Source organism: Dysidea avara, chromosome 8 (assembly GCF_963678975.1).
Source record: "Dysidea avara chromosome 8, odDysAvar1.4, whole genome shotgun sequence".
NCBI lineage: Eukaryota > Metazoa > Porifera > Demospongiae > Dictyoceratida > Dysideidae > Dysidea > Dysidea avara.
In genome coordinates this window covers 16,677,760-16,742,231 of record NC_089279.1, presented here as the reverse complement: position 1 = coordinate 16,742,231, position 64,472 = coordinate 16,677,760, and the positions used below count along the sequence as shown (strand labels likewise).

The 64,472-nt window shown below is 36.6% G+C and overlaps 2 protein-coding genes and 3 long non-coding RNA genes across 12 annotated transcripts; 4 read left to right on the top strand and 1 right to left on the bottom strand.

Annotated features, from left to right (window-relative positions):
• The first annotated feature begins 5,258 nt into the window (after nt 1–5,258).
• On the top strand, nt 5,259–5,860 carry LOC136263999 (uncharacterized). Its single transcript, XR_010704917.1, has 3 exons — nt 5,259–5,362; nt 5,438–5,535; nt 5,743–5,860. It is a non-coding gene; the product is annotated as an uncharacterized lncRNA (long non-coding RNA).
• Nucleotides 5,861–6,178: 318 nt separating this feature from the next.
• LOC136264802 (cleavage and polyadenylation specificity factor subunit 1-like) lies at nt 6,179–10,093 on the top strand. The gene is given in 15 exon segments (XM_066059571.1): nt 6,179–6,259; nt 6,407–6,559; nt 7,012–7,105; nt 7,166–7,238; nt 7,933–8,074; nt 8,127–8,195; nt 8,705–8,788; nt 8,892–9,038; nt 9,090–9,122; nt 9,181–9,247; nt 9,298–9,345; nt 9,447–9,611; nt 9,665–9,794; nt 9,887–9,992; nt 10,046–10,093. Coding segments are annotated over 15 exon segments (1,440 nt in total).
• Nucleotides 10,094–16,190: 6,097 nt separating this feature from the next.
• On the top strand, nt 16,191–24,331 carry LOC136264096 (uncharacterized). 2 transcript variants are annotated; one of them, XR_010704954.1, is made up of 4 exons: nt 16,191–16,314; nt 23,828–24,002; nt 24,057–24,096; nt 24,148–24,331. It is a non-coding gene; the product is annotated as an uncharacterized lncRNA (long non-coding RNA). The 2 variants fall into 2 exon arrangements; XR_010704953.1 differs by having other exon boundaries at nt 16,202–16,314; nt 24,057–24,092.
• LOC136264429 (uncharacterized) lies at nt 17,132–19,060 on the bottom strand. Of its 7 annotated transcripts, none has more exons than XM_066059161.1 (8): nt 19,003–19,060; nt 18,801–18,954; nt 18,570–18,674; nt 18,252–18,316; nt 18,163–18,191; nt 17,980–18,072; nt 17,470–17,534; nt 17,135–17,410 (listed from the first exon to the last, which is right to left on the bottom strand). In XM_066059161.1, exons 3-8 carry the CDS (start codon nt 18,578–18,580, stop codon nt 17,335–17,337), a joined length of 339 nt encoding a protein of 112 aa, XP_065915233.1. In that variant the 5' UTR covers nt 18,581–18,674; nt 18,801–18,954; nt 19,003–19,060; the 3' UTR covers nt 17,135–17,334. The 7 variants fall into 7 exon arrangements, 6 of the variants coding, with proteins under 6 accessions (XP_065915231.1, XP_065915232.1, XP_065915233.1 ...); XM_066059162.1 differs by having other exon boundaries at nt 17,141–17,410; nt 17,980–18,112; nt 18,252–18,519; XM_066059163.1 differs by having other exon boundaries at nt 17,141–17,410; nt 17,980–18,112.
• Nucleotides 24,332–24,552: 221 nt separating the features above from the next.
• On the top strand, nt 24,553–25,102 carry LOC136264095 (uncharacterized). Its single transcript, XR_010704952.1, has 4 exons — nt 24,553–24,653; nt 24,705–24,792; nt 24,846–24,914; nt 24,966–25,102. It is a non-coding gene; the product is annotated as an uncharacterized lncRNA (long non-coding RNA).
• Nucleotides 25,103–64,472: the final 39,370 nt, after the last annotated feature.

The window sequence follows — 64,472 nt, the reverse complement described above, 5'->3', positions numbered from 1 at the left end:
CTACATGATGGTTTCTTTGTAGCTGAACTCTCTACAAGGTAACTTCTTCTAGCTGATCTCTTTACAGGGTGATTTGTTTGTAGCTGAACTTTCTACAAGGAAACCTCTTTTAACTGAGCTCTGTACAGGGTGAATTGTTTGTAGCTGAACTATCTACGTACAAGGTAACTTCTTCTAGCTGATCTCTCTACAGGATGATTTGTTTGTAGCTGAACTATCTACAAGGTAACTTCTTCTAGCTGATCTCTCTACAGAGTGATTTGTTTGTAGCTGAATTCTGTATAGGTGATTTGTTTGCAGCTGAGCTCTTTACAGAATGGTTTCTTTGTAGCTGAACTCTCTACAAGGTAACTTCTTCTAGCTGATGTATCTACAGGGTCACTAGTTTGTAGCTGAATTCTCTACATGGTGGTTTCTTTGTAACTGAACTATCTACAAGGTGACATCTTCTAGCTGATCTTTCAACAGGGTGATTTGTTTGTAACTGAACTCTCTACAAGAAAACTTCTTCTAACTGATGTCTGAACAGGGTGAATTGTTTGTAGCTGACCTCTCTACAGGGTGATTTGTTTGTAGCTGATCTCTATACAGGTTACTTATTTCTAACTGATCTCTTGAATTCTGTTCAGGGTGACTGCTCTATTAGGATGACTGCTCTATTAGAGTATCTCGATCTCGCACTTGCTACACCAAGTTGGATTTCGTGTTATAACTCCGTGGCTTTAAGTCTGATTCTTCTACACCATTGAAGAGCCTTTCTAAGATGATAACTCCATCTGTACAGTGATTTTCAAAGCATTACCCCAAGTGGTTTATCTGGTAGGCGTGGCAAGCATAATAATAATAATAATAATAATAAAATAAAAAAATTAAAAATTAGCTAATCTCGATTGCGTAATTGTTACACACTGTTGATTTTTTCGCTGTATCTTCCTGGTTTTTAGCTCGATTTCTTTCAAACCACAAAAGGTTTGAGGTTCAATAGTTAACCTATTCACCCACCGAGTTTCAGCTTCTTCCCATACGCGGTTTACCCTGTAGGCGTGACAACATATTGGTGTTATTTTTCGTGCATAATCGCTCATAACTCTTTGCCTGTTTATGGTATTCCAGCCAAAGTTGGTACCTAGATGCGCCTTTATACCCCCCTTCTGTGTGCCAAAGTTCAAGGCAATCGGATAACGCGTTCGCGTTTTATAGCAGTTTTTGTAAGTGTGCGAAAAGAGGAAGAAAAATAAGAAGAAAAAAAACCCAAGAAACTAAGCCAATTTTTGAAGTCGCATATCTCAGGAATGCCTGAAGCGATTTCGCTCAAATTTGGAATGTGGAGTGCTGAAGGTGGAGGGAATCTACACAGCACAATTTGTCTTGTTTCATCAAGGCAGCACAGAGCTACGGAGGTGCGAAAATTGCGTTTTCTTTCTTCCTGTCAATATACTCACGGGTGTTACGCGCCGGCTTCTTGGGCCGCACGACACACTACCGTGTGTCTTGATAAGTGCCTGAAGTTTAATTTCAGTATGGTTGCTGTATGCATCAATTGTTTTGTTATTTAGTACACTCTATCACTATAACTAAAAGAGTATTTTCCTTACAAGACTTACACTTTAATAGCCCTTTGGCTTTTCCAAAGAAGTCATAAAAGAAATTTGAGAAAAATGCTGGATCTTTGCTTAGTGTAACAAATTTCAAAATAAACTGGAACTACAAATGTTTATCCTTCAGATCACCACAAATGTTTATCCTTCAGATCAATTGGTAACTCCACCTGGTTTATTAGACAATTACTGCTGATCATATATTGGAAGAAATGATTACCAGATCTTTATTTGGCTGAGTATGTCTACATCTCTGGTGTTAATCCAGCTAAGTACTCTTAGAAAGTACTGCTACATGACAAGTCTTTTACTGTGTAATTCTTGTTGCTGCTTATCTTCTATTTGCAGTACATTGCTTTTCAACATGATGGCTCTCCAAAACATTGAAACACTTATCCAAATGTCTCCCCTGTTTTGATTGTGTTGCTGTTATAACTAACAGTTTAATGAAGGATGTAATGGGTTTTAAGTTACTGTGGGGAAGTGTAGGATTAAAATTTAATGTAGTCATGTTTGTCTTAGTAGTGGATACCTACGTATAGTGTTACCAGTAGTACGTACGATTGTGAATATGTTTGAGTGGTATAGAACATGTGAGTCATTCAGTAAGCAGTATAAAAGCTATCACACTTGAAGTACATTTAGTAGTCAGTGAAATACATCAGAAGAGATTAAAAAATGAATCTTTTTCTTGTGTCATTAGTCTTAGTTCTGCTATTATTTGATAGTTCTTGTGCAATGCAAAGTATTGAAGTGATGAATGAAGAACAGATAGAGACATTAAATCAGTCAGAGTATTGTATTTTCAATGATTCTTCCATCATAAAGAAAATCGATGGTACATTGTTAGATATTGTTAATGATACTGGAGATTGGTTGTTATCAACTGATGGTACAACTTTGTTTTTGTGTCCTACAAATGGATCATACTGTGAAGATGATGACTACAAACCAGACATTGTTTTATATGCTATACAAACCTCCATCTATTGTATTAACTTTCTGTTTGCCAGTTGTACTGTTGCTCTACACCTGTACTTCAAAGACCTACGAACTGTGTTTGGTGTATTAATCACCATGTTCTGCTTCTTCCTTAATGTGTACTATGTGATAACATTTGTTCACAACAGATATCAGTTTACTCACACTGTGGATGAGGGTACAGTCTGTGCTGTGTTTATTTATGCCAGAAGCACTATGGTATTTCTACGTCATTCCACAAAATTTATCATCTTATTCCACTTCATGTGCCTGATGTATAATAGCTATAGAGCAAGGTCAGGTGGTCCTAAGTTTGATAAAGTCTTGATGTTCAAGTATTGTGTATTCATCTGTTCACTAACTACCATCTATACCCTTGTGATTGTGCCATATGACATGGCAGTCCCTAGAGATGGCTTCAGAACTATGGGAAGATATTGTGCTGTCAGTTTTGTTGATGGTTCTGGTGTGTTTATCTTTATTGCACAGCTTGCTGTCCAAACTGTGGTGGAGTTTGTAACTTTTGGTATTGGAATGGCATTTTATTTTATGGTCAATAAACGTTGTTGTGAATTCAGGTCAAGTGATATTCGAGTATCCTTTATATTAGTCTCCACAGCTGGGATAAACAGGCTGTCATTTTTGGTGTATTTTACATTGAGTGGTTCTGCTGAGTATGCCTTTTTGCCTAGTTCTGTGGCAACAACTTTGGAGCAGTCAATTTTGTTTCTACTCTTTGTAACTTCAAAGAAAGTCAGACAGTGTTTTTCAAAGAAAGTTGGACGTGTCATTACAAATGATACTCCAATCAATTCATCTTCTCATTAACTACATCGCTTTCTTTTTATTTTTAGTATTGTGTTGTAATGTTGTGTGTTTTGTAACTTAGTTTTCATGTATATGTAAACCATGTGTAACACATAAATCAAGATCACCATTAAATATCTTATAAATATGCATTGTCAGAATTTTCTGTAAAAGATTTGTGCTAACAACAAAATGAATCCACTTCTTTTAGAGATCTATTGTTGATGGTTTCATGAATTTGCTTAAGACATCAAGAATCAAGTTGTCTCATGATGTAGGCGTTCCAGAACCAAATTACACATGTAATTGATATGTACTTTTGTTCCCTCCCAGGGAGAAATCATGTTCAAGACTTGCAAGTCTTCAAGCAAGATTCTTGCATGGAAATGTCCTATTTCAGCAAGATTTTTGCAAACAATGCGGCAAGGCTAGTTTGCAATTAACTTGCAATATTCTTGAAAGTCTTGCATGATTCTTATTCTTGCATGGAAAATGTCCCTTTTCTTGCAAGTTTCTTGCAAGTCATCTGCTGTCTTGAAAGAATCTTGCAACTCATTTCTTCCTGGGCTGTGCTGTTATTGAACACCAAGGAGTAAAGTTAGTAGACCACATGGCATTACTCAACATGGTATCATTTTTCATTAAGAGCCATCATGTCTGCCAATCTTCTCATGCCACATGTGACATTTCATCCCTGTTAGTTCTGAGAGGTGTCAAAAACACTTATTTTTGTACCAGAGAAGAACATTTAACAAGTGAATATGCGTAGGGTCTGTCTATTAGTACCATGTACCTTGTTGACTAGATCAGTTGTTCTGTAGGGCAATCGTTGTTTGACTATAGTAGTAATTATGTGGGTACCCATCAACCTATGATCCTTGCACCTGTGATTATCAAATTACATGTACAAGCATGTAAATAACGGTGTTTTTTTTTGTTGAAGATTTTTATTTGAATTACGTATGTAATTTCTTTAAGGTCAGCAGCATAGTTAAATTTTCATTAATGAATTACCGCATAAAATTTAAGAAGTTTACAGGGTAATTTCATATTTCCTTGATAAAATCCTGTGATCACTACTTTTCAAGGATACTTTGTTCAAGGGCAGTGTGTCATTATCAATATTTGGCATCTACATGTATACTGCTAGCTACTATTATGAAAATTTCATGGCTTGAAGGTTGCAATTCATTTAATAGTCATGTCTACCATTCAAGAGTGGAGATATTCACACTAAAGGTACATGCAGCAGCTATTTGAAAGTAGATTTTAAACAATAAATTATGGTAAAAATATAGAACGTAATGGCAACTGGGATTGCCATAAGAAATTTCCACGGTAATCAGATCTGTGTATTGGTCACGTGTCTGTACAATAAGGACATATGGTCAGAAAGATTACTTTATGTTATTTTAGTTTCACTGGTCAACAATACCTACATGAAATCAAGTTTAAATTATATTCATAAGGTATTGTTTTTGTGTACTTAAGGATTTATGTACCGACACCCAAATTGTTTAGATCATTGGTTGTTCATTCTTTTACAGGAGTAAGTCACTTATTGATGAAGAAGATGAGTTGCTGTATGGTGATGCTGGTGGGATACAAATTAAGAAAGAAGAAACAATCAAGACTGTGAGTTGGATATTCACACCTTGTACATGTGTCGTATCAGTGTACAGTGCAAAGAGACCTTTTGCATACATGTGTATATGATTGAAGAGTTTACATTTTTAAGCTGCTCTGAGAGACTTTTTTTTGTTAGATGCTTGTGCATGTAGACAGCTTTTAATAATGAGAAATACGTACATTCTTTATACTAACACTAGTCTGTTATGTGCTATTTTGTTAGTATTGTGTTCTGTTACACAGGTCAGTTTTCTCTCATGTTCCATCTGCTCCAGTCAAACACACGGGCAGGTTTAGTGCAACTTACTGGTGTGCACTACGTAGCTAGAGAAGATGGTTCTATGGAGGTTAGTAACATGGTAATTATATGCGGAAAAGAAACAAACATTTCCTGTCATTGAATGCGATGTTTATTTGTACAGATTTACAGCCTTCCTGAGTTTAACTTGGTGTACTCTGTGAGGAATTTCTCTACTGCTCCATGTGTGTTGGTAGACAGTGGATCCATCCATACTCATAGGTGTGTGTAGTGTGTGTGTGTGTGTGTGTGTGTGTGTGTGTGTGTGTGTGTGTGTGTGTGTGTGTATGTGTGTGTATACATATGTGCTGTCGCATATGTTTGTGTACATAGAGTATGCTGTGTAGAGTACTCTTATATATGTCTAAATGTATGTGTATAGTTATTGTACACCCAGTTCACTATTAAATCTTAATATATTTTCCACAGTTCTTCCCATCAAGTAACAAGCAGTGAACATCAAGTGAAGGAGTTACTATTGACTGGGATGGGTCCTCAGTATTCCTACCCTCACCTGTTAGCCTTCACTGATAATGACCCAGTGATCTACAAGGCCTGCCAGTATACGTTGTCTTCTGTACAAGGACACTTACAACTGAGATTTAGTAAAGTTAGTTGAAATCAAATACAGCAATGTTTACCAATCAAATGCACATACATGTAATTAATACTGCTATCACGTAGTTTAGATTTTGTCAGCATTTATGAGATGATTATCTTTCAAATTTCTTTTTTTGTGTGTATTTCTCTGTAGCACAATCACAGGAAATTACTGAGAGACAAGAAGGACTCCAAGATAGCCAAATCATCTGGTGTGTAAATGCTCATGTATATGTACATATTTAAGTTACTACTTATTCAAATGATGGATGATGCCGAAGGTGGCAAGCCATCACCTCATGTGCCACAGCTGAGAGTGTTCAGAGATGTATCTGGTTACTGTGGGGTAAGTGTGATGTATGTGATTTAACTGATTTTTTATAACTATACATGGTTCATTGGTCCTTTATGTATGGATGAATGTGTGTTGTTTGTATGCACTATATACATATACACATACTTTGTGTGTTTGTGTAACTATAATATTCTTCAGGTATTTGTATGTGGTCTTTATCCTCACTGGTTGTTCATGACTGAGAGAGGAGCACTGAGGTGTCATCCGATGTCTGTTGATGGACCAGTAGTCACCTTCACTTCATTCCATAACGTCAATTGCAAGAAGGGATTCCTGTACTTCAACAATGAAGTATGCTTTGTTATGCAAGTCTTTGTTGACGTACTAACATAATTCTACATTTAGGGAGAATTGCGTATTGTAGTATAGTGATAGGGATGAAGAAATAGTAGTTGGTTCATACAGAAATTGAAATGAATGTTTGTAGTTTTTTTATATAAGACATAATAAAGGTAAGAGGTGGTAAGTGTATTTTGACTATGCAAAATGGACTCATTGGAATTTCTTTACTGCATTCACAGATATGAACATTTGTATTGCACTACGTGTCCCACCTTTAACCTTGTTTGATTTTGTAAGCATTGTCATAGCAACCACTACCTCACCTATACCTCCCAAACAGAGTTCCCACACTGGGGCAGTCATTTTGTGAAACATAATTGTATTGTCAAGAAATGTCATTGCAGATATTGTCAATTGTGTTATCCGTTTACTGTGTTTTACAATTATTCATTCTTTTCAAGATCCATGCTGTTATCACCAGTGAAGACCAAATATGTCAGGTAATCCCTAAAATGAACGGGGATGAGACCATCTCACTAGGCTCAGTTGAGAAAGGTCGGGATTTTAAAGTGTTTTGTACTTGTAAAATGTAACCATCTCTGTCATGTCTTGTAGATGACAGATTTGTTCATCCTACATATGAGAAATATTCTCTTCAGCTCTACTCTCCGACTGTCCCTAACGCAAGGTAAGGAATAGTTTACACAGATCCTGGACTGTATGCTCATTAGACACTAGCCTAGAACGAAGGGGTCAGTCACTACCTGGTTTGGGTTTTTCTGCATTTAACCCTTAAAGGTGCATAAGCCAATATATAGGCAAATACAAATGGCAGTGCTTTTGAAGTGTACTTCCCATGTGTTATGCAGTTTACGTCATTCTACTCATGATGTAATGAGAATTAACATGATACCTGGGGATTCATCCTCGAGCTAAAGCATAAGGTCGAAACTAGCTGTGTAAACAAGTTTTCAGTAAAGAAACACACAAACCTTTACATACCATTATAAAATTGTATAACTTGATGGCAGCTGTTCCTATCCAATAAGTCCTGTTTGATTATCTATTTATTTTCAAACCATGTTAGATTCACATAAGCAAACCTACAATCAAAGTTTCAACCCGTCGTGAGAAATTTGATGTTCTTTTGGAGTTCCCTATGTAGCCCAGTGAATAAACTTTTGATCAATGCATAGTTTTAAGCTAAAGGAGTTAAGCTATCTCACCTAGTGTCACCTTGTATGCCTGCATTGTGTAAACACACATTCCCTAAAAATTTATGGGTTAACAGTGAGACTGTCAGTGTTAAAATAGAGGCTTTCAGAGGTCAGGATAAGAATTGTCACATAAATATGGTTGCTTATATACTCTACATTTGGCAGGCACGAGTTTGATGATTTTGAACATGTGGTTACAATGAAAGTGATGAATTTACATAGTCAAGAAAGCATTGCTGGAAGGAAGCCATTTATTGTTATTGGTACTTTGACAGTACATGGGGAGGAAGTGTCCAGTAGAGGAAAAGTATTAAATTTGTCAGAAATTTGTGCAATTTATGTACTCTCTCTTATCCCAGATTGTCATTTATGATGTGATGGAAGTGGTACCTGAGCCAGGCAAACCATTGACAAAACATAAAATGAAGGTACAACATTATAATTATGCTGTAGTATCCGTACTAGTAATAGCATGGGTAGCAGTGAAATTTGGAATAAATACCACAAGTGTTGCATTCAAAATGGGTAAAATTTCACGAGGCGAAGCCAAGTGAAATTTCCATTTTCAATGCAACAAGAGTGGTATTTATCCCAAACTTCACTGCTATACCCATGCTATTCCCAGTTAGCCTTTTGTGTACTAAACACGCGTCAACACTAATTGGCACTACATTGTTAACAAATTCTAACCAATGAAATTGCAATTACAACGTTTTCACTGCTACCAGTGAAATACGGGATAAATTTCACTGCTACTATTGAGACTTTTGTATGGGTAGTGAAACAGGTATGGTATTATTAACAAAAATACTACTGTAATAAAGTTGTTGATGATCAATCTAGTCGCTTGTAGTGTGGTATTTTCTTGTAACATATTTTGTCAACTTGATTCATTTGGTGCAGAAGTATTTTATTACAATAATTGTACTCCCAATAGTTACTGTGTTCAAAAGACCAGAAGGGACCGGTTACTGTTCTGGATAACATTGATGGTTTGTTGTTGACTTGTATAGGACAAAAGGTGTGTGTGTATGTGTGTGCGTACGTGCGTGTGTGTAGAGTGTGTATGGACTCACATGTATGTGAGTACGTATAATTATGTTTGTGTACTATTTCCCACACAGATCTTCTTGTGGACTTTTAGAGACAACAAGGACATAGTTGGAGTAGCATTCATTGATACAAAGCTCTACATTCATTCAGTGGCTTGTATCAGGAACTTCATATTAGTAGCTGACCTTCACCAAGGTGCTATGTTGATGCAGTACAGGGTCAGCCTCAACACATAACAGTATGTATAACTTCATGTTGTTGATATTTAGGAGGACTTGAAGACTCTTTCTGTGATCAGCAAGGTACAACTTGTCACTGTTTGCTAGCTGACGTTACACATTCATACGTGTATTTGTTTAGGACCCATTTGTTAGAAATGTGTACAGTACAGAATATGTGGTGGATGGACAACAGCTGGGCTTTATAAGTTGGTAGAAATTTATTGTAATATTATTTGGTTTATATTTTGATATCTAGTCACAGAAGATGAAGGAAATATTGTAATTTACCAGTATCAGTCAGAAGGTAGGCAACTGCGTGATTTCAGAATTCTATTACTATGCATGCATGTAATATGTAAGACTAAGACGATATGATCATGTTAGTTTCCTTCATGTGTGGTTTAGTACCAGACAGTCAAGGGGGGAAGCATCTGGTACAACAATGTGACATAAACGCTGGTGCACGGGTCAACTGTTTGTTTCGTATCAAGTGTAAACCATCCATATCTCCGATGCTGTCAAGAGAAATTCAAGTAGCTGTCACAGAACGAAGACACGCAACTTACTTTGGTACACACAACAATGTGTGCTACTGTAGTTAGAAAACACATGATATTTTATAGCCACATTGGATGGAGGGTTGGGTTATGTAATACCCTTACCTGAGAAGACCTATAGAAGATTTAGCATGCTTCAAGCTAAGTTGGTCACTGGTCTACCTCATGCTGCTGGACTGAACCCCAAATGATTCAGGTACTATGATGGGTAACTATTAATTTTGTTTGTAGCAAAATTTGATTTCTAGAATGTTTCATGCTCCTCGTCAAACAATTGCCTGTCCACAGGCCACAGCGTAACTTATTGGATGGTGAGCTGTTGTGGAGATACCCATTGTTAAGTAACAAGGAGAGATTTGACTTTGCCAAACAGATTGGAACAGCACAAAACCAAGTGAGTTTCTAGTGGAGAAATGATCTAGTAATTTGTTGATATTTTGTATTCAGATTTTAGATGATTTGATGGACATTGACAGAAACACTGCTCACTTATAATACATTTATCCACTATAGATCAATACAATAGTATTGTCGTTATACGTATGTGTATAGTTTACTACCTTTAATGAGCCTACTGAATCCATGGTAATGTCAAAAGAAATTAAATGTTTTTCACAGAGCATATTTAGCATAGTAAATGCTTCCTGTATGTAATTATATTAGCTACATGTGGGTACTTTTGAAAATCCCACTTTGTGTCATGAATTCATGATACACTGTCATCTTTGAAAAAAAGACTGAGGAGAAGTCGGTGTCTTCATACTGGTTGATAGTACAGCCCATGGCCAAATTTTTAATAAAATTAATATTCTAATAGAACAGTCACCAATTTTAATCCAGAGCACTTCATTGATACTAGTTGTAACAAAATTCGTTGTCCCAATTTCATTATGTATTGTCAGTAGGGGTTTACACTACAGTAATTTTATCTTGCCTGACTGTTGTATTAGAGTATCTCAATCCTTTTAGCAAAAAAATTATTGCTCAGAACAAAGTAATGCTACATTGTGTGAGAATAAATTAATTATTTAGCTAAGATAAAGGTTCAAAATGTGTCCTGTTTCATGACAGATTCTAGATTCTGGAAACCTGAACTTCAATGTTTTCCTGAACACACAAATCTGTATCAATAGTAAAATTAAAATAATAAAACCATAACTGTTATGGTGATTGCTAAAGTTTTGATTCCAAGGTGAAGTTACCAGCATTTTATCCAAGTTTGAACAGCAGATGCTGTTGGGTGAAAAGTATTCTTCATGAAAGTTTGCCATTTATGTAACAGTTGTAGCTTGTTTTAATTTTTTGGGGGGCATAATTGGACTAAAGAAAGCATAAAAATGAGCATAATAGGCTAATTTTGCAGGAAATTCCAAGGGCTAAAAAGGGGCTAGTTGTGGCCAAAAAGCTAGTTGTAAATGACTTTTGGCTAGTTGTGAAATGAGGATTTGGCTAGTTGTAAAAATCCGACAAAAATATATCAAGCTGCACCACACAAATCATATTTTGACCTATTGCTCTCGTTCAGGGTAGGTATACCTGGAGGCATGATTCAGTCTTGCAGGTTTTCGTTCACAGGCTTCAAAAGCATTTACCAGAATTTTTAAAACTTTATGCTGACCTTCCAGGTTATCTTGCCAGTGTCAGCCCTCCTAGCACTATCCCCACCAAACTTTCTACCTCCCTTAGCAGACTTGACTTGGTCTTGGTTTTTAAAGATTCCATCTACCTGTTTGAGCTGACTGTTCTCACTAAAACCCAGCAACACTTATTGGCTGCAAGAGCTCGGAAGGAAGATAGATATGGCTTTTTACTATATGATCTTCAACGCACTGGATTAGTTTTTGACCTCATTTCTATTGAGATAGGTCACTTTATGCCAAAAACACTTGCTGAAGTGACTACTGCTTGTTGTGTGCCGAAGAAAACTGTCCGGTCACTGTTTGAGCAAGCTGCTTGTATTGCCATCTCATGCTCTTACAGAATTTTCAATTCTAGAGCTTCCCCAGAGTGGGATCTATTGGACCTCTTGATCTTAACTTTGTTACTGTGTAGTTAATTTTATACTGTAAGTTAAGTAATGTAAGTCTTGCCAGGGCTCCTGCACTGATCACTCTTATACGGTAACCCTGAGTCTAGGCCCCTGTTTGTGTACTATATAAAATTTATTGTCTTAATAATAATCAATAAGACGCTTATCACTGCTCATTTATTACGATGTGCCATGCACCTTTTACAGTCTACTACAAGGATTTGACTAAAAAGTACCTCACAATTCAATCTTTAAATGAGATAGCTCAGGGGCGTGCGCAGGAATTTTGAAAAGGGGTTTCCACTATATACATCACAGGAAAAGTACCTGAGGAATAGTATGTAGTGTTTTGCACAGCATTTTTCTGTGCTATGAAACACTCAGTGGAAATATGCATGGCATTTTACTGAGATAAACCACAGTAATATAGTACAAACAATTTCACTGGACATTAAACAGTACTGAGGAATATAGTACAAAATACTACATGATATTTCATTGTGGAATTTTGACAAAAGAATATTGCGAGTTATTTCACTCACTTTACAAATAGTGATACAATGACTATAAAATAGTGTACTTTATTTTACAGTGAATTTTAGTGCATTGTAAAATGCTTTGTAGAATTCTATTTCTGCATGTTCATCCAACTTGCATGGACTGTGGCTGTATGCAAATCATCATGGATGGTCAGCTTGTGATTTCATCACTGATTAAAGACTGGGCGTATAGGGCTGTGATGAACCGACAGCAGCAAAGCATCCTTGCAAAAGCCACCATGTATGATCCAATCAAAGTAAATGATCACTATAAACAATGTGCATGTTACTGCAGCATGTGGACAGAGTCACTAACCAAAAACTGAAATTCCTTTATAAAACTTCATACTAAATATTCAACTTTCCATTCAAATCCCAACATGAGTATTATCAGCTTTTATAGAAAGTAACAAGATTCTAGCATATTTGCATGGCATTGCATTTTTTTTCTCCTGGGCTAGATGGAACCATCCCCAGCACTGGCTGTCAAGTGCTGGACAGCTGGATAACACCAGCGACTATTAATAACAAAGCTATTTAAGGGCATTGGCATTAAGCCTGCCCTCAGGATAGGCCAGATCAATACTGGTAGATGTTGGATGATGTACAGTAGAGCGATGACCCCTCAAACACATAATGGCTGATCTTAATAAAGAGAAGCAAAGTCTGCATTTCATCCAGTACAAACACCAACTATAATTCATTTTCTGCTTGTCAGCCAACATGGAAGCAAGTTTCTTATACATGAGCAGTTTCCTTCTTGTAAGCAAATAATAGCACCGGGAATGGTATAAAAGAAGCAGGCCAGGCAGTACCTTTACTGGTAATTAATAATACCAATACTAATGACAATAGACGTGTGCGCACACGTACTAACAACTTACGTGTCCATAACAAGGATTATCAAATGGTTGTTAGCTATGTACATTGCCAATCTTTTAGTATCTGTGGTACTACTTATATTGCTTTTCAGTAGATGGCAATTCAGTAGCTGACCTGTTAAAGAAATAAAATACATAAATTAAGTTCATTGCTGAAGATAGTAACCCACAGTGGCAACTTGTGAAAGAGAATGAGTACATAAATGAGGCATGTAGCTATGCCGATAAAGTTAGCTAGGTGTGTACAATATTATATGACTAACACATACAAGACACACATAGCTGTAAACAGGTTTAAATTTTGTATCTTGCTGCTACAAACATGTGCATAATATGTTTTTATGATTGTATATATGTAAGTGTGTACAACTTTGTATTGTAATTACAAAAATGAGCTAAACCTACACACTTTCAAGCAAAATACAGTACATCAACACTATTAAAATGTTGCTTTCAGTTTTGATGAGTAGCTACCTATTTCTTTTTACTAAAAATGTTTTTATGGCTTCAGGTGGTTTCTATGATAGTACTCTTGGAATAATGCCTGCCATATTTTAATAGAAATATAATATTGCCTCTCAGCATACTTTCAATCAAGTGCGTGGGTGGGTAAATTTTCAGTATTGTGCATACAAAACAGCTATACTTTACATTGAAGCATGCTATTGACTTGAAACAAAACTAAACTGTTGAGACCACTTATTTTGTGCAGGTTTTTAACAATTTTAAGTATTCTATTGGGAATAAGTACTAATTTTTAGCACAAAAATGGTTGTATCCCATACAAAAAAAAAACAAGGTAGTTTCTACCTTGTCAGAGCTTTACAAGGTAGTTTCGAGGTTGCTATATAATTGTATAATCAGGATAAGGTTGTATTTCAGAACCATATGGTTGTGGGAGGTTGTATTACCATAGCTAGACGTTTAGTGACGGTATAGGGCCTAGGTGGGGCACACCTTCGCATCAAGTCCTCCCATGCAATATAAAATACACGACATACGAGTCCATCTCACTGTGGACTCTTACACATCTATATAGAAATCTTATTAAAGTGCATGGTTGTGCCTAGCTAGCTAAATATACTGCTACACTGCTGTTTCTGCAGCTAATCGACCCTACAACCTACGCTATTGCTTGGTCAGCATGCAATTTTACCTAATTTCTTCTTCCACAGCTCTCACGGATTAACTCTTGATCCAAATTTTAATCGGCTAGCAACATGTCACACATTAGCACTGCAGTGTTGGCGATCCGTTTAACCACAGCGGGCATTAAAAGGAATGCGTAGTAGACCTCTTGCACGTCTTCTTTCAAGAACACCTCACTCAACACCTGTCATAGAGTAGTATGTTATCACCTTAACTTGATATAATCACGATGCGTACAGCCTCATTTTACTGACACCTTCCCTCCAACTCACACATTTGGAACTCGCGATCACGTGATGGTGGGTATTTAAAGGAATTTTAATTTTCTTTGTCCGCTGATGTTAGTAATAGCGAAATAACAAGAAATTGTATCTGTAGCGATGATATTCATATAAAAATCTGCATGGTAGCGTTGTGAAAAATCGTCGCTCGTCGAATCACCTGACTTGCAACATTTACTGACGGTGGGGCCTGGAAAACTGACGGGGGGCACAGGCCCCAGTGTAGCTACGCCACTGGTAGTACACTATTACTAAACATCTAACTATTCTTGCTGCACTGGTTTTGCATCTCTGATTTGCATCGTCTGGTCTGTGGAACCCTTGGGTGTAGTGTTGACAAATCAAATACATACTTCAGTCATGAGCATATACTCCCACAGTTGTGATTTTTATTTTTACCACAGTATGTGTACATATATATGTATGTGTGTTTGCTTGTTGAAAGTGCATTTCTAAGCAGTAGCAAAAAGATTGACAAGATGAATTGATGTATAAGTTTTAACAGTTGATGATTACTGAATCAATTCTAGCTTAATTATCATTTACTAGTACAAAATGCTGAGAATCACTGTGAAAAAGAGGAATATAAGATGGTATATCTAATGGCTTAAACTATACAAATAATCTCAGTATAGCCTTGCATTATACTAACTATCTTATACTTTAGTATAAACCCCATCTTATATTATGGGAAACAGATTATACTTTAGTTTAATACACATTCTTTGTATGGCTTTGTTTACTTAACTAAATGTGATAACTTTTTAGCTTCACCATCAGATCTCATTATTGTCTCATTTTTAGCTTCACCATCTCATTATCACCATCTCATGTGACTTGAGATTTTTTTTACTGTACCAAACAAAGTCATGATGATTTTACAATAAGTAGCTACACTTCTGTTAATCACTATAGCTATAGCTAACTAGCTATAGCTTCAGTTTGTTGTGATAATTTCATACGCACACATTTTCATACGGCAAAGCATATAATACCAGTAAAATTAATTATTCAATCTAAGAGCCATACAAATCTAGAGTTTCTTGCACAGTTAGCACAGCTGCAAAAGTTCATAGTAATGCTTGTTTAAAATTGAAGGGGAGCGCATGCGTATTAGATGCAATTAAGTCGCCATCTTTGTCGCTATTGTTGTATCAGAGGTTGTAAATGTGAGTGATACGACGGTGTATCTCGCGGAGAGAGTGTACGCGATCGGCGCCATCGTCCAATGAGCCACGATGATAGTTATGGACCACAACTGTACATCCGAGTCCCTGCTGGCTGTAGTGGTGAAGTGGCGCGGCCAAGTCACTGTAAAGCATTAATACAATAAATACTTTAGGATTAAGGAAGAAAATCCATCCCTCCTGGAGGAGACTGAGTGTGGCCCCGACTAGACATTGGGTGACCTGCAGTTCGATTCCTGGGGTTGGAGGGATTTTTTTCCTTACTTTGGCCCCTTTTCTGTTACACCTTTTCAGCTGTAAGCCTCTAAGTCTAAGTCCTTGAAATTAGGTTAGGTAATCCTAAGGCTGCAGCACATGTTGCTGCAGACCTTCAGTGCTGGTCACTGTAAAGCATTAATACAATACAAAATACAATACAAAAGTGGACAATTCCTTCGATGGCAGCAATCAAAAACAGCTCTAGATGAGTAAGTATTAGACTAAAATGATAGCTTGTACGATAGGTTTAGCCGTTTTATTGTGTATTGTATGACAATGGCCTGTAAATGATTCAACTTTGGTGTTGCTGTGTACGTATTACATGTTTTATATCCTGTTATATCTCAGCTTATGGTGGATGACGAGTGGACACAGTTCATCAGCTATCAACGGTAAGAGTATGCATGGTCTGCTCTTACGATTTTGTATATCAAGACTCACGGTAGTGAGTCGCGCGGCCAAGAAACTACAAAGCGCACGCCCAATTAAAAGACGCGCGGCCACTACTGTGAGTTATTTACGTGTAGGGCCGGTTTCGCAATATTAGTCCTAAATTACGCAACATCTCTCAATAGATTTGTATTGCGTTACGTGATAAAAAATCTTTAGGAGTCGTTATAGTTTTCTTGCGACCTCGCTAAAATAAAAAAGTAACCATCGCAAAATAAAAAATAGGCGTATTTCACTTTATTTCTCTACCTTATGTTACAACTACTGTCACGTTATACCAGTCAACCAGTCAACATAGCTGTGTTTGTATAGTCCATCTAGCACTGACATTATCCAATCCTGGTTTGCCTATACGCGTATTTTCTTCAATCAACCTCTAATCCCTACAATAACTTTTAAAGACACGACGTGGACACAAACTCTAATGCCTGATAAACAAGTTGTGACAGCGTGCTGAACCGTAAGTTCCCTAGGGATGGCGTTTTAAACAGAAATCTTTTAAATTCCATTTAGTACCACACCCCATGCGAGCGTTTATAAATCGCCAGTTGTCTTATATGGTTTGAAGAACAAAATCACTAGCGAAGGTGCTTTAAGCATACTCTTCAATTCTCTATTTACATGTAATTTTTAATAGATTAACCACAAAGGCCGATAAGGTGAATACAAAAGGTAACAAGCCTTTAGGGGTTACCACCTCTATGTAGTGTGTACCATGTAGCTTGTGTTGTGGCTTTCATTAAGTATTGTGCACACACAAATGGTGCAACAAAATTTTGTAATGGATTGCTCGAATGTGGTTGGTGGTGTTGTGGCTCGAATGTGGCTCGTGGTTTGCCAGTGACCATGTATGAGTTGGGGTTGGTCCACACAACTTACACAATATTCAAATTTCATGATGGCCATGATAATTTCTTGCCATATGGTAAACATACAACAATGTGTAACAACGTTAATTAACATCACATCAAGACTTGACTAAAAATAGTTTCAACAATAGTGATGATTTCTTGTATGTCAGCATGACGATACTGAGACCTGTAAAAGAATAAGCAGGCACTGAAGTTAACCTTAAATTAAACACTCATGCAACTGACCTGGAACATCGGTCGCAACACCAAAAACACTTGTTTCGATATCTGATGACACAATCCAGCAGGCACTGAATTAAAAGAGAATGTACAAAAAATCAATATGCCGGGCTGTGTCAATAATAGCATGGATAATCGAAATGAACAAAAATTATATCCCAGGCTAAGTGAATGAATAACATAACTGTTGGGTAAGCATGTTAAACCAGAACATTAGGACATTAGTCAAACCAGAACATTAGGACATTAGTCAAACAAAAGTACGCTATCACAACTTGGTCATAATACAATGTTTGTACCACCGGACTTCACACTGGTTGCCCAAAAATTGTGCCATTCCGGGACAACAGCATAATATTATGAAACAAATAGTTACTACAATACAGAAGGCTTACTGTTGCACTGTCTACACTGATATACCATAATTTATAAACATAACAGGTGGGCATTAAATACAATACACTTAATATCTGGGTACTAGGAAAAAATCACTAACATCACAACATGTAAACTGACCTGGAAATTAACACCCTTGATGCCACTACAGTCTACACTGGATACTTGTTCGAATCCATCAACACTATGCCTGATACATCTGAGTAGACTGACCTGCAAATTCACATCACTAGTATACAGTGATAATTGATAACTGCAAAAACAACAATTGCAATAATACAATTCTTCTGTACGTCAACTGACCTGAAATTCATGACACTCAATACCGAGACCTGTAAAAGAATAAGCAGGCACTGAAGTCAACCTTAAATTAAACACACACGCAAACTGACCTGGAACATCGGTCGCAACACCAAAGACATCTGTTTCAATATCTGACGAAACAATCCAGCAGGCACTGAATTAAAAAGAGAATGTGCAAAAAATCAATATGCCAGGCTGTACCAATAAAGGATGAATAATCAAAATGAACTAAAAATATATATCCCATATGCAGGTTAAGTGAGTAACATAACTGTTGGGTAAGCATGTAAACCAGAACATTTGGTCATTAGTCAAACAAAAATACGCTATCACAAACTGGTCACTGATAATTGATAACTACAAAAAGAACAATTGCAATAATACAATTCCTCTGAATGTCAACTGACCTGAAATTCATGACACCTCTATCTTTGTTCCTGCATGGTCTCAACTTACATATGTACCATGATCACATTCAACTGCTAGTGGATAAACCAGTATGACCAGATGGCCTGCAAAAACCAACATGCAGGTGTTAAATACAATACACATACCTAAAGCCTGGAATATGAAAAATATTATATAAGCATTATTCCACACTGATATAGTAATAGATTATAGGATGTTGTGGAACTTGCCTAAACGTGTAAACTGGACAACTGCATAATCTGGACACTTGGAATTGTCCAATACCTGATGAACCGCAAGTAGGTACTAATGACATTCACTTCAACATTTTATCCCAGCTGGGTGAATCTCTTGTAACTGAGTAAAAAGGTGTTTATTTTCCACCTGCAACCAAAGTTCTACATTTCTGTGGTTGGGTGTACATAAACTGACCTGGAAAATCAGTATGCCATAGGGGTATGGAAATGGTTCCTTTCCTTCTGTTGTGACCATAGGCGGATCTGAAGGGGGGCCAAGGGGTGCTGTACCCCCCCTGGCCCTTCTCTTGCCCCCCTTGGACTCACAGTACTATGTTGATACCAGAAACTGGAATGATTCATGCATTCACGCTGTATTCAGAAGTATAGAAAACCAATAGGCAAATAGAAGACAACAGTTATAAATGTACTTTACAGTTATACTGTACATTGTAAAGAAAGTGAGGCAAATAAGTTTAAATTGTTGTGCCAAGATCGAGATACTCTAATAGAGCAGTCACAATTCTAATGTTATTATAACAATACTATACACCTTTATTATTTGATTTAGTACACTTCACAGGTTTTATTTCCGATAGGCTAATTAATCTTTATATGCATTGCAAGCATACACATTTTAAGCTAAATTCTATCAAAAATGCTCCCAAATTTATACCTAGGAGATCTAATTTTTAAAAATTTTCTCTAACTACAGTTGTAAAACTGTATGTCTATCATTCATCCAGTTATACTCAATAAAGTTATGCAACTGAATATAACTTGTATAAACGGATTGCCTATTTACAGTGGCGGACCCAGATGGGTTTCTACCCCCTTTTAAATTTAGCTTAGTGGCATTCTCATTAGGCCACTGCAAGTCATACCTTAGTTTCTGGTCACTCCCAAGCCTACAAATGGATGCGGGCGGGCGGATGATCAGGACTTCAGGACTATAGACTCTACTGTGACAATATACTGTATGGTATTATTATTTGCTCAATTTAGCAAATTCATGTTGATTTTGTTATTAGTCAAACTTAACCAACAACATAAGTAGTTGTGCTTCGGCAAAAAATGCACTAGGAAAGTTGTTGATGGATCATGGCTAGCTATACACTGATGTATAGCATTTAAGTATATTTATTTATTTATTTAGAATATACTATAGGAAATGTTTTGCTCATGTAGCTACTTATGCTTTCCAAGTGAAATAAATGTCTCATTAGCTATGTCAGGAAAGTATTACTATGACTTATAGCTAAGTTGTTCAAATGATCATGATCCAAAATGAAATTTAACTTCTATTTTCACATCAGAAATTCTTCATTCAAATGTGAAGTTTTAGCCCACTAGCTATGTGTTTCCAGCCTTCTATTCAGTAACCTTGAGAAAAGTAACTGTCAAAGTTTTGAGTCATTGAGTGCTCCAGACTAGTGTTTTTTAGTGATCATCTGGGAATGTTTAAACTATAAAGGTTTCTACTTGCCAATCTAATTTTAGTTATGGAAAAGTTTAAGTTTAAGCTCACCGAATGTTGCCGGCTTTCCATACCCCTGTAGTGTTCAGTGATAAGGAATTTGAAGTTACTAGACTAATCATTAGAGGACTACATTTGAATTATAAAGTTAAAGCTATGGTCCATCTGCATGGACTAGTAGTTAATGCTACTGAAATTACTTTGGTTACAGAAGCATTAGTAACAGTTATAATCTGAACAGCTATATAATCAAGGACAAAACTAGCTATAGTTAGAAACATTTTATTAGTCTGGCATATATACCTAATATTAGAGTTAAGAGTAGTGTGACTACTCTATTGGAATCCCTGACTGCTCTATTAGAGTATATCGATCTTTTGCAGTAAAAAATAAGTGTCTTGCTGGGTCATGTGCACTTAAGCACCTGTAATATTAATAATAGTCCTCATAAACTAGGGTTTCAGGTTTACCATGCGGGCGGGTGACCAGAAACTAAGGTTTGACTTGGTGTGGCCTTACATAAACATTGTTGTATTGACAATTTGTCATAGTAAACAACTATATACCATGCAGTTGCACTTAACTAACACCATTTATAGTTATTAAACCATCAGCAACACTTCATTTTTCATCTCCCAATGTATTAAAAACGGTCGAGATACTCTAATAGAGCAGTCAAGTAACTACTCTAATAGAACAATCAAAGCCACAGCTTGTAGTCACCATATTTGCCCTATATAGTTAGCTATAGTATTTAGTAATTATTTACAGTTTATTTAAAGTATTGAATTTATTGTAATTGCTAACCTAAAATCCGATCTCAGAGCTTCTAAAATCACAAAATTTTCCGGAGAATTGTTATCAGATGCCTTATTTAGCTATACCAATTTTCAGAAACCATTTTTAAAAATCCTAGATCCGCCACTGTACTAGAATTCCTCTTAGTGGAATAAACACTGTTGTACACTAAAACTTCTTGCCCCCCTTGGCCCCCCCTGACAATGCCTCCTAGATCCGCCTATGGTTGTGACATTACTTACAGCTAACTGGTAAATGATCATCGATGTCCCCATGGACCCCAACAATGAGTATACCAATAAATTCACAAGTTGGAATGAATTTCCTTTCAACATGTGGTGGAATGAATTTCCTTTCAACATCTGGTGGACAGGTCCAAAAACCCTATCGCACAAACACGGTGAATCAGTATGTGGCGATGTGACACGTTGCACAAACTTCACTCCTCGTTTTGTTAGCATTCAAGACCGGCATATATCATAGAGTCCCTCAGTATTCTTGACTCTTACTTTTTCAAGCGTTGCTCAAGCGATGTAGTTTCTCACGAGGGGCTCGAGTTTCTCAGTAAAGTCGAGCCGATTAAAGTACGCCTCACCATCCAGTTACATTCTTAAACCATTCAATTTAAAACCACGTATCATGAGTGTCCTCTTAAGGTAATTAGGGACTTTCCACGAGATTTCCCCTAAATAGATCACGTGTTAGTTGTCAATCTGGTGGATTCTGGTGGTATACATGGTTCAAAAATGTGGTAAGTGTAGTATAAAACTGTCAATGAATAATTGTTTGTGCACTGCTAAACTAAGTTATTTTTGTGTGATAAGCATGCTTGAGGAAGGGTCTGGGGGACGAGACTAATGTTTTGACAGCAGTTGATAGACAGCAGTTGATGATGGCCAGGCAAAGAACTGCGAGAAGAACTACTATGATAGTATGATAGTAGGGAAAAATTCCCACCCCTATAGCTCTGCCTAGGGGCATTAACTAGCATTATCTACGGCTACTGTATTATGTTGCTGATATGTACATTCAGGCCAAGGATAAAGGTGAAACTGGTAGTAAGGCTCAATCCTATTATTCTGCTGAACAGGCAAGGGAGTCTGGGACTCTGGGGACATGTTCCCTCAAGAAAGTACAAGTACTACAACTTTTTTGTTTTAATTGCTTCATCAAGTATAAAAATTTCAGCCAAAAGGTGATGATCGAGCTCTGGTCTTATGCACTGGTTGGAGTGGTTGTATCGATACTGCACTGTGACATCCTTGAGGGGTTAGTGCTGGCATTGTCCATGGCAATACTATTCCATCTCCCCGAGTCTTGATGATTGAGTCCCCCATTCCTTTCTCTGCTGCTCCAATCCTGAAGTTGTGACCACAGTCAAAAGGTGACAATCGAGGCTCTGGTCTTGCATCTATACTGTACTGCAACACCCTTGAGGGGTTAGTACCAGCATTGTCCATTGCAATACTGTTCCATCTCCCATATACAAGTCTTGATGGTTGAGTCCTCTATTCCTTTCTCTGCTGCTCTAATCCTGAAGTTGTGACCAAAATATTAAAAAATGGTTATAACATGATAAATGATTATGATGATAACAATTACAAATGTATTTATAGCTGTGTAGCAACTGTGAACTAATTAGGCACTTGCAAGTTTAATTAGGTGTCTGAAGCACTTAACATGCACAGATATGAGATATATTCATCACGTACAGGCAGTAAAGATAAATTTACTCTAATAGAACAGTCATACTACACCGTAAATTCATACTTCCGAATTTACGGTGTTATGAAACAATCATTATTATGTATGGATTTTACTGACTCTCCAAGATAATATTCTGCATTAATGTTAATTGCTCATTTCCAAAAAAATTACCTTTTAAACCAAATGTAGAGTTATCACTGACAAAAATGAGTGATATCCACCCCAAAAACACCTTCGCTGTAAAAAAGGCGCGCCCAAGAAACTACAAGTACCTGGAACCCAATGTAAAAAAACAAAAAGAAAAATCAGCTTAGCTGAAGTGAAAAGTAACTGGTAACTTAAAGAGCTGATATCTGAAGCGGCCAAGAATACAATTACTAAAGTTTAATCCATGCAAGAACACCTTGGCTATAAAACAGGTGTATACATGAAAGTAACTGGCAACTGAAATGGCTGATATCTGAAGCGGCCAAGAATGAATGGTCATATACAACTAATTCAAAAATTAACACTGAACCTTTATAATTCAGCTGTGTTCTATATTCACTCTTGCTGCATCGTAAAGTAATTTCTTTTAACTCTAATTGGCTGGTAATTTGGCCGCCTTTTTTTGCTCTATTATACTGACTATTAAAAAAGGCGGCCAAATTACCAGCCAATTAGAGTTAAAAGAAATTACTTTACGATGCAGCAAGAGTGAATATAGAACACAGCTGAATTATAAAGGTTCAGTGTTAAATTTTTGAATTAGTTGTATATGACCATTCATTCTTGGCTGCTTCAGATATCAGCCATTTCAGTTGCCAGTTACTTTCATGTATACACCTGTTTTATAGCCAAGGTGTTCTTGCATGGATTAAACTTTAGTAATTGTATTCTTGGCCGCTTCAGATATCAGCTCTTTAAGTTACCAGTTACTTTTCACTTCAGCTAAGCTGATTTTTCTTTTTGTTTTTTACATTGGGTTCCAGGTACTTGTAGTTTCTTGGGCGCGCCTTTTTTACAGCGAAGGTGTTTTTGGGGTGGATTATCTTTTCAGAGGTACAGTTTCTTGTCGAACCTCTTAGTTCTACAGGTTGTCAGTGTACAATATCTGCAGTGTTAGTTTCCTTCAATGGCAGCTGCTTCCTTTAAAGAATCTGGTAGTGACCATATGTGGACAGTTTTGTTCTTTTTTCACGGAGTTGTTCAACGTCATCTAATTACTTACAGCTGTAAGTGCATTAAGCCTGATTGTGTTTTTATTCATTTTCTTTTCAATGGGGTAGGAATTACAGACTTGGTGATTCTTATTGCTAACATCTGTAAGTAAGTACACTGAGAGTGTCCAGTATACAATTTATATTTACCTTTGTTTAGGTTTGTGGAAACTGGTCTCATTTCTTCTGGGAACCGGTCTCATTTCTTCATGTTTTTCACTACTTTTTATCAACAGCTGATGGCTGCTACCTTGTCTGGCACTGTAAATGAGTTGAGTGCTTTCAAGAACCTGTTCCGTCTTGTTTGTCCTTATTTCACTGACCATGCTCGTATTGCTAACAAAAGTAAGTTCACTGAGAGTATGCAAATTATATTATATTTAGTCTTGTTTCAATTGTACTTAGTGATTACAAGATTCTTGGACTTGCTTATGAGTGTATCAGATGCTTCTTGTGAGCTTACGTAACACGTTAGCCCAACAAAGTCACATACTAAGTGGCTGTTTTATGTCTGGTTAGACTCACTGATAACACCTGTAAGTACATCAAATAAACCAGAATATGAATTATGTTTGCCTCCATGTAGGGTTTGAGACCTGGTCTTATCAGACTTGTCTTAGTTGTACATGGATTGTCGGTCCCAGTTTTAAAAGATTGTTACAAACTGTAAGTACGATGATTGTTCAGTATACGCATTATATTTACCATCTTTAATAGAGTTGTGGGACCTAGCCACCATTCTACATGGTAATACTAGGTTTCCAGACAAGGTCGTGGTTTTATGAGATTCTTATTGTTACAAACTGTAAGTCCAACGATTATCCAGAATACACATTATATTTACCATCTTTGTATTAGAGCTGTGGGACAGTTCTACCAGACGACTAACAGATTGTCACAGAGTTCTACATAGTGATGATAATACAGGTAATTTGTAATGGAACTTGTGAATTGTATTTACTGTCTTTCCTGCTGCAGTTGGATAAAGACTGATAAATGGCGAAATTGATTTGATACTGCCATGGCCAAGGAGACATTGATTTACTAGCTGTACCTATTGTGGTTTTAACATATTTACAGAATTAAATTCATTACAAATATAATTATAGAAATTATTTAATTAAGGTAGCCACAGATTATAGGAAAGTAAAAAAGTACAGTAGTATAGTAGCCAATATATGGTTGAAATAGGCTTAGTATAGTCTGATAATACACCGCAGTATACTAGTGATTTAATCTCTAATATATGACTGTCTTAAATGTATTCAATAAGCTTGTTATAGTAAAGTCCTAATCTAATAATATATGCTGTACTATTTCATTCCAATACTAACATAATAAGACTGTTATATACCTTATTATTCTGAGCTTTTTTCACAGTGAATGTCACTTGTAGTAGTCTCATTTAGCTCATAATATAGAAATGTTGCCACAGCAGTTGCTAGTAATACAGCCAGATCCGTCCCACTGTGGGTCATCCAACTGTACAATCTAGTTTGTCAGCTCCCATCTCACAGTAATAGTTATTTTCTACAAAGGGGGAGGGGCTGGTCTCCTGCATTAAAGTTTGACCGCAATTCCTGAAAGTTATCACTATAGTTTGATTGGTTCTGTCTGTCAAATTTGTTTACTTTTATTCCCATATTTACAGTACTACCTAACTATCTGCACTATATATGCTTTAGAGTGTAAATATTGTAATATAAATGAACTTGTGTTACAAATATAAGCCTGTTACAAATATAAGCCTGTTACAAATAAAAGCCTGTTACAAATAAAAGCCTGTTGTGGCTTTTATTTCTTTATTTAATTCAGTACATATACAAGTCAGAGACAAATATAATGTTTTGCAGTAGACTGGTCATAATGTCCTGTCATGTGCAGGCTTGATCAGTCGTGCCGGGACAGAGTGGGAGAGTTAGATTGTGTATGGTTATTAATTCTTGTATCAGCTGTTCACATCATGCATTGCTCCTGTTGTGAGCTACCATAACATTGCTAATTGAATGGGAGTAAGCCTAGTACATTCATGGCCACTCCCCTTGGTTTGTAAGAATGTAGTGTCTCCTAGTAACCAAGTGGTAGTTATGATTAGAAGTGCAAGCCATAAACCAAACAGATAAACTGTATTCCTTAGGCTCCATCCCTTTTCTTTTGATAGCTAGGACATTATGTCTGAGCAAACTGAGTTGTGGTCAGACACAGAGGCTATTTAGACGGCAAATGTCCGGTGACCGACTGCTATATTTGTCTCTGATACAAGTATGTGGCTACATTAATGTTTCTAAGCATCAGCATCAGCAGCAGCAGCAGCAGCAGCAGCAGCAGCAGCAGCAGCAGCAGCAGCAGCAGCAGCAGCAGCAGCAGCAGCAACAGAGAAGTCTACAGATTGCAAGTTTTATGAATTGTTGATTACTGTATGTACAATTCTAGCTGGTCAATTGCTACACTTCTGTTGTACAATGGAAACTCTTCTCTGTAGTTCCATGAAAACAAGAATATCAAGCCAAAACTTGTTGAAAACCTTTTATCATACTGCATTCAACTTGCCCATGCATTAATAAGCACTTGTTTGTGACTATATTGATACATTCACTTGGCTAGTGATCAAATCACATTTCATAATCATGATGTCCCGTGTGACTGTGTAGGTTAAACTTTTTTCAATGTTGGTAAGCTTGCAAGAGTTTCACATTGTTGTTTGGAGGACTTGAATCATATCACCATAATATCTTCTGTAGCTCTACTTTAGCTCAATCAATGTTCTTCATAGGTAAGATGACCAATTCCATCAATGACTCTGGTGGCTTTACGCTGCAATGATTCAATCTTAAGCATGTCTGTGACATAAAAAGGGCCCCAAACAGTGTTACCGTACTACATACAATAATCAACAACTTGCACTATACAGTTAAATCCGTAGACTTTTCTGTTGCTGCTTACAAACATTAATGTACCCATATACTTACAACTGTACATAAGTATACTGAATAAAATAAATGTCACAACATGGTATTTTTCACACTTGACATTTATATTTTCTTTTACCCTTATAAAGCTATCATACACTCATTGAATTCTAGCTGGTCAATTACTACACCTTTGTAGTATAATCGAAACACTGAGCACAGTCTAGCTTCTGTATCACTTGAAGTAGTCTCATTTCACTCATAGTAGAACCATGGCTGGGTCATATTGTTGCAGCAGTTGCTGGTAATGCAGCCAGATCCGTCCCACAGTGGGTCATTTAAATAATAAGTAAACTGGTCATGTGTATCAGCAGCACCTGACTCACAGTAATAGTTGTTTCCTACAAAGGGGGGAGGGGCTGATCCTCCGCCAACAGCACATGGACATTTTCTTAGTGTATCTGTACGATTGTCATACTGTCCAGCAACATAAGACCATATATGGTGACATGGCATTCCATAAAAGATAGACAGGCAGTCAGCATAGTTGTCATCAATTGTTGTTTGATCACGGTGATGATATCCATAAAAGCCATTTGTAGTTCCCTTCTGGTATCCTCTTGCTCTACCACACACTCTGTACCATTTGTGGAGAAGTAGGTACAGTCACAGGTATGATCCATGTCATCAACTATAGTACAAACATCAACACTAGATATAGTCCTTGTACCCCATCCAGTGGGGCATTTATCTCCAGCAGTGATGTTGAGGTTAACGATTCTCCTCCCACACCAGCAGTCCCAGAAAAGTAAGTAGCAATTGATGCCATATCACAGTATGTCCATTGATTGTCATTAATACGATAATATCCTGACGTTTCACCAGTTTCAGGATTGTTCTTGTAGATGTCTTCACAAGATGATCCAGTATAAGTCATTCCACAATACACTCTTACTAGACCATCAGTGATCCAGTACTATCCAGGCCACTGATGACTCTCCAGGTTTGTGTTGTAGATGTCCTCACAAGATTTTCCAGGGTAAAAGGGAGACTCAAACTGATGCTTTGTACACTGTTCAGTAGCCATCACCAGTTCCTTATCCCTGTTGTAATGTATACAAGTAACAGCATTGTCACTGACAACCAGCACTACATATAACAATGTTAATGCTATAATAGTACTTCATTGGCTGTTACTTGTTTTATATTGCATCTATATACACTGGCTCATGTTTTGTAATTCTCACCTCTTTATGTAGCTTTCCTCTGAATCTGCCGGTTCGTCAAATAGTTGAAATTTTGAAGTTGTCATCTTGTGGAATAATGGACTTCTAGTAGTGACATGTCACTTAATTTGTCATTGATGTAACTCAAATTCATATCTGTGCTTAAAAATTCCCTACAATATGTAATATTATTCTATATTACAGGAGGGGAGATAATCAAAAAATGCAATCATTGTAAATAATGTTAGGCAGCTAAATCTTTGCCTGACTGCATTGTCATGCTGTGTACTGGTGTTCCACCTTACAGTGTAATGCTCTACATTATCATCACCAGTAACTTTAGTGTATGAGGATAATTCTTACTGTGTATTCATAGATACTTACTGTACATCCTATAGAGTATTTATAACTAAAATTTTATTGTGTTTAGTGCACATTGTTTGCATATTTGGAGCCTCAATAGTCAAGCAGCTGATATTTGTCTAGCAAATATGGTATTATGGATGTAGCCTAAGAGATTTTGGCAAATGCCATTAATTCTATGAAAGGTACAGTTTGCTGTGAAGTAATTTTTTCTCACCTCAAGTTAAATTCAAACACAGTGAATTGATTATGGCTACAACTATGTATAATTAATAGTCATTGTGCCATTGCCTCTCAGAGTAAACATTCTTGGACATGCATCACAAAGCAATAGCCTGTCCAGATCTGCACATTAATTTCTATGTAAAGTAGAAATAACACATGAATTAGACATAAATAGCTGCCTACACATGTATTATTGTAGCAGTGGTATGTAGTTGTTAGTATTAAAGTCAATTGCTCGATTGTGAGCTGGAGTACTCATGCATCAAGTACTTGCACAAGTGCTTGAGACACACTCGCAAGGTCACACGAGTTTCATGCGAGTGAATTGTGACAAAATCACAAGTGCCTGCGACATTAGCTGATGAGCTGTTACAGCTGTACTATTTGTGTAACTAGTGTGGTATCAAGATGCTCTAATAGTGCAATCACCCTATTAGAACATTTAGCCACATTTACAGTCATCCTGTAACGAGTTCAGCTCATCCTGTAGAGAATTCAGCTACAAACAGGTCACCCTTTTGAGCATTCAGCTACAATACAAGTCACTATATGTAGAGCATTCAGCTATGTGATGAATCAACCTGTGGAGAGTTTGACTATAAACAAGTTGAGTCCAGCTACAGTGCATTACAAGTCACCCTATAGAGAGTTGACTTTCCCTAAGAGTTTTTAGTTACATAACTAACTATTCACCATGTGAAAATTTGCAGAATTATAAGCAAGAGCATAGTTCAAATATATAGTAATTAGTCACATACAAATAAACCTGTAGTAAAGAAAAACAACAAGTAAAGTGAAGCACCAAAGCCAATCATAGGCCAGATTTTTGGAAATATTATGAGTCTTGTTTCAATACTTTACCATGCTATGTGTAAAATGATAAAATGATAATTAGTAAAAGCCCTGACAAACAGTGTGCAAGTCTCAGAATGGAACATACAGCCATATAATGTGTTTGCTCTTATTCACAGGGAATGACCAAAGAAGGCAACCTATGGTGACATTGCGGGAATATATATTCACTCTGTACAAGAACATGATTACGGACACAGTTGCATAACTTTTCTTGGACGGTCCATCCATTAAAGATCACAAACACCAGAGAAGACATGTGCTGATATTCAAGTAGGTGAATTTAAGGAGGCACACCCCAACCAGCAGATATTCCTATCAAATCAAAGCAGCAAATGTCAGGTTATTTCACTGCTAAACCAATATTTAGAAGTTGCTGGACAAATTTTTTGTGCCAGTACAGGAAATACCAATACAATGATAGTTACACATTTAAAAAAATATACATCTCAAGGGAAGGTGGTAAATGTTGTAGCTGATGACACAGATGCTCTGGTCCTCTTGACTGGAAAGAGGCAATGGCTGATGTTTTGAAGAAGAAAAAATTAAAATAATGGAGAATATGTGATTTAGTCACCAGAGTAAAGTAGTAACTTTAAACCTTCTTTCATACATGCGTGGAGTGGTTGTGATACAACATCAACAACCTATGGCCATGGTAAACCTCATTATTGAAGAAAAAAGTTAAAAAGTCAGAACAGATATCACTCAAAATTAGCGTTGTACCATATTTCACATACCAATTATTTGCCACTTATAAGCTCCTGCAGTAACCAATATACTGATATTGTTCAAACAAGAGAGGAGGAGAGTAGAAAATCACCTAAAGGTGTGTGTACATTGCATTAGTAATGAAAATGTAATCAATTGCATGTGCGGCTGACTCTAAAAGTCTGCTATAACTTTGCCACTAACCTCTTTCAGGACAAAGCCATAAGACAGCTTTGTATTTTTGGTGGGATTTCTAGGTCCTTTGCAAAGAGCAATCAACTAATTGCGTGGGTGGTAGATGTGTGTGTATATATATATACACAGCCTGCTTGGCTGCTATAGCCTTGCAACCATCCTTTTTTGCAGACAAACAAGCCTAAACAGTTACAACAAATAAATGTTTTACCACTGACCGCTGCGTTTACCACTGTTTTTACTGTCACATGTTTGTTACTGTCTTCACTGATTGATTGTGGGTTTCGGTTAATTGGCTGTTACTGATTATTCAACAGATTATTGGTACAACACTACTCAATAATGCATGAGTGATGTCAATGCAACAGTGCAGCAGATAGGCAAAGCTGGCATTTGTAATCACATATGATGGCAAGGAGGAAGATTCTTTGAGTAAACTGCATTTTTTGTGATTGATGGAGGTGATAACCAGTAAAACATTGCTAGACCCTCATCCACCTATAGAACGAGCAGCATACCATCGCAGCTTGTGGGTTCACTTTTACAAGTTAAAATGTGGATGAAACTATCGGCAGATGTTTAGGATTATAGGCAGGTGCTATATACACAATTACAGTGAGATACTGTATGGATCAGTGCTAACATGTTCATCTGTTCCTGTCTCCAGTATTATTTCATGGCTACATTACTGCGGCCTTCTCCATGGCAGTCTCCACATGCTGCTACACCTTTATTCTATTTTTATGACATGAGCACAAGTTAGTTCCACGTGGGGATTTTTGATGACAGCTTCTCTCACAAATTTAAGTAAGTTCTTTGGTGCTGCTTCCACATCTGTCATTATTGGTATAAAACATTGAACTATTAAATTTCCCCATGAAAAGTTAAAATTCATGGGGGAAAACCAGGGAAATTTTTCATGGCAATGCTCCTATGCTCATATGGTACTGAAATTAACAGACTGCAGGGAGTAGGAGTATGCATTTAAGAATAGACCAGACCAGCAATACAAGCAGTTTGATTGATTTTTTTTACTCTATAACACATGCAGAGACAGGCACACTATCATGATTTACTGTATATCATATGCCAGAAGTACAATTCATTCAGGTAAGATTCCAGCTCTAGGCTTGAGTCTATTATGCTCCAAAATTTGCCTATTATGCTTTTTGGAATTTCCCCAATTTTCTGCCTATTATGTATGCATTATGCTTTTATTTTGTGTGATTTTTTCTTTCTTTGTGCAGAGAAGTTCTTCATATGACAGAATGTAAATGGAGGAGTGTCACTTCAACTGCATAATAGAAATAGCTTGAAATTCGGATGAGCTCCAGAGTTAGTAGGCATTTTAGAACAGGGATCTTGGGCATATCTATAGTATCTCAGAAGCTAGACATTTTATTGTCTATAATATCTTTGTAGTTTTGTATGCAAATAATTATGTAGCGTAAAACACCATGGATGGTTTTCTGAATTGTAGCAATTGGTACTCAAAGGACAGCAACTGCTCAGTATATAAATATGCAACTTGCATTTGAAGCACCATGGTAAGAACATATTAGCCTCCTGGGGATAAACACTAAAATGGTTCTCATTCTCTCTGTTGCATGCGATGACTGTTCTATTAGAGTGTTTGACTGTTCTATTAGAGAATCTCTATCTTAAAAAATATATTTTCCTGGTTTGATATTAACCCCGGTCTCACTGTAGACCTGCAGAGACTTTACTATTTTCAATGTCTAGACATTCACTAGTTATACCATAGATATCAAGACACACGGTAGTGTGTCGTGCGGCCCAAGAAGCCGGCGCGCCACACCGTGAGTATATTTACAGGAAGAAAGTAAACGCGATTTTCACACCTTTGTAGCTCCGTGATTCCTTATCCGATTGAAACCAAAGTTGCTACAGAAGTGCCGGCTAGGTAGGGGAGTTCACATTCCAAATTTGAAGAAAATCGCTCCAGCCATTTCCGAGATACGAGCGGCCAACGTTTGGGTTTTTTTTCTTCTACTTCTTCTTTTCGCACACTTTGCAAAATCCGCCATAAAACACAAATGCGTGCTCCAATCGGGCTGTAATTTGGCACACGTAAGGCCCCTATTCGGTGATTATTAGTTTCTCATCCAGCCTTTCTAATTATTATGATGCGGGCGGGAGGGTATTACCATTATGCCATTATTTTATAATATTAACACACTGATGTACAGACCTTGTCCAAATTGTCTTTCTTTTTTACTACAAACATTTCCTTTACCAGCTAATTCTACTTTTCGTGATCGCCAACTGTTTTTCGACAGTCAACTGAAAGCCTGCTTTGATGAAGTCGATAGAGCACGATTGCAACTGGAACTGCAGCAATTTGCTAAGGAAAACAACAGTTCTCCTGGTGATATATAGCGCATTGTAGCGTTTATCAACAAAAATTATAACAGTTTGGTATCACGTGTTCTTCTGAGCATGCGCAGAGTAAATAATGGCTTACCATGCGGTAGCTTAAGAAGGATGCGGGCGGTGGATGAGAAACTAATAATCACCAAATAGTGGCCTAAAGGGCTCATTAGGGCGTATCTCAATACCAAGTTTGGTTGGAATCCGATGAACATTCACGGAGTTATGACCGATTATGTTCGTAAAATAAGGTCGAAGGTCTGTCACGCCCACAGGTAGGGTCCGCAATCCGAAAAATCAACTTCTACAAATCAACCCCTCTACCATTGTGGGATGTTCATTGTAGTATCCCATTGCTTGATCCACCATGAAACCGGAGGCACGATTGTTGTCTTCACAGAAATGTTGTTTTCAGTATCCCGCAAGATGCAAAATTTATTTTTAAAATTTCGTGCTCCACACAAAGGACCAGATGAAACTTGCTACTTAGCCAAATCGTATCCAGAGTTGTTGTAGTTGAAAAGTACGCACAAAAATAAGTAAATGATTTGCTGGGTGCCCGGGACAGGGTTGCTTTCTTTGAAAAAAAACAGACAAAGAGATACGAAGTTTCGAATTCAAACTGCCCTACCACCTAGGGCAAGAGAAGACAACTCTTCCTCATAGTGTTTCGATACGGTTGGGTGCATAGTCTGTCTATGCTGTTAGTTTGGAAAAGATCTGAGACTTCTCACCATCTAGGTGACGAGCGTCAAAATTTTCTGCAGCATCAAAGAATTGTGTCACGCTTTCTAGTCATTTCCAGCGCTTCTGCAGCCACAAAAATCATCAATTATAAACTAAAACTATGGCAAAAGATGTCCCTGAACATTTGGTAGCAGCGGTTGTCAATTATTATTTCATCCACGGCTTCCACGCCTCGCTCTAAGCTATGTATCAAGGGAGGCAGTAAAATCGTCCAAATTTGACTTCACCTCTCACGCTCCACAGCAGCTTCAAATCTTCACTAGATCACCCTACATCACCATTATGCTGCATAACATCCAAAAACAAACCGAAAAAAGCACAAAATCTTTCATTTTTGATTCGAGCTGGGTGGAGCTCCTGGTGAGCTGCTGGTATACAGCATCATATGAAATCACAGAAACACCAACTACTACTACTACCAAACGTTTTGATCCATCATTTATCATCATTCTAAACAAAATTAAGTGATAAATTGTGGCATCAGAAGTACTGGAAAGCACTTTGGTACCATTGAGAGAATCCCTTGAAATGACGCACGAAAATTTTGACGTTCTTCACCCACTGAGATGGTGAGAAGTCTCAGATCCTTTCCAGACTAACAGCATAGACAGACTATGCATCCAACTTTATCACATCACTATGAGGAAGAGTTGGCTTTTCTTGTCTTGGTTGGTAGGGCAGTTTGAATTCAAAAATTTGTATTTCGTTTTCTGCTTTTCGAGAGAAAGCAACCCTGTGCCGGGAATCTAGTGAATCATTTGCTTATTTCTGTGTGTACTTTTAAACTACATTAACTCTAGATAATATCTAGCTAAGCAGTAAGTTCTATCCTGTTCTTTGTGTGGAGCACAAAATTTAAAAAATAATTTTGCGTCTCACGAAATACTAAAATCGATATTTCTGTGAAGACGACAATCGTACCTCCGGTTTCATGGTGGATCTAGCAATGGGATACCACAATGAACATTCCACAATGGTAGGGGTTCGATTTGTAAAAGTTTATTTTTCGGATTTCGGACCCTACCACAGGGTAAACCGCTTGAAGGAATGAGCTGCAAATTGCTATGTAGATGGAGTAACTATCGTAGGAGTGCCTTTTGTGGTTTGAAAGGAATCCGGTTAAAGGCCATCGAGATATGACACAAAACCCAACCTGTGTCACAATTACGCGACCGATTTTTATGAATAAAAAAAACTATTAGTTTTCACGCCTACCAGGCAAACCGCTCAGAGCAGTGAGCTGAAAATCGGTGTGTAGCTGGAACAATTATCATAGAAAGTCCTTGCAGTAGTACAGAAGAATCGGATTACAAACCACTGAGTCATAGGCGGATCTAGGAGGCACTGTCAGGGGGGACCAAGGGGGGCAAGAAGTTTTAGTGTACAACAGTGTTTATTCCACTAAGAGGAATTCTAGTACAGTGGCGGATCTAGGATTTTTAAAAATGGTTTCTGAAAATTGGTATAGCTAAATAAGGCATCTGATAACAATTCTCCGGAAAATTTTGTGATTTTAGAAGCTCTGAGATCGGATTTTAGGTTAGCAATTACAATAAATTCAATACTTTAAATAAACTGTAAATAATTACTAAATACTATAGCTAACTATATAGGGCAAATATGGTGACTACAAGCTGTGGCTTTGATTGCTCTATTAGAGTAGTTACTTGACTGCTCTATTAGAGTATCTCGACCGTTTTTAATACATTGGGAGATGAAAAATGAAGTGTTGCTGATGGTTTAATAGCTATAAATGGTGTTAGTTAAGTGCAACTGCATGGTATATAGTTGTTTACTATGACAAATTGTCAATACAACAATGTTTATGTATGAGAATGCCACTAAGCTAAATTTAAAAGGGGGTAGAAACCCATCTGGGTCCGCCACTGTAAATAGGCAATCCGTTTATACAAGTTATATTCAGTTGCATAACTTTATTGAGTATAACTGGATGAATGATAGACATACAGTTTTACAACTGTAGTTAGAGAAAATTTTTAAAAATTAGATCTCCTAGGTATAAATTTGGGAGCATTTTTGATAGAATTTAGCTTAAAATGTGTATGCTTGCAATGCATATAAAGATTAATTAGCCTATCGGAAATAAAACCTGTGAAGTGTACTAAATCAAATAATAAAGGTGTATAGTATTGTTATAATAACATTAGAATTGTGACTGCTCTATTAGAGTATCTCGATCTTGGCACAACAATTTAAACTTATTTGCCTCACTTTCTTTACAATGTACAGTATAACTGTAAAGTACATTTATAACTGTTGTCTTCTATTTGCCTATTGGTTTTCTATACTTCTGAATACAGCGTGAATGCATGAATCATTCCAGTTTCTGGTATCAACATAGTACTGTGAGTCCAAGGGGGGCAAGAGAAGGGCCAGGGGGGGCACAGCACCCCTTGGCCCCCCTTCAGATCCGCCTATGGTGATGACAGTAGCATTATTAGTAGCACTAGCTTTATAAACTCCCTTTGAATCTCAGAGGTGTAGCTAAGGTGGGGACTGGTAGGGTACAGGCCCAACCAATCAGCTTCAGTGCACAGATTGCAGAAACTAGTCAAGCGAGATCAAAATACCTTAATAGAGCAGTCATCCTAATATAACAGTCAAGCATATATTTTTTAGTATGATAGTAAATGATAAACTGCTTAAATTGCTCTCAAATTCAACTTTAGAAGGTCTAACTTCAAAAAATTTCCTTGGGGGCATGCCCCCCAGATCCCCCTAGCATTAGCATGCAAAAGCATACTGTGTGCTTTGCACATCATGATTGCTGTAGGTGCCCAACCAGTTAGCTATGCCACTGCCTTTGATGTGATAAATTGTTTTATGATCAACATTGTTGTTGTACTAACATAACTGGTAGAGCCACACTGTATTGCAAGCACAATAAAAATGAATAATAGCTAGTGTGTTACTAACAGCTGTGAATACCAAAATGACACCTGCACATAACTAAGTAATAGATTGATGCTATTATAATTAGGCAGTATAAATTAAGTTTTAAAAAGTGTAGATTTGTACAATAACACTTAACAATTGCTGAATGTAAATCACATTTCATGGACAACATTTGTGGCTATAGTGCATGCAATAGTACATAATAACAACGTGTGTATATATAGTTCACGTTGTGTGGTGTGTACATGTATAGTATAAGGTAGAAACAGATCAAACGTTACATGTAATACAGTTCTCCGTTACTTCATGGTCAGCAATTTAACAGTGATATGGTTGATCACAAGATAGACTACCAGGTCTAATTACATACCTTGAATGATTCGGTCCTCTTCTTTCACAACAGACATCATGGTCTTAACATCCTTTCTGGAAGCAGCAGTCACCACAAACCCATTGCCAACAATCACACCTTCTATCACATAATCCATTGCAGCTAGATTCTTTCCTTCCAGTATATCTAACAACCAAATAGGACCATCTGGATAATTAAACCGCTTTTGTCTTTGGGTTGCAGCTGTTAAGTAAGTAAAAGCTTTTGCTGAAGCAATTGACTCATTCTCAGAGCAAACATAAAAAAGGGCATCACTGCTGGAGTGTTCCTTCCTGTGACTCCTTGTTCACCTACTGCACAAGATGCTTCCTCTAGAAGACTGATCTCTGTTATTGTTAGTATACCTCCTTTAGTGTATCATCAGATGGTTTAGTGTTGTTGTATACTGGACCATCAAGATGACTATGGATCTCTTCTCTGTGTTGATAGTATGCCTGATTGATGATGTAAACAATGACAAGATATTCTTTGCTTGCTGTCTATTTCACGGAATGAGCCAAAGTGTACCAAAAGTTTACCAGTTAGAGTTTCCACATGTAGGAAATTTGTTCTGCCAGTAAAGATGATTCCCAGTTGACCAATCTCAGTCTTGTACACTCCATGTACTTCCTCTTCAGACAGTTGGAAGTTTGTGAATTCTTCTGAAGCCAATATCTGACTGGCCAAGCACAACAGACCAGTAAAGTAATTCATGACTACTTACATAATCAGTTATTGTATTGCAAACCTTTTGCTATAGATATTTATAATATTTTGACTGTCACAGATCATAAAATGTTTACATGTGTACACAAATGTGAACAGTAGAGTCACATCACTCTTTAACATGCCCTATTAGTGAAGTGTTATTGCTAATGTTGAGATTGACTATTTAATTTATCTACGGCTAACATCCATCACATAAACAACAAAGTTGTTCACAAACTTAACTTGAGACTAAAAGCAACAAACTACTGCATGTTCTCTATGTACTTCAATCATTATGTAGTGCCATTTTTGAAGCCTTTGATGACTTCATACCAGCACTTACCACAGCTACTGTAACTCACTGGTTGACAACTACTCAGACAAAACTGCCAATTGATAATTCAACCACTAATCCACAAGCTGTGAACAATAAACAAACAGTATCTTATAGTAGCAGTACATATACTGCCACTTCATTCCCTTTTCACTTCCCTGTAGAAAGGAACCATAAATATTGCTTGTATAGCTAGATAGATATAATTCATACTGAACATCATACACTGTGAACTACCCACTGAACAATGATCAATAGGATCAGACTCAGTACAGCCCCAAATAGTAAATGGCTTTGAAGTATGAACTGTGCAGAGCCTGATCCCACTGACCATTGTTCAGTGGGCAGCAGCATGACTCACAGTGTGTACATTCCTTTGTAGTCCATTTGTTGTCCCATAAAGAAGTAAAGATGGAAGGAAGTGACAGTGGCACTAAGAATATATTGTACAATCTGTAGAAACTTGATTGAGCTAACAATATAGGCCATAATTTACCTGAGAAGTTTGTCTTGTTGTCAGCCAGTGCAATGTGGAGTCATCAAAGACTCTGAATTAAGTGGTGTTACAAATGGGGAAGTACATAGGGAACATATAGTCTGCTGCTTTAATGAAGTTTAGTGTATAAACACCATCACTACTTAGCTATATGCATATTATCCTTTATGCACTACAGGTGAACTACCAGGAGGATAGCAAGGATTATTTGAAGGAGAGTGCCAACAGCAGTATTGAGTTACCACCAGCAAGCAGAAACTTTAATATCTTAATGAATCAAAACTCAGCAAATAGCTATAATTATTTTATGCAAAAAATTACATTAATTACAATGCATATTAGCGAACCCTGGGATGAAGCTAGTGTAGCTACCTACTCTATACAGACAGCACATATAGAGACGTATATAGTAATCTGCAAGTGATAGTTATCTCACTGGTATAGGAACCATGAATCCACTAATACAAATGGAATGACTACAATCAAAACATTATAACTACAAATATGCATAGCATGGATTCATTTTGCATATATAACACAAGTGATAAATTACTGGAGTTCTGTACCTTTAAACACTGCACACCAAAGCTATAGCAGTATACTAGGGTCATACTAAGTTTTGCATTTAATGTTAGAATGTCTGAAAAACTTCACTAATGAAGTTCTCCTTAACATATGGATATGGATATTTACATGCATGTTCTATTAGAGTATGCGTGACTGCTCTATTAGAGTATATACTTGACTGCTCTATTAGAGTATATCGATCTTTTTAACAAGTTTTGAAGAGGGCTCATGTTACCTCTGTAAATCCTTCCCGGAGAGATGAATGCAAGCTTTATCAGTTGTTGTGCTGTACTCACTCATTTTGTCCTGCCACACTAAATGGTGTGTTAGGGTCCTGCTGCAAACTCAGAAGCAGGGCCGCCCAGAGAAATTAAGGGGCCCAGGGCATAGAGTTAAAGTGGGGCCCCAGGGACAAGGAGGGTTCCACTCTGAATCACAACTTCAGCCTAACTGTAAGTCGAAGACCAAAAAAAAGTCATTACATGCTGACAATGATAAATAGCTGCTCCTCACCAACTATATCTCCTTATTAAGCTTGCTACACTGCTCCTCTGAAACTGTGACTGCTCTATTAGAGTATCTAGATCTTGACTGCTTTATTAGAGTATATCGATCTTTTAACTATAGATAATAAAATTTTAAATCATTACAGTTAATTTGAACAGTCAGCTGACATGACACAACAAAAAGTGATCTGTACTCTGTACACATGCATGTACATTTGTTATCAAGTCAACATTACAGTGTAGTATTTTATGACCATCTTTAGATCACTTTCTGTACAGCAGCCCTTTAGTCCACTCCAAATAAATTTTCTGTACTACATTTGCCATCTTCTATTGGTTGTGTCAATTGAACAGCTGTAGACAAGTTGCTCAGTTAATAAAAGTTGCACAGTCATTATAATATTATTGTATAAATAATATATATTATAGATACAGATCAAATACCTTGTGTATCGGTATGTCAATAATCCTGCAAAACCTAGCTAGCTAGCAACTTTTTCAATGTTTAGGGCAAAGGCTATACCTTTAAATCATATTGAAGAACACAACTATGTAATATAATCTGCAATTTTTGAGGTACATATCGGACCTCATGTGGTTGGGTGTTTTATGTACAAGTAAAGTAGTCTTTCAGGGATGGCATCCCAGATTTCCTGCAATGTACATGATGATAGAATCGCTGCTAGTTTTCACTAATTATTGACAGGTGTAGTTACATTTTTATCCAAACGCACTTCGTTATCATTATAGGAGTGCATCTAGCTATATAGTTTCATTTGAAGCAATGTGGTATATACTTTAGAAAGTTGCACAATGTTAATTTATAGCATTACAATTTCCATTTTGTCACTAGCGCTCTCAATCAAGGTGTTAAAGCACAAAAGTGTTCTAGAATGGAATCCCTGTCATGTAGTTGATGTCATGCTAGGACCAGCACACTAAGTGTTGCACTTCCCTGTGTTCTACGTTGCACACTCATCATCTCACTCACATTACTTTGGAAAGCAGTCACCAAAATTGAATCATCCACGATAGCTGTCAATCTAATGATAGTTCATGAAATGAATGGCGGTATGATTTTAATGCAGGAATAGCAATGGTGGACATTATTTAAGGGGGGTGGGGTCTAGATTGATGATGCCATGGTATAGCTGTAAGTCGAAGACCAAAAGAAAAAAAGGTCACTACCTTCCAGCAATAGTTGCCTTCCACCAACATGACCAAATCTCCTTATTTATACAGGTGTAACTACATAATTATGTAGCTTGCTACACTGCTCCTCTAAGAATACCGTGACTGTTCTATTAGAGTATATACTTCAATCTTGACTACTCTATTATAGTATCTAAACTAATGATGCTATTGAGCTAGGCTCTCCATCACAGCTACAGATAATTTTAGGAGAGCTAAGCCCTCCATAATTTATTTCACAGGGGCTACAGCTCCCCTCTCTGCTGCCCCTGAGGAATATACTGTTTTACCATAAAGTTGTGTTAACAACTTTCAAGTGTAGCACAATAAGCACATACTAAATTTATAATTATGAGCATAAATAAGCATTTTTATCACTGCAATGACTCCTAACTATATTCAGTAGTTGCATTGTGCTCAATAAGTAGACAAACTGCCCGGTCTTTCATTTCTTATTCCAGCTCCTGCATACATTTCCCACATCCTATTAAGCTATATAGTGAGGCGTACCATATATACTTGTACATTAACCTACCCATATTCTATAGGTCACTTCAAGAACAAATTGTGTGATTAGTCTATTACATTACACACATGTAGTTTACAGTAAACAAATCATACATGTGCATGACCATACGATTAAATAAATTAGGTCACATAATTTAAATCATCAGTTTCTCATCCATCAATGCTCAAAATATTGTGCAAGCTAATAGCCAATTATTTTTTTGCAAATTAGTTAGCTGAATTGATACCCCAAATGATTTGTAATGCTACGTTTTAGTCTGCTCTCAGTAGCCATGCATTTATTAACTTTGATGACAATCACTGATATGGTAAGGGAAACAATGACATAGGTAGAGATGCAAAATTAATAGATCTAGATGAACAGAAATTTGGTTTTATTAAAGCAGATAACATTGCAGATTGATGAGTATTTTCAAGATAAGTTTGATATTTTGAATGGGTGTTGTTACACAGAGCAGTTCAATGCATATGGACCTGTGACAAGCAAAAATCAATACAACAGGTTAAATGTATATTCTTTGGAGCATAATAAGTGCAAATTTAGGGAAATTTCTGAAAGCATTTTGGTTTTTGGACAAACATATTTGACTCTGGCCTACTTGCAATTGAATGTAAAAAGTGTCATACAGACACAGATTCCATCTGGATGCATGTCCCAGGGCTCTGAGACAGTACTTTGGGTGTCACTTTAAAAATTAAGCAGCTACTAACAGTTGTGATTGCTCTATTAGAATGATTAAGAGCACATTGATCTTTTGCTACAAGAATTGACCACCAAAACTGGGGGACCATGGCCTTGTGGTTCCCTGCCCTATTTTCACTACCTGTGCAAAACATAATAAAAGGACACTGTAAAAACATGTGTCATCTATTGGTATAAAGTAATAAACTACTCTAATAGAACGATCACATTGACATAAAACTGTGAAGCTTTACCTCTATCTTAGTCATGAATCAATACTCATAGGCTATAAACACAGCAGCACTAGGGCATTATGGCTATACCTGCATTACTGAGTTGTTATTTGTTCAGGCAATTGCACAAGATACATAATTATTATTGCTAATTTTCGTATAGAAAACCAGGTATTAAAATGTGAGGTTAATGGCTACAATAAAGTGCTCCAGCTGATACAGAATAATTACTTCATAACAAATGAATGGATTTCAAATACTATTAGTCTTTCCAGCATTATGGACACTGCATTGCTTGCATCATCACAAGGTTAAAATATCAAGATTTAGGTGTCCATAAAGTGCACACTTGCCAAGCAATCTATACAGCTGTTCAATTGACACAACCAAAAGCAGATGGTAAATGTAGTGACTGCATGATTGTTCTAATAGAATCACTGAATGTTCTATTAGAGTAGTAGCTTCCAATGACCTTTTAATTCAAAAGTCAAGAATTTGACCACTTCTTAGAAACCTCAGATGTTCTTCTGGATCTTCCCTGATTTAATGCTTCTAGGAAGACAGTTGTAACAGTAGGAAGGAGGCAACCGACCAAAATCATTGAAGATCATTGCACTGAAAATTTCATCTCTTTCAGCCAGATGGTTAGAAAGGTCACAGCTCTTTCAACTTGGTGTGTAGAATACTTATACACCCAACTTCATTACCACCTTATGTGATAGGATTGGCTTCTCTTCTCTTGGCTAGTAGAGCGCCTCGAACGAAATATTTTCTCTACCCATCAGCAGAAAATCAGCCTTTGTGGAAAACACGGGCAAATTATTACTCACTTCTGCGCATGGTTTGGTAGGCCAACAACACTTGATATCACACTCAGAATATGGGAGCTCTGTACGTCTTCTTTGGAGCGCACGAACTGAATAAAAGATCAATCACGTGAGATATTAAAATCCGTGCGTCTCTCCAACAAGGGAATTTCAGTTCCAAACCAAGGGTGGTATTAGTGATGGGGCACTAAGGGTAACATACTACGATAGTCGGGGATTTGTTTCTTGCAACTTCATTTTTAGGCACTGATCCAGAAATAAATCAAGGTGGGTGGTTGGCCCAGATTTTAAGTTGAGAGTCCTGAATGTCTTAATATTTACATCAGGGAAGAGCTGACAGTGTTACTGTTTAGCTTGTACAGTGAAGCGCACAGTAGCATGATAGCTCTTGTGCACATATAATGTCTGATCGTGAGTTAACAGCAGTGGTTAGAACAATACACCTGTAACACCTTCATGTGCACACATACTACACATTCCTCTCTTTTGTATGTGGTATGTAGGAGATGATAGTTATAGGTTTGCTCCATTAAATAACTAAATGTGAACTATCATCTCCTACTGATCACATGTCACCACAGGAATAAACATTCCCTTAATTAAACTATAAGGTTATAGCTATAATATTCCCTGTATGCTTTTCACTACTTAACCAACTTAAAAATTTTACTAATTTTCAGCTGTACACATACTACACATTTCTCTCTGTTCTATGTGATATATGTAGGAGATGATATGCATGTGTAGCTGTTTATGACAATGGGTATTCCCAGATTAATAAAAACCAACCAAGCGTAAAAATTTAACAACAAATTAAATTCTGAGCTATATGCGGAAGTTGAAGATAAGACATGTTTAATGATATAGCTTATATATATATCATGTCACCATAATTGTTTGTCAACACTAATAGGCAAATGGTCTGGATGAAAGATTCAACCAAACACCACAGAGTATGCTTGTGAAGTTTATTGAGCATATAAAAAGATATACTTGGGAAGAATGTCTTGATACCTGTGTTTTTGCATGCAACACTGCACACCATGAGTCAACTCAGTATTAATCACACCTTAAGTAGTGTAGTTAAAGTCTAAGCAGCTAAAGTCTTTGAGTAGGCTGTAGGACCAGTTGTCCTACAGACCTTCAGCACTTGTGCTGTAAAGCATTAAAGCAATTCACCATTTGAGTTGATGTTTGGAAGAAAACCTCTACTTCCCACTCGGATACTGCATGACATGGACCGGGAGAAGAAGAATACAGGACTTTTATCATCCCACACTGCTTTAGCTAAATTAAAACAGTAGCTATTAATTTTGTGACTGTGTTCACCGCTGCATATTTAAGTTATAGCTGTAGCTATGACATGGAATTTAGTTTCTATAGATACTAATATGCATTTTGGGGTGGGGTAAAACCGGAACAAGGACAAGGACGGAGACCAAGAGGCGTAAAATCAGGACGGGGACAGGGGACGGGAACACTGAAAGTGGATACTAGGAACAGGGAAATGAAGGGCTACAGTCAGGACTCCCTACTAACTACATGCATAGTGACAGTGGATGGATAAGACATGGTTACTGAGTGGTTCAGTTCCAGAAATTGGTAAAACACGATCGAGATACCCTAATAGAACAGTCACTCTAATAGAGCAGTCACCTTAATAGAGCAGTCATCCTAACCCTAATGCAAAATGATAATAGGGAGTCTATTTTAATGCTTCCCAAGGATCATTCTCCAAGCCCTGTAAATTTGAATTCACTAAATGCATCATCTCATGCACACTAAAGCATGCCTTCCATTCTACATAATCATGGCTGTGTATATTTAGGGCCTGGCATTACAAAAGCCTGGATTGAAAACTATTTATCAAAGCATCTACTTATAAATGTACCCCCTCCCCTTGCCAGCTTACTTTTGGATGCACCATAGTACATTTATTAGTTATAACATTCATTATTGCAATAAGGTAACAAAGTAAAGTAGTGGGAGGTAATATTGGCATAGATATTTTGTAAGCTATGATATCTATGATATTGATGTGTAGAATCATAATTCATTTGGTGGTAATGGAAATAGTGAGGGAAACATTCCAAATCCATACTTCAATATACTCCATTGGATTTGTGGCACTAATATTGCAACTCCAAAACTTTCCAGTATAATTATACGTATATACATAATTTCATTTTTTAGCTTCATAACTGAATCATCTTGAACTTAATAATTATAAAAGAACTTGATCATATATACATCAACATAATATATGTATTTACCTGTGTTTCAATTGGATTTGTTAATCAATTCTGCTAGCTGTTTATGGTGCTACTTGGTTTCTCGGTCTATTTCATCTGTTTCTGGGATTAGCATTCCCAACTCAAGCAAAAGATTAGCCAAGGAGGTAAATTATCATGTGATGTGCGCTACTGCTGAGTTTCATAGATATGCTCTATATGTACAACTATCAGTGGCAGCAGAAGGGGGGATATAGTGGCTGGAGCAAGCCCCCAGTGGTCCCCATACAACCTTAAAAATGAGAAGGGAAGAATCCCTCTAATAAAATTACCTTGTGTGATATGTTGAAGTGTATCATGTAATGATCACTTGCGTCTCTAGTTTACACAAAGAGGGTTTCACCAGATTCAATCTCATATGTAGCACATATACTTTCAACATTTCCTAGGGGACTCAGACTCTCTAAAAGGAGCATGTTGAGTGTGTGCTTGTCCTTTGTTGTGTAATCACTGAACCATGTAAGCTTCCATAATATATGTGAACGGTGTCAGTTCAACATAATTTTAAGCCAACCAACTTTTACACCTTCCTCCACTTCTGGCTATTATAGATGTGATCTTTGGAAGCCATTTAGTATAACTTAATGTTGATATAGCCTTTATTACTGTTTCCAATAATATTCATGAATGTTTTCTATTCATTTTCTTCATACTGGAATAGTTAGGCCTACGTCAAAATGTTGGCCATCATAATAAAAAGCTAAATAGATTAGCATACTATATGCCATCATAGTGCTTACATATCAGGGGCGAATCCAAAAGCTGGTAAAGAGAGGGGCACAAACAGGCTAAATTGTAGGTGTAGGTGAATTGGGAGAGCAGATTCTCTTGTTAGCTAGCTATACCCTGTGTATAGTTACTGTATTTTTGAAGCAGGAAATAATCACCTCTTAGTGTAGTGTCACACTGTTGATTTTTGCCATTTTTGGCCTTTTCCAGATGGTTGTAAAGTATTAAGCTATTAAAAAGGATATGAATCAGCAAAATGATCTTGCAACATTTTCATCAGTGAATGCTCTATCAGTGCATCAGAGTTGAAGTAACTAAGTCACTTTTGTAAATACGACCAGATTTGACAAACCAGGCTTCCACACATCCAGATTTGTGACTTTGAAGGGCCATAACTCAATGTAGGAGTATGCTATCACTTTCAAGTTTGACCTGTTTTTGCACAATGCAGTGAGATAATTGAGTGAAAATTGTAGGTTAATAGCATACTGACTGGTAAAGTTACAAGCAGTTAAAGTCGATGTGCGTGGTTTTGTCAAATCCAGTCACAAATAAGTTACATAATAGATCACTTTTAAAGTAACTAGTAATATAACTAGTTCAATCTTTCGTAACTAGTAAGTTGTAACAAGGAGTAACTGTCCAAAAAGCAACTAAGTTACACATTCTGCAGTTATAATTATTGTACCATTCATGCTACAGCTAAAATTAGCAAACACATTCTGTGTACACATGTACTCCATCATTATGGTTGTGTATTTAGTTGAAGCTGAGCTGTTTGCTTGGTAACTTATATTTGGGGAAGTGCATAATATATGTATAGTTCTATTCTTCCCTTCATAAGGCATATCTGAGCAGAAAAATCATACAAACATGTTTTTTAAAAAGTAAACAAACAATCTAAATAAAAGTGACTAGTAGTTTATCTACTGGTTACTGTAACTAAGTTACATGGGATAAAAGTAATGAGTATCTAGCTAGCTAGTTACTTTTTTGAAGTAACTACCCCAACTCTGTAGGGTATTTCACTGCATACAGTAGTGACTGTTCTATTAGAGTGTATTAATCTAAGGAGCTATGCGCAATGCATTTAGCCAAGTGCTCTATTGCAGTTTAAATTTTCCATGACTGCTCTATTTGGGAATATTGGTCTTTCGAGCAATAAAGCTCCATAGATTGAATATTTACTTAATATGCAATGACAGATCCAGGATGCTCCCCTCCCTCAGTCCCTTTGTGGAGTAGCTACACTTCTTCAGATTAAAAAACTAAACCTTGTCAGACCAAAATCAATTTATGTATCTCAAGAAAATCATATTATACTATGCCATTAAGCAAACTCACCAAAAACCAAAGTCAAAGCAGCTGTCAAACTGCTCATCAAACTCCCTTTTGCATACTAAGTGCCTCTAAAATAATTATCATGTTAAGAAATGTTAGGAGCATAATGTAAATGTAAATGGGAACACTGAAAAGCATAAAAGGTGAAATTTTGGGAAATTCCTGAAAGCATTTTGGGCAAAATTTTGAGCATATTTGACTCAAATAGTTATGTGATTCAATTCCCTAAAGCTGGTGGGTAAAGCTATCTAAACCAAAACAGCCAAGCTGTAAAAAAGCATGCGGCCCCCAAAAAGGCCAGGATGAAAAAAGATGTGAAATCAAAGGTGGCGGCCAAGAAATGGCTGTGATGGTAGATTAATGGCAAAAATTTTAATTACGACAATTCAGGTGAATTTGCGTTGCCTCCTCCACTAGGATTTGGCACCAAATTCACCTGAATTGTCGTAATTAAAATTTTTGCCATTAACCTACCATCACAGCCATTTCTTGGCCGCCATCTTGGATTTCACATCTTTTTTCATCCTGGCCTTTTTGGGGGCCGCACTCTTTTTTACAGCTTGGCTGTTTTGGTTTAGATATCACTTCTTTTTGTATTGCAAGCCGCAAAGCCAGCCATTAACTGGCTTTGGTGCTTCCTTCTAACTTGTTTTTTGCAGGGATATTGAAACAAAGGAAGAAATGTTGTTAACAGTTTTTGTCTGATTAAAAATATTTGTATATTTAACAATGAAAGATGATTTTGTTTCCAACACATATTTCTACAGGGTGATTTGTTTGTAGCTGATCCCTATAAGGTAACTTGTATCCTGCTGATATCTCTACAGGGTGACTTGTTTGTAGCTGATCTCTCTACAGGGTGATTTGTTTGTAGCTGAATTCTCTACATGATGGTTTCTTTGTAGCTGAACTCTCTACAAGGTAACTTTTTCTAGCTGATCTCTCTACAGGGTGACTTGTTTGTAGCTGAACTTTCAACTTGATGGTTTCTTTGTAGTTGAACTCTCTACAAGGTAACTTCTTCTAGCTGATCTTTCTACAGGGTGACTTGTTTTAAGCTGAACTCTCTACATGATGGTTTCTTTGTAGCTGAACTCTCTACAAGGTAACTTCTTCTAGCTGATCTTTCTACAGGGCGATTTATTTGTAGCTGAATTCTCTACAAGGTAATTTCTTCTAGCTGATCTTTCTACAGGGTGACTTGTTTGAAGCTGAACTCTCTACATGATGGTTTCTTTGTAGCTGAACTCTCTACAAGGTAACTTCTTCTAGCTGATCTTTCTACAGGGCGATTTATTTGTAGCTGAATTCCCTACAGGGTGGTTTGTTTGCAGCTGAACTCTCTACTACATGGTGGTTCTTTGTAGCTGAACTCTCTGTAAGGTGACCTCTTATAGCTGAACTATCTACACAGTGATCTTTTCATAGCTGAACTTTCTACACGGTGATTTGTTTGTAGCTGAACTCTCTACAAGATGATTTGTTTCTAGCTGATCTCTCTATAGGGTAACTTGTTTGTAGCTGAACTCTCTACAGGATGGTTCTTTGTAGCTGATCTCTCTACAGGGTGACTTGTTTATAGCTGAACTCTCTACAAGGTGATTTATAATCATTTATTTGCAGCTGAACTCTCTACAGGGTGGTGTTTTATAGCTGAACTCTACAAGGTGACTTCTTCTAGCTGATCTCTCTACAGGACAATTTGTTTGTAGCTGACTTCTCTACAGGATGATTTGTTTGCAGCTGAACTCTCTACATGATGGTTTCTTTGTAGCTAAACTCCTTGCACGGTGATGTGGTTGTAGCTGAACTCTCTACTGGATGGTTTCAATGTAGCTGAACTCTCTGCAAGGTGATTTCTTCTAGCTGATCTCTCTACAATGTAACTTCTTGTAGCTGATCTCTCTACAAGGTGATTTCTTCTAGCTGATCTCTCTACAGGGTGATCTGTTCATAGATGAACTATCTACAGTGTGATTTGTTTGTAGTTAAACTCTCTACAAGGTGATCCTTCTAGCTGATCTCTCTACAGAATGACTGGAACTCTCTACAGAGTGATTTGTTTGCAGCTGAAATCTCTACATGGTAGTTTCTTTGTAACTGACTTGTCTATAAGATGATGTCTTGTAGCTGATCTCTCTACTGGATGACTTGTTTCTAGCTGATCTCTCTATAGAGTTATAACTTTCTCTATAGAGTTATAACATGTTTGTATAGCTGAACTCTTTACAGAGTGGCTTTTTTGATTGATTGCTGAACTCTCCAGCTACGCGGTGACTTGTTTGTACTACAGAGTGACTTGTTTGTAGCTGAACTCTCTACAGAGTGACTTACTTGTAGCTGAACATTGTATAAAATAACTTGTTTGTAGCTGATATAAATGAACTCTCTACTGGATAGCTTTTTTGTAGCTGAACCCTATATGCAGTGACTTGTTTGTAGCTGAATTCTCTACAGAGTGACTTGTTGTAGCTGAACTCTCTACAGGGTGACTTGCTTGTAGTTGAATTGTCTATAAGATTAACTTTTTGTAGCTGAACTCCATACAGAATAACTTGCAATGTAATATAATTCTATAGTCGAGTAAGTTATAAACGTAGCTGAATGCTCTATTAGGGTGACTGTTCTATTAGAGTATCTCGATCTCCCATATGCTACACTTAGTTGGCTTTGGAATCATAACTCAGTGGTTTGTACTCCGATTCTTCTGTACTACTGCAAGGACTTTCTATGATAATTATTCCAGCTACACACCAATTTTCAGCTCATTGCTCTAAGCGGTTTGCCTGGTAGGCGTGAAAACTAATAGTTTTTTTAATTTATAAAAATCGATCGCGTAATTGTGACACAGGTTGGATTTTGTGTCATATCTCGATAGCCTTTAACTGGATTCCTTTCAAACCACAAAAAGGCACTCCTACGATAGTTACTCCATCTACATAGCAATTTTCAGCTCATCCCTTCAAGCGGTATACCTGTGGGCGTGACAGACCTTCGACCTTATTTTACGCAAATAATCGGTCATAACTCCGTGAATGTTCGTCAGATTCCTACCAAACTTGGTACTGAGATTCGCCTTAATGAGCCCTTTAAGTGGCCCAAATTTCATCCCGATTGGAGTACGAATTCGTGTTTTATGGCGGATATTGCAAAGTGTGCGAAAAGAAGAAGAAGAAGTAAAGGAAGAAAAAAAAACTAAGTTTGGCCGCTCGTATCTCCGAAATGGCTGAAGCAATTTTCTTCAAATTTGGAATGTGGACTCCCTTAGCTAGCCGGTACTTCTGTAGCAACTTTGGTTCAATCGGATAAGGAATCACGGAGCTACAAAGGTGTGAAAATCGCGTTTACTTTCTTCCTGTAAATGCGCCGGTTTCTTGGGCCGCACTAACATTGATAACAAAAGTTCTTCGCATTTCCAAGAGCTATATAGTTAGTAACTTGTAGTGGTTAGTGGAGTAAGATAACAATGGATCAAGGATCATATTAAATTTGAGCTTAAAGAAATAGATAGCAATCAGAATCATTGCTTTGGAGATAAATAAAACCACCTTCTAATTCTACATTTTGCATTGAATTGATCATATAGCTATTGTCCTCAAGGATGGATTATTTTGACCTGGCAGGTAAGTGATCAAAACCTTCACTACATTTACAGTATTAATGCCAGAGCCTTAGTGAAATATTTACTATTGTCACAAATAAATAACTATCATCCACTCTTATCCAGCCACATGATAGTGGTTGAGGATGATAGTGTACCACACTGTGAATAAATTAACAGGAAGAAAGAATAGAAAATTTAATTGTCATCAAATTTCACGCATAGATAGCTATAGCTCCTTCTTCTCCAAATTTATGCAAAAACTTTACTTATCATCACATAGTTAAACTACACTCTTGGTGGTTTTACACTTGTCTGCAGCTGCATGTGACACTGATCATTTAAACTACAAATAGTTTGTGTTACGATCGTGTACTGACCAATTATTTTTTAGCAATTCCCTTGAATTTTAATACCAATATACATATACTTCGACAGTACATTGTTTCCTCAGAGGATGATGAATTAGATGTTGTTTTAGCATGGTTACATTCAAGATACTCTAATAGAACAGTCATCAAGAGGCAAACAGTTACCTCAAAATTACATCACTTAATTAATTCAGTTGACTGGTATGAAGATGTTGTGTGCAGTGGAGGTATCGATAATCTATGGATGTACCAGAGAGGGAGGGGAAACGTGGTCCCAAATATTGAAGAGCTCCACCACAATAAGATGGTAGTAGGATTAGTGGGGAGCTACATTTGTGTTACTTTCTTCAGTTTCTTGCTGCAAATATTTCAGGTTTGGTCATATTGGCTGTTGTATTAGCCAGTATTTTAATTGACTTCTTTATTATTCGAGTATTATGACCTTCCTGTAAAGACCGTCAAAAAGATTGTTATTGTGTGTATCAAATTGGAGCACCTAGCTACCATATACTGCCATTCTTCTTTATTTGCTGAAACAATAATAGGTGTAAACTGCATAACTATTGCACAACAATGTCAGGTGTTGTCAGGCAATTCCTGACAAACTGCTCATTTCCATGCAACAGTTCTTTCCTTTGATGCAATAATGATGAATTATATGCAAACACTTTAACAAACCAGTGTAAGAAAAAATTCGATACATTTATGTTGCAAAAAATTAGATCTGTGAAATTAAATTAAATACATTTAACTGAGCATAATTATTATTTGAGCAGAACTTCCAGAAATTAAGTGGAGTGAATGACCAACAGCAGTAGATCAGGGATTAAGGGTTTGGGTGTGGAGGGTGGAGGCTTCTGGTGTGAACTCTTGACAACTTCTTTTAATTTTTCATGCATTTTTTAACCCATGGTGTCTACCTTATGATTGTACACTTGTTTGGTTTTTCCTTGCAAATTTGAGGTGATTGTTATTCTGATTTCTTTTAAACTGTCAAAAGGCACTGCTACAATATGTACCTCTATAAACCAATTTTGATGCAGTGGCTTACCCTACAGCTATAGGAGCTAAGATATGAAATTTGATATTTTTACACATTTTTTGTCAAATAAGTGTCAATAATAGCTACTGTGAATAGTTACCAGGTTTGAAGCAAATTTCTTAGCTACACGAGTTTACATTTATGTACTGCTTAATGACAGGGCAATAGAGTAAAGGGGTATTTAGCAAAGTGTGCATCAACATGAGGAAAACCCTGCCCACTACAAACCATTGAGAATATAAGAAGAAAGAAGCTTATGCTGACCTTACCACATGATGCAAATGCAATAGACAATCAATGTAAATCAGTGGCTCTATATATTTCTCCATCTTCATCATTGCAGTCATTTCAGCTTATATTTGAGCTTGTCATGCCAGCTAAGGATGAGAAGACTTTCATTTATAGACTTCTGCATATAAGATGAGCAACATTAGTTGTGACTATATATAACTGTATTGTTGGTCAGTGCATAAAGGTAACATAGTTACCATGCCTACAAGTGTATCAATAGTATAATATGTATGTACACATAATGTGACAATGACAGACATGTTATGTGTTAATACTAGTAAATCACTGGTAGATTATAATGATAAAAAATGTACAAAATGTTGCTTGTGGATGACAGAGGTTCTTACTAGTCAACCTACAATATGGTTTCTTGCTCTCCCACAAGTATGATCTGTCTAGATGCACATGATTGAAAGCTGCTTTAAGGAATAAGTTGCTGCAATACATGACATTCAATTTGCTTCAAGTACAAATCTATACATGTACTTTTCCAAATATACATTAGGTACTATGTGGGATGAATGATACATGTTGTACCACTGTTATTGTGCAAGTGTCTAAGTTGTACCATTGTTATTGTGTAAATGTCTAAGTGTGTAAAAATCCAATGGTAATGTGATAGCTACATATACAAGTACACGCTTGGCTTCCAGTGTTTTGCATGTAGAAAGCCAAATTAATGTACATAATTATTATACATAGGAACAAAGCAATGCAAATTAACTATGTATATTTTACAGCTAGCCGTCAGCAGAGTAAGCAGTAGTGTTTTAAATCAGTTTATTCAGTGTCCTAACGGTAGCAGAGTATATAGCACACCAAAAATGTATGTACTTAAATCACACCTCAATTACGGAACTGTAAGAAGACTAGGATGAATATAATTTAACTGCATATTAAAAAGTAGTTGATATTTGACATGTGTTATGCATACAATATGCTAATGAAAACCAATAACACACAAATATACATGTGTAGTACAAAGTTACTAGACTTTATGTGCCACTAGTAGAAGTGATGACAGTAAGACTAACAATGGTCCTTTTAACCTTCTTTGATGTAAGGAAGATTACAAACAAAATAAACTGTTCCAGCATTGTTATCACAGAGCTAGCCAATAGGGCATAACCAGTAGAACTACTCAATACTAAACACAATAAAAATGATATTCTGTTAATTCCAGCTGTGGATATTAATATGATAGACACTCGAATGTCACTTGTCTTAAATTCACAACAATGTTTACTGACCAAAAAGTAAAACATTATTCCAATACCAAAAGTTATTAGCTCTACAACAGAAAGGAGTGTAAGTTGTGAGATATATATTAGAAAGGCTGTACCATCAATAAAGCTAACAGCACAATATCCACCCTCAGTTTTGAATGCATTCCTGGCTACTGCTATGTCATATGGTATAACCACTAGGGTATAAAGTATGGTTAGTGAGCAGATGAATACAACATACTTGCACATCAATGCTTTGTCAAGCCTAGGACCACCTGACTTTGCCCTATAGCTATTATACATCAGGTAGGTGAAGTGAAACAAGATTGTAAACTTGATGGAATGATGCAGAAATGTCAAAATTCCTCTGAGATACACAAACGTGGCACATACTGCACTTGTATCCATTGTATGTGTAAATTGAAATCTGTTGTATACAAATGTTATCACATAGTACACATTGAGGAAGAAGCAGAACATGGTGATTAATACACCAAACACAGTCCGCAGGTCTTTGAAGCACAGGTGTAGAGCAATAGTACAACTGGCAAACACAAAGTTAATACAATAGATGGAGGTTTGTACAGCATATAAAACAATGTCTGGTTTGTAGTCATCATCTTCACAGTATGATCCATTTGTAGGACACATAAACAAAGTTGTACCATCAGTTGATACCAACCAATCTCCAGTATCATTAACAATATCTAACAATGTACCATCAACTTTCTTTATGATGAAAGAATCATTGAAAACACAATATTCTGACTGACTTAGTAGCTTTACCTGCATCACTTCACTACTGTGAACACTGTAGATTACATTGAACAATAACAGAACTAAGAACATTGCTACAAGAAATTTGTTTTTGGTAGACATTTTACGACTCTCTATTTTTAATGAAAACTAAATTTTCCCTAGAGGTGACAATAGCTATATACTTATAGCTAGCTGGTCACTTAAAAGGTTTCCTATGTTTGATGACCTCATAGTTTTCCTTCAAGCACATAAACATATTAATTGTAACACTATAGGTGCACTAAGTACTTAAACTTTGTAACAACAACAGACCACCTGGCAACCACCACAAATGAAGAAACTAATTGTGTTGTGACTCTAACTGAAATTATGTAGTACGTACTCCACTGAATGTTAATGCATTGTAGTATTTGTAGGAATGTCATTCCATGATATGATACAATATAGCCTATATAGTTTTATGGTGCGGCACAAAATGATTACATTCAATTTGATGCAGTCTACTACATACAAAATGGTATAAAATTAAACACTGAGAGCAAAACTACATAATTATGATAAACAAATGACCAATAGTTACTTACTCAGTTACAGTGTAATTTTCTATCTTATCATCACATTATACTGTTGTAAGTATTGAAGCTTATGTTGAATGTGCAATAATAATCATGCCTTGCTTTATCACAAGTTATGTATAATTAGCTATGACATAAAAACGTTCTGTCATGGCATTCCTATATTCAAGTTAATCTATCAAGGGACTTACAATGGAATGCAAGTAAGCAATCTTCTTATACAAAAAATGCAATACTCAAGTATCAACAATAGTGAAATCAATAACTTTTGATCTTTGAGTTTTTTCTTCTATACTTGTAAAGGTAAAACTTTGCTATCTGGATTGAGCTAAGATGTGTACTTAATAGTTCCACTAACTAAGAGAATGTGGCTATAGTCACCAATTAAGTAATCACTAGGCCTTCAAGGTTTGACACTTTAAATTCTCTTAGAAGTGTATGCGTACCACATTGGAAGGGTGTAATAATTATAGCATTGGATTCAGCTAGTGTCAAGATGTTTGTGAATCAAGTGAGGTCATACTGTATTCAAATGATTACTACAAAGACTCTAGATCTGTCTTCCTGCATTTGCAGGCGTTATACAGTTACATCTCATGGGCCCCTCTAGTAGTGATAAGCACAGTGAACTATGCAAACACACACACACACACACACACAATGAAACACAAAATTACTAAACACAGACCACTGTACATTAAATGAGATAATATCCTATGTCAGATTGGCCTGCATGCATTCCCACTACATGGGATGCACTAGCATTATATGCATATTTTGGGGTTAAATTGGATGCTAGGCGCTAAGTGCACCTACATCTGCCTTAGTCAGGAAGCTAGCTACTGCATCTCTATTACTATAGCAAGAGAAAGTTCTAAGACATATCATGCAGCCTGACTGTTCATGGTTTGATATGCCAGGATATGAGTTGTGAGGCTTTAAAATATTCCCTTTGATTAAGTTTGGGTGGAAATGTGTGACAAACATGTTATTAACAGTTGTTCAATACAGTACAAAACTATTGAATAGAAATACATGCATGTACGTATCTTTCTTTGTTGTTTAGGAGCTCAAATAACACTGTATATGTGTGGGCTGCAACCCATTATGTAACTATACTAACATTATTTTTGGGTATTTACATCCTTTCAAGTAAACACAGATATTGATATATGATTGTCCATATCAATTAATGTTACATTGTCACCAAACATTGTTTTTCCTGCCAATTATATGTAATTATTGCTTCCCAACTTTGAAATTGTAGCCATAAGTATGGTTGTTCATTATTATCTAAACCACAACAGCCAAGCTGTGAAAAAAGGGTGTATCCCCCCTAAAAATCCAGGATGAAAAAGATGAAAAGGTGCATGGTGGCCAAGAAATGGCTGCAATTATGTTAATGCCTATTATTTTTAATGATGAGCTGTTTTGGTTTAGATATCACTTCTTTTTGTAATTGCATACACCAAAACTGGCCAAAGGGCTTCTTTTGTACATTTTCTTTTTTCTTAACTACAAGAAGATAAAAAATTTATGTGTATTTGACTATGTGTGCAGTTCTTAAACAATTTTTTTTGTATATGTGTAAATGTTTATTTGCAACCTGCTACAGGATGACTTGATGGTAGCTGATCTCTCTACAGGGTGATATGTTCACAGCTTAAACTTTGACAGGGTGACTTGTTTGTGGCTGAACTCTCTTTATGGTGGCTTGATTGTAGCTGACAGATGACTTGAAACATAGCTGAACTCTACAGGGTGAATTTTTGTAGCTGAACTCTCTACAAAGTGACTTGTTTGTAGCTGAACTCTCTCCATGGTACATGTTTTGTTTTGTAGCTGAACTCATTACAAGGTGACTTGTTTGTAGTCGTATACTCACTACATGGTGACTTAAACATAGCTGATCTCTCTATGAGGTGACTTGTAACATATAGCTGTCTACGGGGTGAATTTTTGTAGTTGAACTGTCTACGGGGTGACTTGTTGTTAGCTGAGCTCTCTACAAATTATGGTTGTTCATTATTATGTAATCTTTGTAGAGGTTTGTAACAGTATTGTATTTGAGTTTTTCTTGGTATACCTGTCCCAACTATACACACATACTGTATTATACTATCTATTATACTATCTATTTTCAATCATCTTTTATTATGAACGTATGCATTCAGTGCGCTACTTGCAGTAATCTTAATTCATCTATACAATAGCTGTACTGAAGGGAAAGTCAAGACTTTAACTGTTAGTACCAGATTTTAGGTGGCGATACAGCTAGTGGACAGGAACTCTTTAGTGCAGACCTCCATAGCTCCCTATAGTTTAGTCTTTATTTGAAGTAACTGGTGACTATTATTGGAGGTGTTTAAAGGCACACATTGACAATTAATGTTTTTTTATTTATTTATTTTTTTATTTATTAATGCTTTACAGCACAAGTGCTGAAGGTCTGTAGGACACCTGGTCCTACAGCCTGCTCAAAGACTTTAGCTACTTAGACTTTAACTACTTAAGGTGTGTTTGAAAAGTTGGAGAAAGGAGAAAAAATCCATGACTGGACCTAGGTAGCCTCGAACCTGCAGCCATCCGATTTACGCTCGAACGCTTACAGGAGTCTACCAGGTGGTCAGGATGTTTTCTCCTTGTTATTTTCATGTAATTATATCCATAAGAATTCTAGAGAGTAACTCATTATCTCTAAGTACCCGAAGTAGAACCAAATGGACACTAGTTTATTTATTAATGCTTTACAGCACAAGTGCTGAAGGTCTGTAGGACACCTGGTCCTACAGCCTGCTCAAAGACTTTAGCTACTAAATTTCCATAATAATATATGTTTATAAATATCCCACTACATATGGAAAAGAGATCCTCAAAAAACTGTAATTGCCACTGCATGTCAGAATCTTAGGATTAGAATTCTGTTGACTGCATATAAAAAAGTATGTACCAAGAAATTACAACTCATTATGATTACTTGATTTGAAATTTCATGTCACATCCTCAAATGTATACACAAATGTACATGAGTCATGCAAATTAAATAAACATGCACATGAGGAGTGAAGGTGCATGGTATATTTGATATTAATAGTATGTCTAGCCAATGCCATTCTTTCCTTTGATGTGGTACACCAGTCATTAATTATATTACAAAAGAAGTTAACAAACAAATGTAAGTAAAAAGTAGAAGTTTTATATCTGAGTAGGGATCATCATCACACAGTACGATAGTACTGTATATTGGGGATTATGGAGTTTTGGACGTTTTTGCCCTTCAAAATCACCCAATTGCAAAAAACAGTCTCAGTTTCCTTTCAAAACAGCTTGGTGGTAAAATAATTCTGAAGTTTGTATTGATTGTAGCAGGGCATAACAGTTCATGGGTAATGCATTCCGGAGGGGCGTGGTATTAATATAAAAATTAAAAAATTCAACTGTGATTATGTGATTTTCTTATATGATGTAATTTTTGTGATAAAAGCAACTGCCAGAAGTGTTTATCCAAACATAGTTTGATATGAGACTATGAGTAGCTAGGATATGAGTTGTAAGGCTTTAAAATATCCCTAATCCCTTCAATTAAAATAAGTGGCAAGCATGTTATTAACATGAATAAGTGGCTGTTTCAACACAGTACAAAACTATTCATGCATGTACACCTTTTCTGTTGGTGTTATAAGTTTTTTAGGAACTCTAAAACACTATATGCCATATTTGACCAGTTAATAGCCGCGGCTACTGTAACTTTCAGCAAGGAAAACCCTGCGGCTACTATGCAAAGGAGGCTACTATCTGATGGTGGCTACTATGGGCTTGTGTGGCAGTAGCCCACAGTGTTTATATGGATTCATTAGTGATTGACCTTGTTTAACCATCCTTCAATACTATCATTCATTTAAACTTCTCTCAAAAACACTATTACCTGGCTTAAAAGAACTTCTTTGCCTGGTTTCTGCTGAGGTTTCTGATTTGATTTTTGATTATACTCCTTTGTTCAGCATTGCTGATCTTCCACAGAGGAGTGTAGAGAAATAAAGACAAACACAATAGGTACAAAAACAGTATACAAAGAACAAACAACCACATACGATTAGAAAACTAGTAGCTACAAAACGTCCACAAAAATACACACAAAATACAACATTAGTTCAAACGTGTCGAATCAGTATATTCAGATACAAGCTATGGTTCTTAACCGAAGGTGGCTCTTATGACAATAATTCTAGGCTGGAGGAATGACTATATACTATTCGGAGGCAGCTATTGTACAAGCCGCAGATATTAACCGGTCAAATACGGTATGTCTGTATGGGCTGCAACTCACTATGTAACTATATACTAACAATATTTTTGGGTGTTCACATCCTTTCAAGTGAACACAGATATTGATATATGATTGTCCATAATACACCGTCAACTATTGTTACATTTGTCATCAAACAGTGCAAATTATATGTAATTTTTTGTTCCCCAATTCAGAAATTATACATATAAGGTTGCACATTATTATGTAATTGTTTGTAACAGTATTATACTTCAGTGTTCCTAATTGTCTCTTGTTCCAACTATATTGTAGCTATTCACAGTTTATATTATAATTATGAACCATGATAGTAGGTTCGTAATAGGGGTCTCCCATGTTCAGTTTTGCAAAATCCTAATATAGCTAACATACACCTAAAAACCACCTTGAAAGCATCCTTCAACTCAAAACAACCCTTAGTGTTTCTTTGCAATGAGTATAGGTCCACAAATGAGTATCAAGTGAAAAGGAAACAGTATGCGTATTTCAGACAGAACCAAAATTTGCCATTTTGTTCATATTATATTACTATTCAAAATATTATTTTGTTCCACTCATGTACAGCAAAAGTTATTGACTCTCTTGCAATAAAAGCTATAATAGCCATGCTTACTGAGTATACTCAGTAACTCAGTATAGGCCAGGAAGCTTAATCTATGCTGGAGACTTTGTTGTAAGGCGGTTTTTTCGTTCCGTGAGAATTGTATGTGGGAGGGTTATCCAAGATCAAAATGCTCTAACAGAAATAAATACTAATAATACAGTCAAGTGTATATATGATAAAAACAAAGCTAGCTACTAGTAATGTAAATTCTAGTTCATATTAGGAGACTCCTTAGCTATGCACATTGCACTTTGATCAGTTTCATGTGTGTACCATGCAGCTGAAACATTGACTGCATATATAAGTAGAATGGAAAATTGCTCAATTTATAACAATTTTCATTATCAATAAAATAAATCCATTACTGGATTAATAAAAAATATACAAACTAGATGAATAAATATTGAAAATTTTAAAAGAGGAGTAGGGATCATTGAAAAATTCACAAAACAAGAAGGGATCACTGGGGTAATAATGTAAACCACAATTCCCTATTTTTACTCATCTCAAATGGAGTATGAAGCTAACAAAACTTATGACAGATAGTCAATATGTTGCCACCCTAGTGATCCCTTCTTGTTTTTTGACTTTTTCAGCGATCCCTACTCCCCTTTTAAAATTTTCAATTTTTAGTCATCTATTCTAATCATGCTTATTATGAATATTCACTCGCTACTTGCTAAGTAATCTTCCCCTATATAGTAGAATATTTTGTGTTTAAACTACTTTATAGCCACATATTAATATCCAACTACACGGGGACCAGAGAAGGCTACTGAAAACCTGTAATTGTTGGGTGTCTGAAACTTGACATCAAATTTCTGTTGAATGCACATAAAGTATGATACGTATCACCAAGGATATATTGGGGACCCTCCCCATTATGTACTCTTAGTATCACCAAGATGTAGCAATATGATTATTTAGTTTTGAAATTTCATGCCATATCCTCAAATCCATAAACACGTACACACGAGCCATGCTATTTTTATATCTGTAGCTGGAACATCAGTGTGTACTGTACACTCGGGCAGCAGACCCTATGTGCCTAGAATCTTAGATTTGTAGAACTTCTAAATTGTCTCCAATAATGCTATTGCTGGCTAAAAGTTGTGCATACAACTTACCATACAACATATTGAGTTAAGATGTCGGTGGCACGATGAAACTGAAAAGTATATCAGTCAATACAAGCTGCAGTACACATTTGAAAATAATAATGTGATAAAACTTTATGCATTGTGTACCTGATAAAATAACTAACACACCAACATTATCCATCACATCGTTATAGAAAAAAAGTATTAATACTGTGATAACTGTTATGTCATTACTCATTGTGAGTATAAAACAACAGACCTCCATCCTGCATTGTATGGCTAGTAGTATATATGTATGGCCTCTAAGAAGTTTACGGCTTCTGATACTGTAGTAAAAAAGTTGAATCAGTTCAAATATTAGTTATTCTAAAAGTTATTGCTGCTTCTGTGGTATATCCATGCATTGTTGTAATGCTGACAGCCAGCATTGTAAGTATTTTTCTGCTTTCTGTGATCTTCATGAAGGCTGAGGAAATTACTAATGAAACCTGCTCTCAAGAAATTGCCTCTGTTTCAGGGATATTGTATTATCAGGTAGTGTAATTATTGGAGATTTCTCTTTTCACTCATTTGGTAGTGCAGTTCACAGTCTTAATATGACAATCAAAATTATCAGATCAAATGTTGTGTTGAATTCAAAAGTTACTGCAGAAAATCTTGAGAACATAACAATAATTGGACATGGAAATTCCACTGTGAACTGTATTGGTATTGGAGCAATAAACTTCATCTCCTGCAACAATGTTACTATTATAGGCATTAGAGGTGTGGGTCAGCTAGCAATGAATCATCATATCCAGGAATCAGCTTTTACAAATCATCCAACCTTACCATTCAAAGTTGCTCCTTTAATTCCTCAGCAGGGCAAGCTGTAGCCTTCTCAGAAGTATCAGGAAATATACACATCAGTGCTTTTTCACATAATATATAATCAACATAGAGGTCATGGTGCAGCAGTGTACTATATACACCTGATGGTACAACTCATACCCAAAATATGCTAGTGATTAACAACTGTAATTTCTCTTACAATGGAGTCACCAGAAGTGTTATCTTTATTGATGGTTCAGGAAAAAGACAGCTGCAGTATTCGTACTTGCAAAATTTATTATTTGTTGGCAATGAAGGAGTACCTGTGTATCTGTCACATTGGACTTTTCAGCATTAGGTCAATTGTTGCACTCAATAGCAAATGTAATGTCATGTTATACAATAATTCAGCAAACACTAATGGTGGAGCAATCTTTCTAAATGATTCTAAGATATATTTTGATGAAAATTTCACACATGAATTTTACAAAAATTAATAAATAAATGTTTCCACTTCATATGGTGGGGCACTGTTTTCCATAAACAATTCCATTATATCACTTGATGGAAACACAATGGTCATAATTATTTCAAAGCAATGTGGCCGGTACAAATGGCAGAGCTCTGTATTTTGAAAATTCCAGTGTCTCATTTGCTGGAAACTCAACAGTGACCTTTAAAAATAACACTGCTACATTTCATGGAGGAGCAGTGTTCTCTAGAAGATATTAAAAAATATCATTTATGGAAACACAACTGTGACTTTCATAGGTAATGATGCTGGCTGGCAAAGGAGGAGCTGTTCAGTCTTGTAATAACTGTAGGATCACATTTGAGGGAAACTCAAATATGATATTTGGTATTAACTGTGCTATTTATGGAGGAGCAGTGAACTCTAGAAGTTATTCAGAGATATTATTCGATGGAAACACAACAATTACATATAAAGGGAATTATGGTGGGGCTTTTATTTCTTATGAGAACTGCAGCATCACATTTGATGGAAACTCAAAAGTGACATTTAGTGATAATGAAGCTCTATTTGGTGGGGCAGTGTATATTCCAGTAGTTATTCTACCATATATAACATTTAAAGGAAACACTTCAGTGACATATAAAGTTAACAAAGCCAACATAAGTGGAGCAGCCATTTATTCTGGTGAGAAATGTAATATCAAAACTCAACATTGACATTCATGGACAACAGAGCTGAATATGGAGGAGCAGTGTTCTCTGTAAGTAATTTTCCAAATATCATTTGATGGAAACACAACAGTGACATAAAGGGAATTATCCCAGTGGAAATGAAGGAGCTATTGATTCCTATATACGAACTGTAGCATCACATTTGATGGAAACTCAAAAGTGACATTTAGTGACAATGAAGCACTTATACAGAGTACATGAGCATGCATAATTCCCTTAATTAAGTCAGGAATGTTTAGCACAAAAACAAGGGAGGGTGGGTGGATGTTTTGGCATGTTTTGGCATGCTTAAGGTGGATTCTATGTCTGAGACAGGATTCAGAATCCAGCACAAGTAATTTCAAGTAGTACCGATCACATGATCAATGTGCATATGTGCAATGGTATTAAATATTATCAATAGTGGGTTCTATGTATGTACACGTTGAGCTGGATTCTCAAAAACATTTAATAACTCAAGTATGGAATTACACACTATCTTGAAATTTGGCACACTTGTAGTACTGCATGCTTGACCTGCTAAAAATATTTCTAAATCTTTTTGTTCAAATTTCTGACATAATATTAACTTTTAATTTTTAGCTGTTTTTCAGGATCCAGCTCAACTTGTACATACTATTAACAATCCCAACCATACACGGGCTTCCTTGTCTGTTAACCTTATTATTTACAGTGGTAAATTGTGTATATCTAACTTACAGTACTTAGGTACTGCTTGATCTTCACGATCACCTGTCAGAAAGTTTGCCTATAGGAATCTGCCAAACTAACACAGGCTTTCAGTAGCCTACTTTGCAGATCCCTAGTTGGATAGTGACTGTGAATGATGCATACACAAAATCAGTAGTAAATTTTGACAGAGAAAGTTTGCAACACCAGAATGATGGTCATAGGTGTATGACACGGACTGCAGCAAGTGAAGTCACAGTTCCTCAATTCCCAAAATATTCTCCTTTTTAGGTGTAGCTGCATATAATGCAGAAACAATTATGTTCAATCCATTAATCCACACATAATTATCACTTCTCAAATATCTGTTTGTGTTTTGGTGTGCAGTTACACCAGTTGTGTGGGATGAGATTACGTGTTACAGTGTCTCCAGTGTGTAAACATCCATATGGTAAACTGATACCTCTGCACAAACATGTTGAGTAATAGTGATATGGCTAGTTTAAACAGTGGAAAATAAATTGGTTTGTTATGTATGCCCTGGAACATTGAAGTGCACTTAAGTCAATTGATCTTCCATGCTTGGC

What these genes read in the sequence shown, in the direction of transcription:
- LOC136264429 (XM_066059159.1), bottom strand. An exon ending in TTGAGTGTCATGAATTTCAG is followed by an intron (nt 18,073 to 18,162) that starts GTCAGTTGACGT and finishes GTGAATTTGCAG; the next exon opens with GTCAGTCTACTCAGATGTAT. An exon ending in TGTTGCGACCGATGTTCCAG is followed by an intron (nt 17,411 to 17,469) that starts GTCAGTTGCATG and finishes ATTCTTTTACAG; the next exon opens with GTCTCAGTATCGTCATGCTG.